The sequence below is a fragment of the Dendrobates tinctorius genome, unplaced genomic scaffold (genome assembly GCF_039654945.1).
Source record: "Dendrobates tinctorius isolate UK_male_01 unplaced genomic scaffold, ASM3965494v1 ptg000155l, whole genome shotgun sequence".
Lineage (NCBI taxonomy): Eukaryota > Metazoa > Chordata > Amphibia > Anura > Dendrobatidae > Dendrobates > Dendrobates tinctorius.
The window spans coordinates 23,678,553-23,735,656 of NW_027361822.1; the positions used below are offsets into that span (position 1 = coordinate 23,678,553).

Sequence of the window (57,104 nt, forward strand, 5' to 3'; positions counted from 1 at the left end):
TTCATCTGTTTTTCACCGACAATACATGTTGGGGGCTGTTTATTGCTTTGGGGTCTGCTCTGGGGCAGTTTAGATTTCCCCTTTCTTTCTTTAGGCTTATTTAGCTCTCCGGCTGTGACGAGGGGTCTAGGCCAGCGTAGGAACCCCCCACAGCTACTGTTAGTTGTGGTGAATAGGATCAGGGGTCCGCAATCCGCTAGCTACCAACCTCTCCGGTTTTCTGGACTTAACTTGTGTTTTTGTTTTTTCCTCCTCCGGTGACTCATTCATAACAGTGCACCTTCAGGAGGTGTTGTCACTGTCTCTCCTACATTAGAATATGATGTGTGCATGATACCAGCAGAGGCTGTGCACCATCAGGAGGTGTCACCTCCATCTCTCCTACATTAGAACATGACGTGTGCACGATACCGGCCGAGGCTGTGCACCATCAGGAAGTGTTGTCACCGTCTCTCCTACATTAGTATATGACGTGTGCACGATACCGGCCGAGGCTGTGCACCATAAGGAGGTGTCGTCACCATCTCTCACACATTAGTATACGGCGTGTACATACCGGCCGAGGCTGTGCACCATCAGGAGGTGTCGTCACCGTCTCTCGTACAATAGACTATGACATGTGCATGATACCGGCCGAGGCTGTGCACCATCAGGAGGTGTCGTCACATCTCTCCTACATTAGTATATGGCATGTACATACCAGCCGAAGCTGTGCACCATCAGGAGGTGTCATCCCCGTCTCTCCTACATTAGTATATGACGTGTGCATGATACCGGACAATCGTGCAGGTGACATTATAGGAACAGTTCAGCTCTGCAGCCAGAGAGGCACCATTAACAATCTTCCTGATGGAGAGAAATAGAAACTTTGACAGGTGAAGTAGAGAAAATAGGAGACATTTTAGGCCCGTCAATTTTACCTCAGAAATGAGTTGGTCTCCAAAAAAGAAACATCCATTCTGGGAATTTGCTGCAAAAGTTATAAGACTACTAACGTCCTACAAAATAACAGGACAGAGCAATGGGGGTGTAAGAGGAAAACTGGTTATGTCAAGGGGGGCACAATATACACACGGCTTCGCTCCGTACACTCCATACAGACATGGCTCTGCTCCGTACACCCTGTACACACGCGACTCCGCTTCGTTCACCTCATACACAAAGGGCTCAGGACATTCAATGGGAATGTAATGCCGCCACATAGATGTCCGGTAACTGGTAATAATGGCCTCAGTTGAGGAGTTTATTTGTCTCCAAGCAGTGAAATCACACATTACATTCCACACATCAAACTGTGTAGGAAATGAGGCGCGAGGTAATTGTGCCCGTAATGAGGGCAAATAATGCTGAAAACGCGACCGAGATTCCGTGCAAGTAGGAGACCAGGAGAGACTTCTACCAAGATGTCTCAAATCTGTAAGAGAGAGTGCACCGGACCCCGGACCTGAGCTCAGGGCAGAGAAATGGAGGTGTTAGGCTATGTGCACACGCTGCGGATTCACCCGTGGATTTGTATCTATGGATCCACAGGTAAAACCGCAGCTAAAATGACAATGGAATAGGTGTGTGACGAGCGTCAGCTTACGCTGAGTCGTTTTTCTTGAATGAGAGGACCCTCTGGGCCGTGGCACCCACCCACCTAGGGCGAGCTGACCTAGTGAGGAACCACCCCCTATACAGGGAGTGTCAGGGGCAGGACCAAGGGGGTGAGCCACTACGGCTGCTGGACCAGACAGCCGGCTCAGGAAGCAAGACAAGACGAGACAAGGCATTAGTTCAAGTAAACTTCATTCAAAAACACTTCAGGGTACAACAGATGCAAAGGTGAACACACAGAGTGCATAAAGCAAGATGCGTGCAAGGGCACGCTGAGGTCCAAGGCATGAGGAACTCTTCAAGGTAAAACAGATGCAAAACGTGAACACACAGAATCCATATAACAAGGTGCGTGCCAGGGCACGCCAAAGTCCAAGGCAGGGTGCGAGGAATCGGACTCCGGAAGGCTGGCAAGGGCTGACAGGGTCCAGGCATCAGAGTGTAGACATCTGGCTCCAGACCTCCGGCAGTAGTCAGCTGGCTTCAGGAATCCGGCAGACAAACTAGGAGACAAAACAGGGTGCGTGCAAGGAGACACGCCAGGATCAGATTCACAGAACGGAGACCTGCGCATGCCAAGGGGCATGCCAGGGACGGGTACAAGGACGGAGGCCTGCGCGTGCGAGGGCACGCAAGGGAGGAGCACAAGGACGGTGGCCTGCGCGTGTGAGGGCATGCCAGGGACGGGTTCAATGGCATCGGAATCCGGGGTGCTGGCATCGACCGACAGGGTCCAGGAATCAGGGTACGGACATCAGCTCCGGACATCAGGCCGCAGTCATCTAGGTCCGGACCTCTGGCAGCGGTCGGCTGGTTACGGAATCCGGCAGGCAAACTAGGGTTCAGAGCAGAGCAAAAGAGGCAAAAGGCTTTGTGCAAGAGTAGCACGAAAAGGCACAGTGCGAGAACCAGCGTGCGTGCAAGGGAGCATGGAGACCACAGCTGGGCGCACCTGCAGGTGGTACCGACGATGGCATAAGCAGTCGGGTACGACAAGAGGCGTTACCGCTGTGGCCACGCAGCCGGAAACCACTATAGCACTGGACAGCGGGCACGGCTGAGGCACACAGGCGAGCACGGCTAGAGGCGGCACGGCTGAGGCACACCAGGCAGGCACAGGCGACCAGGCACGTGCACGGAGGCACGGAGCCACAAGGCAGGGCTAGGCAAAGATACAGGACAGAGACGCGTGCATACAGCACGGCAAAGCCTAGTACGAAAAGTGCAAGAGCGCATGAAGTATCAGAGACAAGGCATAGAGTCGTAGACAGGACCCTGCGCATGCAAAGGACATGCCAGGGGCAAAGTACAAGGCGAGGCCTGCGCGTACCGAGGGGCATGCCAGGGACAGAGCACAGAACGGAGGCCTGCACGTGTAGACAGACACGTCAGGGACAGGGACAGAGTCTAGCAGCAGAGCGTAGGCAGAAGCCCAGAGCCGGGCCAAGGGAGATCCTTGGGACTAGACAGGGTACAGAGCGGAGGCCTGCACGTGTAGACAGACATGTCAGGGACAGAGCACAGAACGGAGGCCTGCACGTGTAGACAGACACGACAGGGTACAGAGTGAGGCCTGCACATGTAAAGACACGCCAGCGACAGGGACAGAGCAAAACATAACAAGGAAACATAGCAAGGACAAACAGAGCACGGAGGACAACACGAGACAAAGCACAAGACAAGAGTCGGAATACGAGCACGGAGCGTGTGCAGAGATGCACGACAGAGCAGAGTGCAAGGGCACAGAATAGAGGAAGCAACCCTACAGACCAAGCAGCCATGCAGAGAAGCAACACAAAACTCAAGCCCTGAGCATAGGAAGGGGCGGTCTGATATAGGGCGTAGCACCACCACTTCCGGGTCAGGACCAGGGAAGAGCTTCCAGTTCAGCTCCTCTAGGATCACAGAGCGCGGTCACATGATCAGGGCTTCAGACCTGCAGAGACAATTGCAGAACCAGACAGTGCAGGATCCTAGGATAGGTCACATGATCAGGGTTTCAGACATGCAGAAACTACTGCAGAACCGGACAGCGCAGGATCCTAGGAAAGGTCACATGATCAGGGTTTCTAGACATGCAGAGACGATTGCAGAATCAGACAGTGGAGGATCCTAGGAAAGGTCACATGATCAGGGTTTCAGATATGCAGAGACGAATGCAGAACCAGCCTATGCTGGAACATAGGAAGGACACATGATCAGGGATTCTAGAGCAGAAATGCAGGCATCCTGCAGCTCAACAGACATGAGGTGAGTGTGCACACTGCTCTAGGGAACATGAAGGATAGCAGACACGAGATGCGCTCCAGGGGTTCTTGAGGCAAAACAGACATGGCGGACATGACAGACATGGCGGACATGACAGTGTAGCAAACCGCAGCAGAATCCGCAGAAAGAATTGACATGTCAATTCTTTCTGCGGATTCGAAACCGCAGCTTTTCCGCAGTTGAAAATCCGCAGCATGTGCAGAGCAGAATGTAAATCACATAGACTTACATTGTACTGTACACTGTCTGCCGAACTGCTGCGGATCCGCAGAGGCCAAATCCGCAGCGGATCCACAGCAGAATCCGCAGCGTGTGCACATAGCCTAAGAGGGAAACAGGGGGGATGGCTCCACTCTGCACGTCGTACACACACAGCTCCGCTCCGTACAGCTCGTACACACTGCACCACTCCGTACACCTCGTACACACACGGCTCCGCTCTGTACACCTCATACACACGCGGCTCCGCTCCGTACACCTCGTACACACACGGCTCCGCTCCGCACACCTCGTACACACGCGGCTCTGCTCCGTACAGCTCGTACACACTGCACCACTCCGTACACCTCGTACACACACGGCTCTGCTCTGTACACAATTCGTACACACACAGCTCTGCTCTGTACACCTCGTACACACACGGCTCTGCTCCGTACACCTTGTACACACACGGCTCTGCTCTGTACACCTCGTACACACACGGCTCTGCTCCGTACACTTCGCACACACACAGCTCCGCTCCGTACACCTCGTACACACGCGGCTCCGCTCCATACACCTCGTACACACTGCACCACTCCGTACATCTCATACACACACGGCTCTGCTCTGTACACCTCGTACACACACGGCTCTGCTCTGTACACCTCGTACACACACTGCACCACTCCGTACACCTCGTACACACACGGCTCTGCTCTGTACACAATTTGTACACACACAGCTCTGCTCTGTTCACCTCGTACACACACTGTTCTGCTCCGTACACCTTGTACACAAACGGCTCTGCTCTGTACACCTCGTACACACACGGCTCTGCTCCGTACACTTCGCACACACACAGCTCCGCTCCGTACACCTCGTACACACACGGCTCCGCTCCATATACCCCGTACACACACGGCTCCGCTCCGTACACCTCGTACACACGCGGCTCCGCTCCGTACACCGCGTACACACGCGGCTCCGCTCCGTACACCTCATACACACGCAGCTCTGCTCCGTACACCTCGTACACACACGGCTCCGCTCCGTACACCTCGTACACACGCGGCTCCGCTCCGTACACCTCGTACACACGCGGCTCCACTCCGCACACCTCGTACACACACGGCTCCTTTCCGTACACACACGGCTCCGCTCCGTATACCCCGTACACACACGGCTCCGCTCCGTACACCTCGTACACACGCGGCTCTGCTCCGTACACCTCGTACACACGCGGCTCCGCTCCGTACACCTCATACACACGCAGCTCTGCTCCGTACACCTCGTACACACACGGCTCCGCTCCGTACACCTCGTACACACACGGCTCTGCTCCGTACACCTCGTACACACGCGGCTCTGCTCCGTACACCTCGTACACACGCGGCTCCGCTTCGTACACCTCGTACACACGCGGCTCCGCTCCGTACACCTCGTACACACGCGGCTCCGCTTCGTACACCTCGTACACACGCGGCTCCGCTCCATACACCTCGTACACACGCGGCTCTGCTCCGTACACCTCGTACACACGCGGCTCCGCTCCGTACACCTCGTACACACGCGGCTCCGCTTCGTACACCTCGTACACACGCGGCTCCGCTCCGTACACCTCGTACACACGCGGCTCCGCTTCGTACACCTCGTACACACGCGGCTCCGCTCCATACACCTCGTACACACGCGGCTCTGCTCCGTACACCTCGTACACACGCGGCTCCGCTCCGTACACCTCGTACACACGCGGCTCCGCTTCGTACACCTCGTACACACGCGGCTCCGCTCCATACACCTCGTACACACGCGGCTCTGCTCCGTACACCTCGTACACACGCGGCTCCGCTCCGTACACCTCGTACACACGCGGCTCCGCTCCGTACACCTCGTACACACGCGGCTCCGCTCCGTACACACGTGGCTCCGCTCCGTACACCCCGTACACACGCGGCTCCGCTCCGTACACCTCGTACACACGCGGCTCCGCTCCGTACACCTCGTACACACGCGGCTCCGCTCTGTACACACGTGGCTCCGCTCCGTACACCCCGTACACACACGGCTCCGCTCCGTACACCTCGTACACACACGGCTCTGCTACATCCCCCCTGTAAACCCCTCCTGACCCCACACAGAAACTTCCCCTCATCCAGCACCATGACAACCAGCACAGCACAGTCCTGCATACACTGAGGCCCCTGATCATGTGACCCCTGACTCCTCCCCTCCTGTGACCTCATCCCAGGTCCTGTGCGCACAGAGCAGCCATATATGTGGAGTGCGGCTCTGCAGGTGGAGGTAGGTGCTGGAGATTCCCCATTACTGGGGGGGGGCAGTAACCCCTTCACTGCTGAGACTATTTAGGTGCTTTTCTGTTGCCATTTCAGGCTATGTGCCCACGGTGCGTGTTAAAACGCACACTGAAAACCGGACTCCTTCCCAGAAATCGCGTGTTTTTACCGCGATTCTGTTCGCGATTTTGCCGCGATTTTCTCAAGCACTTTCCAAGCGATTTGAAGCATCGCTTGGAAAGTGATTGACAGGTTGGTCACACTCGTCAAACATAGCCACATGCGGGAAGTAAGCGATTCTCATGCATTCCTATGGGTGCGGAATCGCTGCAATTATTTGCGATTCCGCACAAAAGAATGACATGCTGCGATTTTTTCCGCAATGCGATTCCGCCGCGGAAAAAAGCGCAGCATTAGCACAGCATGTGCGGAATGCCATAGGAATGCATGGGGGGCGTTCTGTACACGATTATTAAACGTTTTCGCAGCGTTTTCGCACCGAAAATCGCGGCAAAAACGCTTAAAAATCGCATCGTGGGCACACAGCCTTATAAGACTTAGGCTGTGTGCCCACGTTGCGTTTTTTAAGCGTTTCCGCCACGTTTTTGCTTTGGCGGAAACGCTTACAAAATGCCAATAAAACGCATTCCCATGCAATCCTATGGGATTCCGCAATTGCTGTGCTCATGCTGCAGATTTTCCCGCTGCAGAATCGCATAGCGGTAAAATCCGCAGCAAGTCCATTATTTCTGCGGAATCGCGGAGATTCCGCCACCATAGGATTGCATTGAAACGCTCACTTTATGCATGTGGCTATGCCCACCATGCGTGAAGTGAGTGCTTCATGTGAGGATGGTACCCAGGGTCTGGAGGAGAGGAGACTCTCTATGCCCTGGGTACCATATTCCTGCTAAAAATAATAATAGTAAAAAAATATGGATATACTTACCCTCCGGCGGCCCCCGGAATCTTCCTGGCCCTCATGGCGCTGCCAGCAACTTCCGTTCCCAGGGATGCATTGCGCGAATGACCTCTGACGACGTAGCGGTCTCGCGTGATGCTACGTTATCAGATGTCATTGTCTCAAGGCATCCCTGGGAACGGAAGTTGCCGCGTGCGCCGCTGAGGGCCAAGAGGATTCTGGGGGCCGACAGAGGGTAAGTATATCTCTATTTTTTATTTTTTTTAATTATTTTTAACATTCTATCTTTTACTATTGAAGCTGCATAGGCCGCATCAATAGTAAAAAGTTGGTCACACTTGTCAAGCGCTATGTTTGTGTGTGACCAGCCTGGCAATCACTTTTCCAAGTGATGCTACAAACCGCTTGGATAAGCGCAAGCGTTCTGCAAGCTAAAAATGCTTGCAAAGCGCTTGTGTTTTGCGGGAAAATGCATGCGAATTCCGCATGCGTTTTACCCACGGCGGGTAAAAAAAGTGGAACTCTTATATAGAATCATTACAAACAAAGTGATCTATTTCAAGAGTTTATCTATGTTAATGTTGATGATTATGGCTTACAGCCCATGAAAAGTAGATTTATTTGTGTTATGCCATTCAATATACTAAATACTACACCTATTAGTCTTGGAATAGTAATTCTTTTGTTACATGATATAATTGAAATTAGTTTTTTTCTTTGTATGTTTTATATCCCAGTCTGTGTTAAATACCGAAATGTTGTTCTATTGGGATTGTTCCACTGAAATAATTTTTTATTTTTGATACTAATCAAGTGTGCCTGATTTTCTTTCTTATGATTGGGACAGGTACCCTTTTTCTGTGCACCAGCAATTGAATGGAGTGACGTGTAATTCTGTTAATTATATTGCTAAAGAAGCTGTCTGTTCACAGAGTGCTGTATCCAAGCATATTAATGGGAAGTTGAGTGGAAGGAAAAAGTTTGGTAGAAAAAGGTGCACAAGCAACCGGGATAACTGCAGCCTTGAAAAGATTGTTAAGAAAAGGCCATTCAAAAAATTGGGGGAGATTCACAAAGAGTGGACTGCTGCTGGAGCCATTGCTTCAAGAGCCACCACACACAGAGGTATCCAGGACATGGGCTACAAGTGTCACATTCCTTGTGTCAAGCCACTCATGACCAATAGACAACGCCAGAAGCGTCTTACCTGGGCCAGGGAGAAAAAGAAATGGACTGCTGCTCAGTAGTTCAAGGTGTTTACATTTCATTTGGAAATCAAGGTCCCATAGTCTGGAGGAAGAGTGGAGAGGCCACAATCCAAGCTGCTTGAGTTCTAGTGTGAAGCTTCCACAATCAGTGATGGTTTGGGGAGCCATGTCATCTGCTGGTGTAGGTCCACTGTGTTTTATCAAGACCAAAGTCAGCGCAGCCGTCTACCAGGATATTTTAGAGCACTTCATGCTTCCCTCTACCAACAAGCTTTTTGGAAATGGAAATTTAGTTCTCCAGCAGGACTGGTTCCTGTACACACTGCCAAAAGTTCCAATACCTGGTTTAAATACCACAGTATTGCTGTGCGTGATTGGCCAGGAAACTCGACTGTCCTTAACCCCATAGAGAATCTATGGGGTATTGTCAAGAGGATGATGAGAGACACCAGACCCAACAATGCAGACGAGCTGAAGGCTGCTATCAAAGCATCCTGGGCTTCCATAACACCTCAGCAGTGCCACAGGCTGATCGCCTCCATGCCACGTCGCATTGATGCAATAATTGATGCAAAAGGAGCCCCGACCATGTATTGGGTGCATTTACTGGACATACATATCAGTAGAGCAATGGTAAATCCAACCTATTAATTGATATCAGCGACGTGGATTAAGATATAACTTTTAATAATACTTTTTTAAAAATATCAAATATTCATAAAGTGCAAGGTGCTCAAAAACAAACAATGCAGAATAAGCTAGTGAAGTGTACACAATAAAAAAGTTTGGTCCAAAATGCTATAGCAAAGAGCCTCTATCTTTAAAGGGAATCTGTCACCGGAAGTTGCAGGCCTATGTAAATGGCCTGGGTCCGGTCCGATGGGCGGTGTTTCTTTCTTTTTCTCCACCCCATCCGTAGCCCCTGTCCGTGCTCTTCTCTGGTATTCTCTATCATTCGTGCGTGCGCAAAGCAATCTTGCTTCGCGCACACGCAGTATGCTTTGCCCAACTGCGGGCAAAGTCGAAAATCATTACTGCGCATGCGCTGGTACACTATGTCCCGGAACACAGTGTAATACTAATGGGACATAGTGTACCGGCACATGCGCAGTAATGATTTTCGACTTTGCCCGCAGTTGGGCAAAGCATACTGCGTGTGCGCGAAGCAAGATTGCTTTGCGCACGCACGAATGATGGAGAAGAATACCGGAGAAGAGCGCGGACGGGGGCCACGGATAGGGTGGAGAAAAAAGAAGAAACACCACCCATCGGACCGGACCCAGGCCATTTACATAGGCCTGCAACTTCCGGTGACAGATTCCCTTTAAGGCTCATACAATGACAGCAAAATTGATCTTTATCCAAAATAATGCCCAGTATCACATGCTACAGTATAGCCACCAGGCCTGTGTCAGCTTCACAATGCTGCATTAACCAACAACCACAACATTTCAAACTAGAGGGACTATTTTTACAATTGTTGCCCAATCACATCGTTGCTCTGGTACTATATATGCAACCTGACCAGTACAGCAGACCCTAATGCATCAAAGTACCGTAGTCTGCACACCAGCCTAGAAAAAACCCTTACCCCCTTACTCATGAATAAATCTGGAGGTTCTTACAATAAAAGGGTTAAATTAGACAGCAAATTCTCAAAGGTGTCACCAAGGAGAAGCATTATAAAGCACTCATTTGTCCTCACTTTAATGTGAACACCTTATTGACCCTCTCTCAGCATGACCCAAAACTAGGCATACTCATGTAATGGAATGGTCTCACCATGTGGAAGGAGCTTAGTCATTCTGACCCTTCATCCATATTCACCGGTGGACACTTTACCCCCTTCTCCTGACGTGTGTCGTTATGACTCATCAGTGGAGTACCATGGGGCCAATATACCATGTAATTAGAGTAAACGTTCTGAGAGGTAGCTTGCCATCATGCCGGTTATACTGTAGCATTGTGATACTGGGCATTATTTTGGATAAAGATCCATTTTTGTGTCATTGTATGAGCCTTAAAGATAAGGGCTCTTTGTTATAGCATTTTGGACCAAACTTTTTTATTTTGTACACTTCACTAGCTTATTCTGCCTTGTTTGTTTTTGAGCACCTTGCACTTTATGAATATTTGATATTTTTAAGAAAGTACTATTAAGTTATATCTTAATCCAAGTCGCTGATACATTTCAGTAGGCCAACATTTCGGATTTTAAAATTATTTTTCAAGCTGGTGTAATAAGTTATTCTAATTTACTGAGATAATGACTTTTGGGTTTTCACTGGCTGTAAGCCATGATCATCAACATTAACAGAAATAATCACTTGAAATAGATCACTCTGTGTGTAATGACTCTATATAATATATGAGTTTCACTTATTGTATTGAAGAACTGAAATAAATTAACTTTTTGATGATATTCTAATTTAGTGAGAAGCACTTTTTATATGTCTATATCAATGTGAATGAGCTCCAATACCTCTCTAACGAATATTAATTTTCATAATTAGATAAATATATTAATATTTTACAATGAGCATTACAACTAAGTCTATTATTATTATTATTATTATTTATTTTTAATTGTTTTTTTCTTATTTGCATATTCACTAATATTATTTTTCCAATATTTTCATGATATTTTTTTTTGATAATACTATAACAATCAATTATACAAAAGGGAGGCTACTTAAGTCTCCATTACAACTATATTTTCCTATATGTTGGACCTCAAATCTATTCCCACAATAAAATAAGAAGAAATTAGATATCCACCCACATGGTATATAGCTCCATGAAGATATACTCAACACATCTGGGATGACTAGAAAAATAATATACCAAAAAAAAAAATATTCAGGAAGGAAAATCCAGATAAACCAAATTACATAATGCGATTGATCTCATAATCTTTATTGAGACCATTTGGAGACAAAGTATTCAGGGTGAAGATCCAAGAAGCCTGTCTACCGAGGAGAATTTTTTGATATTTCTTCCTCTCCTGGGGACATTAATCTGCTCGAACAACTGATAAATTTAGGTTGTGCCACAGAATGTAATTTCTCTTTGAAGATAGGAGGGGTATAGTAACATCACTAGTGATGAGCGAGCCTGCTCACCACTACTCTGTACTCGCCCGAGCTTCTCACTGCTCGAGATGCTCAGAGTTCGCCGAGTATTTCTGGGGTTGCTCGGCGGGAGCGCAGGTCCCCTTGATGTTTGTCTGGCGCTCTTTAGAGAGCCAATGAACATGTGGAAATTGTCTGCCACATACTGTAATGCTGCAGCCATGTTGGTTGGGGCCTTACAGTGATTGGCTGGCCGCACATCATCATCAGGTCTATATCAGACCTGGCACCGCCATGCTCGTCACAGTCTACTCCGGAATCATGCAGTGTAGGGAGAGGTGCTGCTGAACTAGAAGATTTGCTTGTTGCTTAGTTAGTGTAGGTATACCACAATATATTATACATATATCCATCTCAACCAACAGTCCGTCTGAGGACTAATCCAGCTGCATAGATATTAGTGCTAGGCAGGCAGGTAGTATGTGGCATACTTAAGTGCATATAGCACTCCCACCATGCCGAGTGCCCGGAGACAACTGATCCCACACTTGGACACTCCGAAGAGCTGTTCACTTTTCCATTTATAGATTTGTTCCTCTCGCCCGGTCCACTTAAAGAGGGGCAAGAGGAGATCGCATGTAGCGATGTCCAAATATTTGAGCAATATAATATAGAAAAAACCTCGGCACACAATATTCAATGAATCAAAAATTAATTATTTATTCACAGTTGTTGTAGTCGGACCAAAAACAATACAGGTATCCACAGACGATCACAAATCGACGTTTCGGCCATTAAGCCTTTATCAAGAATTTATCTGAAACATATTAGACAGTAAAGAAATTCAAAAGGACAGGAAAACCTCCTTCATACACAAAAAAAGGCATCCGATCATATATTACATACAGGTCTCATACTTGATACAATTCATGAGAGATAATACGTTATACAAATTAAAAACGATAGCATTTCCAGTGCAACTCTTGAAATGTAATACACACAAAAAAATCATCATAGACCATCACCATCTTAATGAGAAGACTTAATTCATTTATATTATTTGCAGCAAACTAATACAAAAAGCAAAATAAATCTGATACCTGTGTGAATAAGATAAGTTTTTGCATTGCTATTGAACTTATTAGTTTTGTTTCTTCTGTTATGAATGAGTCACCGAAGGAGGAAAAAACAAAAATACAAGCCAAGTCCAGAAAACCTGAGAGGTTGGTAGCTATCGGATTGCAGACCCCTGATCCTATTCACAACAACTAACAGTAGCCGTGGGGGGTTCCTACGATGCCCTAGACCCCTCGATCACAGCCGGAGAACTAAATAGGCCTAAAGAAAGAAAGGCGAAATCTAAACTGCCCCAGAGCAGACCCCAAAGCAAAAACTTATCTTTGGGAAGCAGGAATCAGACTGGTCTCCAAGAATCCAGCAGAGAAATCACCAGCGACTCAGAAGCGTGTCGGCTGCCTTATATCCAGTCAGAATTTCCTGTTACCCAGTCATCATCTACCAGATCAGGTGTTTGGTAATCAGCCTCACTACCTTCCTTCACCAGAAGAGGGAGTTCATCAGACATCGACGGTGAAGGGGAAAATAAACTCACAACATGATCCTCAAATATTTGAGTAGCCACGGTCACACAAATGCGACAGTGGGAAAGTGTCACAAGAGGTGGACGATGAAACAACTGCCAAAAAGTCAGGAGGAGAGGAGGAGGACCAGGCTGTGGAAGTGGAAGACGAAGTTTTGGATGATAAAGTAACTGACCCAACTTGGCAGGAGGACATGCAGAGTGAGGACAGCAGCCAGACAGGGGAGGGAGGCATAGCACCCCAACAGCTAGGAAGAAGCCTAGTGGTGGCCGCAGCCAGAAGGTGGGCAACAGTTCCCCGTAACACCAACACAATGGAAGTTGCCAGTACAACTGTCAGGTCTTCCTGAGTCTGGTTGTTTTCTTAAAGACTCTGCCGATAACACCAAAAAGGCCATTTGCACCACCTGCCAGGCCAGCATCAGCAGGGGTAGCAAACCTACCAGCCTGACCAACACCAGTATGATCAGGCACATGGCAGCAAAGCAACCGACTTTGTGGGCTGAACCCCAGGGTCCAGGAACAGTGTCTGCAAGTGACACCACTGCTTCTTCCGCTGTTGTGTGTGCAAGCTAATCCGCTGTCCATGGTGCATGCGAAGATGCCTCCTGCCCTGCACCTGTCTTTGCACACACGCAACTAGCACCACGTCCTTGTCCCAGCGCAGCATTCAGTTGTCCATACCCCAGTCCTTGGAACGCAGGCGCAAATACGCAGCCAATGCCCCACAGGCCACACTACTAAATTCCCACAATTCACGACTGCTTACGCTCGAAATATTGCCTTTTAGGCTCATGGAGATGGTAGCTTTCCTTAACCTAATTGCGGCGGCCATCCCTCAGTACTTGGTCCCTAGCTGCCACTATTTCTCCCGGTGTGCCGTCCCCGCATTACACAAGCACATGTCCCACAACATTAGCCATGCCCTCAACAATGCAGTTACTGGGAAAGTCCACCTAACCATGGACACGTGGACAAGTGCTTGTGGGTAGAGATGGTACATGTCACTGACCGCACACTGGGTTAGCATAGTAGAATCTGGGACCCAGTCGGACCTTGGGATGGAACACGCCCTCCCGACGCTGAGAATTACGGGCCTTAAGTCAATCATTGTTGCCCCCACAGTCTACAGCTCCTGCAACTCATCCTCCTCCTCCTCTTCAACCTCCATCTCCGAAATGACCACATCAGTCACAAGCTGGAAGCAATGCAGCACCGCCTCAGCCAAGCAGCAACAGGCTGTGCTGAAGCTTATATGTGTTATGAGCTCATTTTGTGCTCCACCAGCTGGGAGTTCTCCTTCCGTTCTCCCTCTGGTGGTGACAGGAGGTGGTGAAGTTAGTTTAATTGGTAATGGTCTGCCACCTGACGAGGAGGATAATGATTGGATCTCTGGTGTATCAGACTGGATATAAGACAGCCGATGCCCTATCCTGTTGCTGGTGATTCAGTCTGCTTCTCAGGTCTTGGACTTCAGCTCTGCTCCATTCTTCTCAAGTTAAGTTTGTTTTTTGCTAATGTTCACACTTGCTCTTGTTGGTCAGCTCAGTTTTTGTGTGGTCAGCCAGCTCGGCTGGGCTGTGCTGAATCTCCACTCCTATTTATCTGTATTTGCCAATTTGCCTTTTATTAGATTGGCCTCTTTTTTGCTCTGTCTCAGAATATTTCAGAGTGCTGATATAGTGGGAGAAGTCTAGTGACTTCAGGGTTAATTTTGTTATCAGAAGTGTTGGACAATATTTTGGGTAGGGTTTTTTGGCAGACTGAAGACAGTATCTTTCCTTTCCTGTCCTTTCAAGTTAGTTTGGCCCCAATCATTTGCTCAGCCTATTTTTCTGCCTTTGTGTTTTCATCTTGCTTCACCATCAATACATGTTGGGGGCTGTCTTTCCTTTGGGGTCTGCTCTGGGAGACTTAGTTTTCCCTTTTCTTACTTTTAGGCTTATTTAGTTCTCCGGTTGTGATGAGGCGTCCAGGACCATCGTAGGCACGCTCCACGACTGCTGCTAGTTGTGTGTTAAGATCAGGGATCTGCAATCTGCATGGTTACCAACCTCTCTGGTTTTCTGAGACTTAGCGTGTGTTGTTTTTCTCCTCAGTGACCCATCCATAACATATATGCTTAGGTGACAAACCGAATAATGCTGAAGAGTTGTGGACATCTCTGGAAGAGCAGGCAGATCTTTGGCTGACACCACTTAACCTACAGCCAGCCATGATCGTGTGTGACAATGGCCAGAACCTGGTGGCAGCTCTGTGGTGAGGTGAGTTCACACACATTCCTTGCCTGGCTCATGTGCTTAACCTCGTGTTTCAGCATTTTTTCAAAACCTACCCGAGCTGCCGGATCTGGTTGTCAAGGTTCGCTGCCTGTGTCCCCATTTTAAAAAGTCAGCTACAGCTTCCACCACCCTTGCCGCACTTCAGCAGCGTTTGCAGCCTCCTGGCTCACCGACTGATGTGTGATTTCCCCACACTTTGGAATTCTACACTGCATATGTTGAGAAGGATTTGTGAGCAGAAGACGGCAGTTGACTGGCAGCATCAACAAGATCATCGGTATTCAGTTCAGACTCCACACATAAGACTTCAGGAGTGGACATGGATGTCAGACATATGTACTGTACCATCCTCCAAAACTTGGGGACTCCACCAAGATGGTGAGCCAGCTGGATTGGGACAGACTTCTCAACACCACCGAATAATGGCAGCATAACATAAACTCAAATCCAGTGTCTTTTTTTGGGCGGTCTATTCCCATGCACCTCTTCACACCCACACATGGGTATCTTCTTCCTGATTTTGACTATTTACTGTTGGCCTCCTCCTCATCCTCCACCACCATATCACCAGGGTGACCGCGGTCCGTGATGCAACACCCACATCATTTTTTAAAGGGTGTTTATGATGCCTTTTAAAAAAAAATTGCTATATAGTATGTTCGGGGTAAATGTTTGTCAGTTCATACACTTAGTGCATGGACATTACAAGTATAGGAGACCCGCCCTTTCTAATGGGCACCTTTTTTATGAGGCCCTCCTCCACGTCTCTTCCAAGGGGCATTGAAGTGCCTCCAAATTTTTGGCAGCCCTTGAATTCACTGCATAGGAAAACAGTATGGGAGACTCCCTTCCTAATAATGGGAACATTGTTTTCAGGAGGCCCTCCTGTACGTCTCTTCAAAGGGGTATTGGGATGCGTCCAAATTTTGGGCAGCCCTGCCACTCACTGCATATGCAATAACAGTATAAGAGACCCACTGTTTAATAATGGGAACAACAAAGCACAGCCTGCTGAAGGCTCTCTAAGAATAATGAGGGCCGACTGCTGGCTCTTTAAGAATAGTAAAGGTCGCCTGATGGCCCTATAAAAATAGGCTTTGTGACTCAGAGTTTCTCCTTCATAAATAAAACAGGATGTGTCTGATGATGTGTCACACACCACATGGCCAGATAAGGTTGTAGAATGATAAAATGATATTTCCCAGTGAATGCATTTGTCTTGGTTGAAAGCAATACTAAAGTTCAAAAATGTATCAAAAACGCTACGTGTGAACATAGCCCAAGGTGTGGATGAGCATTTTTGTTTTTGGTTATTTATTTTGCCTTAAATACAAGTCATTACCCTGGAAAGGATGTTCCTTAACTTATTTCCCAGGAAAATCCATTTTGGTTTGGTTTTTGTAGATCTATTGTGAGTCTGTAAAAGTGGCGTAAGACTCTGACAACATTGTTCACAGCAGTGACCTGGGAGTCAGAAAGGCTTCCAGGGGTCTTCCCCATGCTGTTCCTATGTCATTTGAGCACTGTTCTTATCGATTTCCGCAATTTCTAGTCCCTCTGCAGACCGGTGGGGGAGGGGGGGCGCTGGAAGAATGCTTGAGTTTCCCATAGACTTACATTGGGCTCATTGCTCGGGTCGAGCACCCGAGCATGCCAATTAGCTCGACCCGTGCAATGAGCACTCAAGCATTTTAGTGCTCGCCCATCACGAAACATTACCACATCTAATGGTCGACTTGTGTTTATCAATACTTGTACCGACCTGCTGTGCCGTCTCTCCGATGTATAGGGAGCCACATGGGCATTTAATCAGATAAATTACGTTTGTTAACATACATGTAAAAAAAACCTTTAATTAAAAAATGTTTGCCAGTACGTTGGTGACTAAAATACTTCCCCTTTATCACATTGTTGCACTGTTAACTGGTCGTTATGCAGGAAATTGAAGAAAGGAGAGAGAAAACAAGAGTGCTACCTAAGAGCAATAAATGATGTAAAATAACAGAGGTGATACTTATGTATATACTCACCTGTAATAATCTTTAATAATAATCTTTATTTTTATATAGCGCTAACATATTCCGCAGCGCTTTACAGTTTGCACACATTATCATCACTGTCCCCGATGGGGCTCACATTCTAAATTAACCTGTAACATTTGTGCAAGATAGGCACAACGTTATGCTGGAATGTAATAATAAATGGGATCCGACCCTGTGGCTTGCTGCCCATCCGATTTAGGTGGAGTTGTGTTAGTCATGTTCTATTCACAAACCTCTGCGTGGTATTCGGAGTAGTGATGAAATCACTTGCTTGCTTTTAAAATTGTATTTATTTTAAAAAATCCACTAGCATTACTGGTTTTTGCATGCTGGTTACAGAAATTAAAACAATAGTTTGAATAAATCTGTAATATCAATGAAAATACACTATTTTTATAGATATTACAGATTTATGTATACTATTGTTTTAATTTCTGTAACCAGCATGCAAAAACCAGTAATGCTAGTGGATTTTTTAAAATAAATACAATTTTAAAAGCACGCAAGTGATTTCATCACTACTCCGAATACCACGCAGAGGTTTGTCCAATATGTGACGTCTATTTGGGATTCCTTCCTCAAGAGGGAAGTGCCTCCGAAAATTGTCTTTCCACCTTGTTACACTGTGCAGTTCTCTGGAATTGTGATTTTGGGATCACTTTCTTCAAAGAATAAGGATGTGCACTATCAGAATGTTATTCACTGCTCTTATCAGTGTTTTCCCTGTATAGATCGATCTCAAAACCTCCACCTTCATTTTTGATCACCATAGTATCAAGAAAATTAATTCGCTGCGAATCAAATGAAATAGTAAACTGTAATTCTTCAATATGCCATTCAAATTACTGTAAAAAATTATATATCTGTACCGTGTTAGCCAGTAGACAGAAAAATAGAGAGTCCTCTCTATTTTTGTAAAAAATTAGTGTTTCCTGTGGCCCATTGCATACTCAAAAAAAAAATTGTCTATAAACCTGCTGTATCTTGGCATATATCCTAAATAAATGATGATTGTATGTAAAATGTTCCTCAAAAAATGTCATGTACTTATAAATTATAATAATAATTTTATTTCTATAGCGCCAACATATTCCGCAGCACTTTACATTATAGAGGGGACTTCTACAGACAAGAGACATTGCAGCATACCAATAAACACATAGATCAAAACAGATACCAATAGGAATGAGGGCCCTGCTCGCAAGCTTACAGTCTATAAGGAAAAAGATGAGACACGAAAGGTGGATGGTAACAACTGCTTTTATTGTTTGGACCAGCCATAGTGCAAGAATCGGGTGTTCCTGTTGCTGCATGAACTAGTTAACAGTCTAAATATGTAACAGTACAGACACAGAGGGCTATTAAATGCATAAAGCATGTGAGAACATGATGCGAGGAACCTAGCTATAGTAAAAAAAAAATAGAATGAGCCACACAGGGACATTTAGATTAATGCGTTGAGGTGATAGGCCAGTCTGAACAAATGCGTTTTTAGGGCACGCTTAAAACTGTGGGGATTGGGGATTAATCGTATTAACCTGGGTAGTGCATTCCTAAGAATTGGCGCAGCACACGAAAAGTCTTGGAGACAGAAGTGGGAGGTTCTGATTATTGTGGATGTTAACCTCAGGTCATTAGCAGAACGAAGGGCACGGGTAGGATGGTTGACTGAGATGAGGGAAGAGATGTAGGGTGGTGCTGAGCCATGGAGTGCTTTGTGGGTGAGGGTAATAAGTTTATACTGAATTCTGGAGTGGATGGGTAACCAGTGTAAAGACTCGCACAAGGTAGAGTCATCGGTATAACGATTGGTGAGGAATATGATCCTGGCTGCAGCATTCAGGACGGATTGGAGACAGGAGAGTTTGGTAAGAGGGAGACCGATTAGTAGAGTGTTACAATAGTCCAGACGAGAATAAATAAGAGAAACAGTAAGAGTTTTTGCAGAGTCGAAAGTAATTAAGAGTCGAATTCTAGAAATGTTTTTGAGGTGCAGATAACAAGCGCGAGCCAGTGATCGGATGTGGGGAGGTGAATGAAAGCTCGGAATCAAGTATGACCCCAAGACAGCGGGCATGTTGCTGGGGGGTAATGGTGGAACCACACACGGAAATGGTAATGTCTGGCATAGGTAGGTTAGTAGAGGGAGGAAACACGACGAGTTCAGTTTTTGACAGGTTCAGTTTCAGATAGAGGGAGGACATGATGTTAGAGACAGCGGTAAGACAATCACTGGTGTTTTCCAAAAAGGCAGGCGTGATATCAGGAGAAGAAGTGTATAATTGGGTGTCATCAGCATAGAGATGGTACTGGAACCCAAATCTACTGATTGCTTGACCAATAGGGGCAGTATACAAAAAGAAGAGGAGGGGGCCTAGAACCGATCCTTGAGGAACCCCATCAGTAAGGGGAGATGAGAGGAGGAGGAGCCAGCCAAAGATACAGTAAAGGAGCGTTCAGAGAGATAGGAGGAGAACCAATAGAGAACGGTATCCTTGAGGCCGATGGAACAGAGCATAGTGAGGAGGAGCTGATGATCCACAATGTCGAATGCTGTGGAGAGAACAAGAGAATTAGCATGGATTAGTGACCATTAGATTTAGCTGTTAGAAGATCATTTGAGACTTTAGTGAGGGCAGTTTCAGTAGAGTGAAGAGAGCGGAAACCAGATTGAATAGGGTCGAGGAGAGAGTTATCTGAGAGATAGTGGATAAGTCGGGCGTGAACCAGTTCCAAGAGTTTAGAGATGAAGGGAAGATTAGAGACAGGTCTATAGTTAGTGGCACAGTTTTGGTCTAGGGATGGTTTTTTAAGTAACGGCTGTGTAATAGCATGCTTAAATGAGGAAGGAAAGATACCGGAAGAGAGAAAGAGGTTAAATATTTTTGTTAGGTGAGTGGTGACAGCAGGGGAAAGGGACTGGAGGAGATGTGATGGAATTGGGTCACTGGTGCAAGTGGTAGGGCGAGAAGATGCAAGGAGCCTGATTACTTCTTCTTCTGTTACTGATTCAAAATCAGAGAGTGAGCTAGATGCTGTGGGGGAGGGAGGACAGTGCATGGTATGAGGTGATTGAGAGATAATTTCCTGTTGGATATGGTCAATTTTTTCTTTGAAATAATTAGCCAAAGCGTCGGTGTGGAGATCCGTGGTTGGGGCCTGCACTCTTGGGTTGAGTAGGGAATGAAAAGTGTCAAAGAGAAGTTTGGGGTTATTGGATAGTGAGGTGATGAGGGTGTTGAAATAGGTTTGTTTTGAGAGGTGAAGGGCAGTGTTGTATGATTTAAGCATAAACTTATAATGGATGAAATCTTCGGGTAGATTGGATTTTCGCCACAGACGTTCTGTGCACCTGGAGCACCGCTGTAAAAAGCGTGTTTGCAGCGTGTACCAGGGTTGTTGCCGTCTGTGCCTAGTTGTTCTATGTATAGGAGGTGCAGTTTCATCCAGGGCACTATGAAGTGTTTTATTGTAATGCTTCAGTGCAGAATCAGGACATGAGAGGGAGGAGACAGGGGCCAATGATGACTGCAAGGTTTTCATAAGTTTCTGGGTGGCCTGTATGTTTCTAAAACTGTGGAAAGTGGGGGTGACCTGGGCGGGGTGGCAGTTCTTGATAGAGAATGATAGAAGGTTGTGGTCAGAGAGCGGGAGAGGGGAGTTTGTGAAATCATCCACTGAGCAAAGCCGGGAGAAGACCAAGTCGAGGGAGTTTCCATCTTCATGCTTGGGAGAGTTAGTATGCTGTGAGAGGCCGAAAGAGGAGGTTAGAGATAAAAGGTGAGAAGCAGATGATGAGAGGGGAAGAGCAATGGGAATGTTGAAGTCTCCAATGGTGAGGGTGGGGATGTCACAGGATAGATAGTGTGGAAGCCAGGTGACAAAGTGATCCAAAAACTGATGGGAGGGGCCCGGAGGATAATACACCACCGCAACTCACATGGAGAAGGGGATGTAGAGTCTGACAGCATGGACCTCGAAAGAAGGGAAGACAAGTGAGGATACTTGAGGGATAACTTGAAAGGTACATTTGGGTGATAGGAGCAGACCAACGCCTCTACCTGCTCTGTTGCGCAATCTTGGGGTATGAGAGAAGTGTAGTCCATCATATGAAAGAGCAGCAGCAGCGGTAGTGTACTTATTTGCTTATGGGGAACACATTGGCACCCATCGCTTAACCCCTTCTTAATTGGTAAAATGTATTCTGAAATAAGAAATAGATTTCATCTAATATATAAAGCTCAATGTGGGTGTGTATGTACAGTATATATGTATGTCCGGGATTGGCATCCGCACCGTCACAGCTATAGCCACAAAATTTGACACAGTCACATGTCTGGACCCCGAGAGCATCATAGGATATGTTGTGAGGCGAAATTTTAACTCAGCGTGTTCCAATTCACCAAACAATTTTGTCCCTAACTACATAATGGGGAAAAAGTGAAAGGAAAAGTGTTGGAGGCAAATTGACAGCTGCCAGATGTGAACAAGGGGGACTTAAAGAATGAGAGCGATGGCGCCAAAAGGTATATACCGTACAGTTGCTAAGGTGCGGACCTGACATGGGATACTCACCACACACGGGGATATGAACACACACACAAAATGTGCCACACATTACCACATGCTTCAACACATATTCCACCCTCAGCACACATTTCACCACACATACACCAACCTCGCCACATAAAAGTCGAAACACAAAAGTCGCCACTCAAAACTCGCCACGCTGTCCCAGAGCTGTTTAAAAGATGAAAAATGAGCTGTGATTGGTTGCTATCAGCAACAGTTTTCTTTGTAGACAGTTGTGGTAGCTGAGGCCTATTATTCTTATCATTTCTATGGTGTTATTGTCCTTCTGTAAAGCTGGAAATAACACAATTTATTACCGTGCCTACACAGACCACCCTCTGACACAGACTGCAGAGGGAGCCCAGTATCACACAGGATAGGATTAAATACACGGCTCAGCAGGCAGTATCACACAGGAGAGGATTAGATACACAGCTCAGCAGTCAGTATCACACAGGATAGGATTAGATACACAACTCAGCAGTCAGTATCACACAGGATAGGATTAGATACATGGCTCAGCAGACTATCACACAGGATAGGATTAGATATACAGCTCAGCAGTCAGTATCACACATGATAGGATTAGATACATGGCTCAGCAGACAGTATCACACAGTATAGAATTAGATACATGGCTCAGCACAGTATCACACAGGATAGGATTAGATACGCAGCTCAGCAGTCAGTATCACACAGGATAGGATTAGATGCACGGTTTTTATGTGCAATATAATCATTATAATTTGTTATAACTAACCACAGTTGGTTACTATGCCCGGGCAACGCCGGGCTCTTCAGCTAGTATAAAAATAATGAAATCCCTTTGTATCTCAGAGAAGTTATTCATTTACAGAAGCCAACTAACCACATTCAGTCCATTTTGATGCACTATAGAGGTGTATAAACTTGTTACATGAATCGTAACAATAATCACATTGGGAGAGATATTATTAATGTTTTTTATTTTCTTTAAAAAATCTCCAGTATCAAGCAAGAACGGTTTGCTATGCTTAATTAAACGGGTCAAAATATGTTCCAGTGTAACTGACAGCGGTGACAAGACCGAATCCGTGGAAGCCATGATCGGTCTCCCAGGAGGGTCTACTAGAGTTTTATGAACGTTTGGTAGTATATAGAATATATAGGGTACTCTTTGATTCTGCCAATTTATTATCTACATCCTCCCCAGATTTGTAGGTTTCAACTACTCTGAGCATTTTTTAAATTTTATTTTAAAGGGTTATTATTCAAAGGCATATATGTATCCCAATCGGACAGCTGTTTTAATATCTCCCCGATTTTTTTTGTCCCTGTCTATTACAACAATTAACCCCCCCTTATCAGCCGGTTTAATTTCAATGGACTTTTCATTTTGTAGCATCCGGTAATAAGGAATTCTCTTTCTTCTGATGTTAAATTATTCCTAGGTGTAAAACACTCCTGAAGTATTTTATTCATCAAAGTGTCAGTATCCTTCTTAACAAAACTAATATATGTTTCGACCAGATGGTAAATCTTAGGGAGTGTTAACAAACTCTTAGTCCTTAAATCAACCAATTTCAGACATTCACCAGATCCAGCATTAGATATCTTAGATATAGGCAATGGTACAGTAGAAAAGTGTGCTTTCAATCTTATAGTGTAATGCTAATGGCCCCATACACATTAGATAGCTGTCAGCCAAACGATCATGCGGGTGACGGCAATTTCTCCCGACTCCCCCATACGCATGGTTGCCCGAACCTTCCTGTGGTCTGTATGAGAGAGCTGCTGGCAGATTCCTGTGGCGGAGAATTATCTCCAGAGAGAACAAAAGGATCGGCCTCTGAAATTTAGCATAACTTATCAGTCACTCACCGATCATCTGTCAGGAGTAGTGATGAGCGAACGTACTTGGAATAGATATTATCCGTAGCATGCTCGTGTACAAACCGAGTGTCTTCGGCAAGCTCGAAAAATATGTTCAAATCCCCGTGGCTGCATGTTTCGTGGCTGTTCGACAGATGCAACACATGCATGAATTGCCTATTTGTTGCAAAAGTAACCAAAACAACAGTCAAAAGGATGAGAGCAGAAAAATAGTCCTTGGTCACCCACTGCAGAACCATTCCTTTTATAGGGGTTGACTTTCTAATTGCCTATCATTTCTACCTGTTGTCTGTTCCATTTCCACAACAGCAGGAGAAATTGATTCACAATCTGTTTTGCTTCATAACTGGACAGGTTGATTTCACAGAAGTGTGACTGACTGGAGGTTACGTTGTGTTGTTTGTGTTTTATTAGTAGAGGTAAAGAAGAAAAAACTGGAAAAAGTAATCTATATGTTCTATCTCCTCATATGTTTCCCTTTATTATCTCCAGTAATTGTATTATTACATAGAATTCTTTATGATGTTACATCTGCTCATCTTCTTCCCATTCTCGTTCCTACGATATCGGCTCATCTCAGTGGAGATCTTCTGTATAAGAGAATTTTCCTTCAAGAATGGATATGGAAAGGGACAAGATGGCGGAGAGGATATTACACCTCACCCGCAAGATCCTCTTCTGGCTTACTGGAGAGGTGAGAGATTCTGATGACGTCACATTACATCATTGTTATCTATGGGAATAACAGATGGACAGAACTGGAGAGCTGAGGACTCTGGAAATGTCTGTAGTGAGATTTATTAATGTGTCTCTCCATAACCAGGATTACACAGTAGTGAAGAAGACCTCTAGTGAGCGCTGTCAGGCCCCTGTGTCTGAAGGATGGGGAAGACCCCTGAGCCCAATCACGGGGCCTCCACCTCACCCCCTGATACATGAGGATATCAATGACCAGAAGATCCTAGAACTCACCTTCAAGATGATTGAGCTGCTGACTAGAGAGGTGACAGCACTGGGAGTGCTGGGACATTAGACTGTAACACTATGAAGGGATCGGGGGATGACGGTATCATTGTATGTGTCAGGTTCCATTAAGGTGTCAGGATGTCACCGTCTATTTCTCCATGGAGGAGTGGGAGTATTTAGAAAGACACAAAGATCTGTACAAGGACGTCATGATGGAGGTTCCCCAGCCCATCACATCACCAGGTAATAGACAGGACTGAATACACATGGCCTATAATTATCTGTATGTAAAGAATTCAGTCCCTGTATGTGTTTCTTCTAGTTCTATCCAGTAAGAGGACAACACCAGAGAGATGTCCCCATCCTCTTCTCCCACAGCACTGTAAACAAGAAGATCCCAATGTTCCTCAGGATTATCAGGTAGATGGAGAGGAGGTGTCACGAGATCTCCCCTATGATGTGTAGACGGCTGTGAAGGTCTTGTGCTCAGTCTTGTTTTATCCACCAGTATTATATGTTTTATACTTGTGTAATGAGAACGGTGGAGATGGCAGGATTAGAGCTGATCATAGATGTGACTTCTCCATCTGTCTGTGACTTTTACAATATTTGTTTCAGGGTGAAGATCTGACCCATATTAATACTACAGAGACATATGTGATGGGTGATGAGCGTTGTAAAGAGGAGATTCCTACATATGATTACCCAGGTGAGTAGTAACCACTAAATGCAGAGAAGTCACAGATTGTTCTCAGTCACTGGATGTGGCTGCTTTATCTTCCGTGTAGTCCGGCCGTATCACAATCAAGCAGTCACCATTCTCCTGCTAAACCCAAACTGGCCCTAGTACGTTGGGCATTGGAAGTCCTTCTGTTGGAGCTAGACCTGTCTCGGCCAGCGCTTACAACCCTACTCCTTACTACCCTACTAATACTCCCTACTACCTGGAATTAGGAGATGCTGACCCTTACCTTCCCAGATCTCTAAACTGCAATGCCAGATGACAGTGTACATAGAATGTGCTGACAGCATAGAAAATCATGGGAAGAAAATTGTAATCAATATGGGGGGCCTAGCTTTTATTATGAGACATCAGACCATGTTCTTTTTATTTAAATGCTCAGATGTAAACAGTAGACACAAACATATGAAATATAATACAATTATCTTTAATTTATTTACATTTTCTCCATTCCTTTTCTATTTAAATGCTTCCCTGACACCTCCCCATTCAGGGAAGAGTAATGAAGAGAAAATCCTTCAATCAATAATTCTTGCCCATATTTTCTAAGCTCTTTGTTTCTACTTATCTCAGCAATTAATTTATTGACCTGTAGCTTGTTGTTAAAATATAATATTTCTAGAAGTTACCAGCTCTTAAAAATAATTCCCATTGCAGATAATAATAAGTGAAGTAATTAGATTAGATGGTAGGACAATCCATCTTGACTCCTCTAGAATAACAAAATAAAAAAAAATTTACCGTATGTACTCGAGTAAAAGCCGAGTTTTTCAGCACATTTTTTGTGCTGAAAAAGCCCCCCTTGGCTTATGCTCGTGTGAGGGTCCCAGAAAATGGAGGGGGAGCGGCAGCGGTGGAGCCATGGGCGTGAAGTGCAGTGAATATTCATTCATTTAATTTAAGGAGCTGGCACATATGATCGCCTGTCGCTGCAGGAAGCTGGTGACTGAGACTACTGTGCCCGCTATTAAAGAGAAAAGAATATTAATTTTCCTTTAGCAGCAGGCACATATTATCACCCCACCGCTGCAGCCGCTGGCATCAGAACAGGATGCTGCGAGGGCGGGTAGGGAGGGTAAGTAGGATGGTTTATTTTTTTTTTCATGTTTTTCTGCTGAGGGCCATGCATACCAGGATAGGGATGAGGAGCCATGTAGAACAGGGTAGGGACTAGGAGCCATGAATACCAGGATAGGGATGAGGAACCATGCTGACCAGGATAGGGATGAGGAGCAGTGCATTCCAGGATAAAGATGAGGAGCCATGCATTCCAAGATAAGGATGAGGAGCCATGCATACCAGAATAGGGATGAGGAGCCATGCAATCCAGGATAGGCATGAGGGAGCCATGCATACCAGGATAGGGATGAGGGGGCAATGCATACCAGGATAGGGATAAGGAGGCCATGCATACCAGGATAGGGTTGAGGAGCCATGAAGACCAGGATAGGGATGAAGAGCCATGCATACAAGTATAGGAATGAAGAACCATGCATACCACGATATGGCTGAGGGAGCAATCCATACCAGGATAGGGAGGAGGGGGCCATGCATGCCAGGATAGGAATGTGGAGGTCATGCATAGCAGGATATTCATGAGGATGCCATACGTAACCGGATATGGATGAGGAGGCCATGCATACCAGATTGTGGGTGAGGGGGCCATGCATACAACGATGGGAATGAGGAGGCCGTTTATACCAAGATGGGGGTAAGGATTCATGTATACCGGTATAAGCATGAGGGGACAATGCATACCAGGCTTATACTCGAGTCAGTAAGTTTTCCCAGTTTTTTGTGGTAAACATAGGTGCCTTTGTTTATACTTGGGTCGGGTTATACTCAAGTATATTCGGGAAAATAACAAAACGATATTCAGCTTTCTTCCAAAATTCACCAATTTTGCCTAAATTCTCTAATTCCCTAATTTTACATAATTCCCAATACATCTGAGATACAGTAGATCTGCCACCTCTTAGTTACACATGAGAAAGCCGTGGACTGTGCAACCTGTGAATAAATTGGTATATTTTCTCATGTGACGTAGAGAAGAACATTAGCAGAATTTTTCCAATTATTTCCCATTGTTTAAAAGATAAATCCAAGATCTGATTCCCAGAATTTATTCTCTTCTGAAAGACAATTCATCTAATGTTTTTATAGGGAACTAATTCTTAACAGATTTCACTGTAAAAAATATATTCCTCCAAAATGAAAACATAGTAACATAGTTATTAAGGTTGAAGGAAGACTTTAAGTCCATCTAGTTCAACCCATATCCTGTCCTAACTTGCCCTAACACGTTGATCCAGAGGAAGGCAAAAAAAACCCCATGTGGCAAACAGTAAGCTTCACATTGGGGAAAAAAATTCCTTCCCGACTCCACATACGGCAATCAGACTAGCTCCCTAGATCAACGCAATATTAAGGAAACTAGTGTTATGAATGAGTCACCGAAGGAGGAAAAAACAAAAATACAAGCTAAGTCCAGAAAACCAGAGAGGTTGGTAGCTATCGGATTGCAGACTCCTGATCCTATTTACAACAACTAACAGTAGCCGTGGGGGGTTCCTACGGTGCCCTAGACCCCTCGTTCACAGCCGGAGAACTAAATAAGCCTAAAGAAAGAAAGGGGAAATCTAAACTGCCCCAGAGCAGACCCCAAAGCAATAGACAGCCCCCAACATGTATTGTCGGTGAAAAGCAGATGAAAACACAAACACAGACAGAAAGACAGGTTGAGCAAACGATGGGGCCCAACTAACTAAATAGGAAAGAACAGAAAAAATGCTGGCGGCAATCCGCAAAAATTCTGCCAAAATAATGTCCAACACGTCTGATAGAAAAAAGGCCCTGAAGTCACTAGACTTCAAAAACACTATATCAGCACTCAGGTATATTCTGAAGACTGAGCAAAAGAACAACTTGACCAGAGACAAAAATGGAGCTCAGCCTGTACCAACAAGGGCAGGCAGAACACAAACACTAAGTAAACAGACAATATCTCATGGAAAAATAAGAGAGCAAATACTTAGCTTTCAGAAGACAGGTACTGAACTGGTTTGCAAGAGCTCAGAGCAGAAAGGATCACCAGCACCCCTGTAGGGCGTCGGCTGCCTTATATCCACTCAGTGATTCCGGGTGTCCAATCAGGCTCCACCTGTTTAGATGACAGGTTCTTCCCAACCCAATCAATTTCACTACCTCTCTTCACCAGCAGAGGGAGTTCATCAGACGGAAAGATGGCCGCCGGTCCGGGGACGGCGCATGCGCGGGTTCAGATCTCGTCCCAAGATCTCGGGGGACGAGATGTCGTTGCCGAGATTTGACAGCGGCCAGCAAGGGATGTGCGGGGGCCTCCGGGCTGCGAGGAAATGCTGGCGGAGCCGCCGCCCCTGCACCGGATCCCAGCCCGCCGCCACGCCCGCCACCACCCCCGCACCGCAGAGCCCCGCCCGCTGCCACCACCGCATCGCAGGTTAGTATATTGCGACCATAAGACGCACCCCCCACTTTTCCCAAAAATTTTGGGGGAAAAAAGTGCGTCTTATGGTCGGAAAAATACGGTACCCTGTAATATTATACTTTTCAAGAATGGCATCCAGTCCCTTCTTAAATTTTAGTAGGGAATCACTCATTACAACATCATATGGCAGAGAGTTCCATAGTCTCACTGCTCTTACAGTAAAGAATCCGCGTCTGTGAGTATGCTTAAACCTTCTTTCCTCCAGACGTAGAGGATGCCCCCTTGTCCCCGTCACAGGTCTAAGAGAAAAATGATCATTAGAAAGGTCTTTGTACTGTCCCCGCATATATTTATACATTGTAATAAGATCACCCCTAAGCCTTCGATTCTCCAAACTAAATAACCCCAAGTGTAATAACCTGTCTTGGTATTGCAGACCCCCCTAGTTCCCTAATAACCTTGGTCGCTCTTCTCTGCATCCCGCTCCAGTTCAGCTATGTCTTTCTTATACACCGGAGACCAGAACTGTACACAGTATTCTAAGTGTGGTTGCACTTGTGACTTGTATAGAGGTAAAATTATGTTCTCCTCATGAGCATCTATGCCTCTTTTAATGCATCCCATTATTTTATTTGCCTTTGCAGCGGCTGCCTGACACTGGCCACTAAATGGGAGTTTGTCGTCCACCCATACACCCAGGTCTTTTCCAGTGACAGTTTTGCCCAGTGTTTTACAATTAAGCACATAATTATACATCTTGCTTGTTCTACCCAAGTCCATGACCTTACATTTATCCCCATTAAAGCTCATTTGCCATTTATCAGCCCAAGCTTCTAGTTTACATAAATCCTCCTGTAATATAAAATTGGCCTCCTCTGTATTGATTGCCCTGCAGAGTTTAGTCTCATCTGCAAATATTGAAATTCTACTCTCTATGCTCCCTACAAGGTCATTAATAAATATGTTAAAAAGAAGCGGGCCCAATACTGACCCCTGTGGTACCCCACTGCTAACCGTGACCCAGTCCGAGTGTGCTCCATTAATAACCATTCTTTGTTTCCTATCCCTGAGCCAGCTCTAAACCCACTTACACATAAAGACTGAAGAGAACGTCTTATCAGCAGATAAGGAAAGAAATCTGAATCCTCTAATCCTGCTTGTATAAGGGTACCGTTACACTTAGCGATGCACCAGCGATCCCGACAACGATATGACCTGGTCAGGTTCACTGGTGCATCGCTAAATGGTCGCTAGTGAGCTGCCAAACAGACAGATCTCACCAGCGACATAGCAGCGGTCGGCGGTCGCTACTTACCTGTCAGACGAGGCGATGAAGACGTCCTCCCGCCCGCGTCCACGAGTCGCTCGTTGACACAGCAGGAAGCCCAGCAGGAAGCAGACAACGAGAAATGGCCCAGGACGTTCTCGCGCGATCAGCAATAACCAGCGGGGGAGCCGGTCGGAGGTAAGTATCACATGTAGCGATATCGCTAGCAAAATCGCTGCTGCGTCACAAAGCCAGTGACGTTACAGCGATATTGCTAGCGATATCGCTATGTGTATCGGACCCTTAAGAAGTCCTTCTTTTAATATTTGTATCAGTAAATACGGGCAGTCTATTGGTTACGAAATACATACAGTGGGGCAAATAAGTATTTAATACACTGACGATTTTGCAAGTTTTCCCCCTACAAAGAATGGATAGGTCTGTGATTTTTATCGTAGGTACACTTCATCTGTGAGAGACAGAAAATCACATTGTATGATTTCTACATAGTTATTCATACAATAAAAAGCAAATTAATTATTTGATACAATAGAAAACAGAACTTAATATTTGGTACATAAACCTTTGTTTGCAATTACAGAGGTCAGACGTTTCCTGTTGTTTTTGACCAAGTTTGCACCACACTGAAGCAGGTATTTTGACCCAATCCTCCATACAGATCTTCTCCAGATTTTTCAGGTTTTGAGGCTGTCGCTGAGCAACACTGAGTTTTAGCTTCCTCCAAAGATTTTCTTTTGGGTTCATGTCTGAAGACTGGCAAGGCCACTCCAGGACTTTCAAATGCTTCTTACGGAGCCACTTCTTAGTTGCCCTGGGTGTGTGTTTGCGTCATTGTCATGCTAGAAGACCCAGACACGACCCATCTTCAGTGCTCTTAATGAGGGAAGGCGGTTGCTAGCCAAAATCTCGCGATACATGACCCCATAAATCCTCCCTTTAATACGGTGCAGTTGTCCTGTCCCCTTTGTAGAAAAGCACCCCATACTATGAAGTTTCCTCCACCATGTTTTACTGTTGGGACGGTGTTCTTGGTGTTGTACTCCTCCTTCTTCCTCCAAACACAGCAAGTGGAGTTGATACCAAAAAGTTCTATCTCGGTCTCATCGTACCACATGACCTTATCCCATGACTCCTCTGGATCAACCAGATGGTCATTGGCGAACTTCAATTGGGTCTTTTCATGTGCTGACGTGAGAAGGGGGACCTTGCGTGCCCTGCAGGATTTTAATCCATGAAGGTGTAGTGTGTTACTAACTGTAATGTTTAAGACTGTGCTCCCAGCACTTCAGGTCATTGACCAGCTCCTTCCATCTAGTTCTTGGCTGATTCCTAACCTTTCTCAGAATCATCCATACACTACGAGGCGGGATCTTGCATAGAGCCCCAGACTGAGAAAGATTGATATTTATCTTGTGTTTCTTCCATTTTCTATTTTCTGATAATTGTGCCAACAGTTGTTGCCTTCTCACCAAAGCTGCTTAGCTATTGTCCTGTTGTCCATCCCAGCCTTGTGCAGGTCTACAATTTTGTCCCTGGTGTCCTTGAATAGCTCTTTGGTCTTTGCCATGATGGAGAGGTTGGAGTGTGATTGTGTGGACAGGTGTCTTTTATACAGGTAACGAGTTCAAACAGGTGCAATTAATACAGATAATGAGTGCAGACTAGGTGAACTTCATAAAGAAAACAGGTCTGTGAGAGCCAGAATTCTTGCTGGTTGGTAGGTGGTCAAATACTTATTTCTTTGTAAGATGCACTTTTTTCCCCCAAAAAGCATACAAAAGCATACATGCCTTACCAAAGGCCATGATCCGGGGGTGTCCGGGTGCCCAGCGGTTGCTGGCCGGTGCTGCGGGTGTCTCTGGTGCCCAGCGGTGCTGCATGTGTGTCCGGCGCTGGCCTGTCGCAAAATGTCGGCAGAGCCCCGGCATTTCCACGGTTCCCTGTGTGTGCGGTAGTTCCGGTAAAAAATGGCCACCGGCGCATTTGCAAATGTGATCTCGGGACCAAGATCTCGAGAGATGAGATCTCAGCGCTGAAATCTCATCTCTCGAGATCTTGGTCCCGATATCACATTTGCGCAAGCGCCGGCGGCCATTTTTTACCGGAACCACCGCACACACAGGGAACCGTGGAAATGCCAAGGCTCCGGCCTGTCACAAAATGTGGGCAGAGCCCCGGGCAGCGCCAGACACACACGCAGCACTGCTGGGCACCTGAGACACCCGCAGCACCGGCCAGCAACCAACGGGCACCCGGAGACACCCCGCAGCAGCACAAGACACCGCAGCAGCACAAGACCCCCGCAGCAGCGGCGCACATCGGAGCGTCCCTCATCCCTACCTACGGCCTGCAGCATCACCCCACTCCTGCCTCCTCCAGCAGCGACCCTGGGACCCTGCTACACCATAGCCACCACCCCCGGTAAGCAATAAGATGCAAGGATTATAAGAAGCACCACCATTTTATTAAAAAATATTTTTTTCTTATTTTTCTCCTCAAAATTTGGGGTTCGTCTTATAATCCGGAGCGTGTTATAAAGCGAAAAATATGGTATTTTCTTCACTGTAGGTTTGTTTGGAACCTAAATGTGTATGTAAGGTGGAACAAGGCCAGTAAAAAAAAATCTAATACTTATCTCCTCGCTTACTTCTTGGGCCGCCATGCTGCTTGCTGGCCAACTTCCGATCTTCTTTCCATCATATCTCGCTGCAAATCTGTCTTCATAGAATCATAGAATCGTAGAGTTGGAAGGGACCTCCTGGGCCAGTCAGATGTCTGTCCAGCCTCTGTTTGAAGACTTCCATTGAAGGAGAACTCACCACTTCTCGTGGCAGCCTGTTCCACTTATTGATCACTCTAACTGTCAAAAAGTTTTTTCTAATATCTAATCTGTGTCTCCTCCCATTCAGTTTCATCCCATTGCTTCTAGTCTTTCCTTGTGCAAATGAGAATAAAGATGATCCTTCTACAATGTGACAGCCCTTTAGATATTTGTAGACCGCTATTAAGTCTCCTCTCAATCTTCTCTTTTGCAAACTAAACATTCCCAAATCCTGCAACCTTTCCTCATAAGACAGGGTTTGCAGACCGGTCACCATTCTGGTCGCTCTTTTCTGAACTTGCTCCAGTTTGTTGATGTCTTTTGTAAAATGTGGTGCCCAAAACTGGGCACAGTATTCCAGATGAGGTCTGACCAAAGAGGAGTAGAGGGCAATAATGACTTCACGTGATCTAGACTGTATGCTTCTGTTAATGCATCCTAGAATTGCATTTGCCTTTTTTGCTGCTGCATCACACTGTTGACTCATATTCAGTCTGTGATGTATTAGTATACCCAAGTCTTTTTCACATGTGCTGTTGTTTAGCCCTATTCCTCCCATTCTGTATATGCTTTTTTCATTCATTTAGCCTTCGCTAAAGGCCAGGATTTCCATCCATATCCAGACCTTGGAGGTTTCTGTTTGATATAAGGTTGTGATATACTGTAGCATACTGTAGTTAAGATGTGCGCCACAAAATTAAGATGCAAACTAACCCCCGAGGCTTGGATGCAGCCAGAAGTGCTGGCTTATATTAAAGAGTCCAGAGATGACTTTTCAGTTTATGTGAGAAATAAACAGACTAACTTCAAAGAGAATTGTGATAAACTACACAAAAAAAATTAAACCGATGCCATGATATATCTCTAAGCTGTGCGAGGTTGATGTTTCTAATATAAATTTATTAACATTTTCAGTAGATGCGTTGGCATGGCTGGTAACCCTGGTTTCATGGCTTCACTCCAAGTCATAAACTCCATTACACTTTTGATCCTAAGAAATTTAGATTACTGCACCATCTTTGCTGAAGTGCAGAGCACTAATACTTTCTATACTTGTCAGAATTCTTAGTAGCTCCAATGGTTCATCACATGTGAATGCAACTTGGGTTTAGTGGACAGTATTTAAAAGTTCTCTCTAAATGTCTAATATTTCTTCCTGATAATCACATGACAGAAAATATTAGCTTCTACGATAGTTTGGATTATCAAGTGCAATCATGTCACATACCCTAATTACCCAAAACTGCTGATTGTTGATCACAATTATTTTAGTACAGACCTGGAAAAATTACAGCCATCTGGCTGTTTCTGTCCGGCCAGTGGACTGGGACAGCCAAAGGATTGGGACCAGTGGTGTCCCTCACCACTTGGGTGCCTCTTGACCATTTTCAGAATTTCACCAGTATCTGCATCTCAATAGTGGAGCAGGGTGCATCCCTCTTCCACCATTTGAGCCTGTGTGTCTGAGAACACAGGAGGCACGATGACGTCACCAACTCATGCCAGCTGTGCGGCCTCAATACACTGTACAGACCGGAGCAGTAGGGAAATGTAGTTAGGTCAGTGATTTTTCTTATTCTTTTAAATTCTTTTAAGCTTGTGGCAATATCATACTGTGAGCAGGGATTTGTGCTGACACCATAGTGCATGGAGGCTAAGTGGGGGCATCACACTGCATGGAGGGCTTTGTATGGATATTATACTACTTGAAGTATTATGAAGATACATCACACTACTTGGGGGACTGTTGGGGACATCATACTTTGTTGGTGAGTTTGTGGTGACCTCTTACTGTGTAATGTGTTTTGACCGGACAGCACACTTTGTGTGGGGGGGTATATGAGGACAACATGTGTTGGGTTTACATACTGTATGGGACCGTTGTGGGAACATCATACTATTTTGTGGCCTGTGGGTGGACATCAAATTGTGTGATGTGTTTTGTGGGGTTTGTGTGGAGACATACTGTTTGAGGGGCTCTGTAAAGGCACCATATTGTGTTTGGACTTGGGAGCTGTTGATCAAGTACAAAGGCTGAATAATAGGCTGAATAATAAATGCCTCATGATTTTTTATTTTTTTAGAAACTTCATAAAAAGCAGTAAATTAAATGGTTTTGAATATCTGTTACTGATAACCATACATGTTACCATAAGCCAACGCAGCACACCTAATTCTGCTCAATATAAATGTATAAAATTTAATGTAAAACAATAATAATGATCATATATATGGTTTGATGGTTCGGACCTATAGAAGAGTCAGAGTCTCATGTGACCCATTGGGAAAATTACCTGCCCACCACTATATGTGCATATGAGACATGGCATATACAACTTTATCCATCTGGCCGATATTAATTCTGGCCTAATAGGCAATTCACACAGCAACGAAAGTGAACGTGTTGTGTTTGTTGCCATGATAAAACCTACACCCGTCACTAAAAACTTAATATTCATTTGTGGTAATGTGGCCCTGCAAAGTCTGGGGCTTTGAGCCATTTTGCTTTGAAGTCCATACTTGTTGTTGTCCATACTTGTTGTTTCATATTGGTCCATACTTGTTCTTTCATATTGGTAAAGACCACTTCAAAAGAAGTGGCTACACCACAGACCTTGTGCTGAGCGAGGGGTCATTGAGCAAATGGGAGGAAGATATTTTCAGCTGTTTTTCTCACGGCCTTGATTCACAATTCATTTTGAAGCCATGCTCTCCTATGCTCTGAGGGTGACCAAAACATTAAAAATTTATATTTTTTTAACTAAAATGTAGATTTAACCCAACTTTCATCATTTTGACAGAGGATAGAAAAAAATGGATTTCACAGTTTATTTTGCAGCATCTCCTGAATTTGACAATGTCTTACTGGTTCAGCATCAGAAGGGAAGAAGCGCCATTTAGCTATTGGAACCCAGATTTTCCTGGAATAGTTTGCAGGCACCATTTGTGGACCCCTTATTTTGCATGAAAAGTAGAAACCAGAACAGTAGAAAATTAAATAAATTGACACCTTTCCCCATTTCCATGAACTATTTTGACACCACAGGCACTTTCTAGAAATTTTGTTGCATGTTGCAGAGTGAACACTGGAAATATGCCATTTTGTGCCCAATTCATAGTGATCAGCTTGTTCTTCTGGAAACATGCACACCATAAATTTTTAAGTGGGTTCTTCCCACTAAAGCAATGCTAAAAGTGTGGACAATAGCAGTGTTTGGGCACGCGGCAAGGAACAGAAGAGACGGGGCCATTTTGCTCAAGGAGCATGGATTTTGTTCATTTGGCTTATTAAAGCCATGTTTCTTTTCAACACTTTTTCAGCTTCTAGTAATGTGGAAACCCTCTATTTTAAAATTGAAAAATGACGGACATAATTGTGGTCTTGTTTTTTGTGGGCTGAGTAGAAACTATTATTGGTATAATTTGGCCTACATAACATTTTTTGGTGACGTCGTATTATTCTGGTATTTGGGAGGTAGAATGAACAAAGAGGGTCAAACATCATGGGCTACTGTTGCATTGTAAACTTATTTTTGTCTTAGTAAAAAAATTTAATTTTGCTATATAATTTGCAATTTCTATGTACCGTATATTTTAGAAATGCTATAAAAACATAATTGTTAAATATATTTTTTTTTAAAAAATAACCATCTTTATTATTGGCAGATGATTGTGCTAGAAGATCAGAGGGACAAGTGACATCTTCAGTTTTTAAATCAGATGACATTGATATCACACAAGAAATAACTGAAGTGAATGCCATTATACCAGATATGTCATCAATCCTTCACGGTGAAGATCTATCATCTGATCATTTGAAACAGGTTTTATCTTCTGGTTCATCACAGACTATTAAGAAAAATAAAAGTCACAAAAGTGGTATTAAAAATCAAACTTCTCTTACAGCAAAGAAGCCATTTTCAAGTGCAGAAAATAGAAATAATTTTTCCTTCAAAATGTCTTTTTATACACTCAAAAAAATTCACACAAAGGCGCAAAGATTTTCTTGTTCAGGATGTGGGAAATGTTTTAACAAAAAATCAGAGCTTGCTAGACATGAGAGAGTTCACACAGGGGAAAGGCCATATTCATGTTCAGAATGTGGGAAATCTTTTGTAGATAAATCAACTCTCATTAAACACCAGAGAATTCACACAGGGGAGAAGCCATATTCATGTTCAGATTGTGGGAAATGTTTTGGAAATAAATCAATTCTTGTTGAACATCAAAAACTACACACAGGGGAGAAGCCTTTTTCATGTTCAGAATGTGGGAAATGTTTTGCAAATAAATCAAAGCTTATTAGACATCAGAGAATTCACACAGGAGAGAAGCCCTTTTCATGTTCAGATTGTGGGAAATGTTTTCATCGGAAATCAATTTTAGTTGTCCATCAGAGAACTCACACAGGGGAGAAACCTTTTTCATGTTCTGAATGTGGGAAATGTTTTGCACGGAAATCAAAGCTGGTTAGACACAAGATAATTCACACAGGAGAGAAACCATTTTCATGTTCAAAATGTGGGAAATATTTTAATTGGAAATCAAGTTTAGTTGTCCATCAGAGAATTCACACAGGAGAAAAGCCTTTTTCATGTTCGGAATGTGGGAAATGTTTTAAAATAAAATCCGCTTTAGTTATCCATCAGAAAACTCACAAAGGTGGTAAACCATTTTCATGTTCAGAATGTGGGAAATGTTTTGCAAATCTATCAAATCTTGATAGACATCATGTACTTCACACAGGGGAGAAGCCCTTTTCATGTTCAGAATGTGGGAAATGTTTTAATCATAAATCATATTTAGTTGTCCATCAGAGAATTCACACAGGTGAGAAGCCTTTTTCATGTTCAGAATGTGGGAAATGTTTTTCAACTAAATCAAAGCTTCTTACACACCAAAGAATTCACACAGGGGAGAAGCCATATTCATGTTTAGAATGTAGGAAATCTTTCAAACAGAAATCTAATCTTGTTAAACATCAGAGAACGCACACAGGGGAGAAGCCATATCTATGTTTAGAATGTGGTAAATGTTTTAGACAAAAATCAGATTTAGTTAGCCATCAGAGAATTCACACAGGGGAAAAACCATTTTTATGTTCAGAATGTGGGAAATGTTTTGCAGAGAAATCAAGTTTTGTTATACATCAGAGAACTCACATAGAGGAGAAACCTTTTTCATGTTCAGAATGTATGAAATGTTTTGCAAATAAATCACATCTTGTTAGACATCAAAAACTTCACACAGGGGAGAAGCCATATTCATGTTCAGAATGTCAGAAATGTTTTAGTCAGAAATCAGATTTAATTGTCCATCAAAGGAGTCACACGGGAGAGAAACCTTTTTCATGTTCAGAATGTGGGAAGTGTTTTGCAGTTAAATCACATCTTGCTAGACATCAGAAAACTCACACAGGAAAGAAGCCATATTCATGTTTAGAATGTGGGAAATGTTTCAAACAAAAATCCCTTTTAGTTGTCCATCAAAAAACTCAACACGGGGAGAGACCATATATTTTTACAAATTACAAGAAAACACATAACAGAGACAGTCAAAGTAATGACAAATAAGTAAATGATAAAGAAAAGCTATTTAGAACTAGCATTAGAATTAAAATGTATGTAGTTCCTAATAGACTTATCTAAAAAACAATATAACATTAAATATTTCATAATTTCATATTGTTATATATTTATATATTCACTATATGGACACGAGTGTTGCGAATCCCCTCCCCCATTGCCCCTCAAAAAACAATATTCTTTTTTCCTAACACGCAATCTCATTGATCTGCCATCCATTACTATTTCTTTAAATCCCCAGTCTCCATGTCTGAAGAAATGTCTTTTGTTTTTGTACATTACAATAATAAACATGTCCATGGTGCAAGTTCCTATTTACATCTACGATCCATTCCTTCTTTGTAGGAACATCTCTTGAAATCAATTTTTTGAAAAGCACTTTCTCTGCGAAGTATAGTAGGTTTTCACTATCATTAGGAACTTATTTCCTCAAAATTTTACACCTTGGATTTTGTAAAACAAAGTCTTAGACCCCGATTTATTTAGACCTGTGTTTCATACGCCACTCATTTGACATATCTACTTACTCGCGTGCGTCTCACCAGAAAAAGTAAACCAGATAGGGACCGGAGTAGTATTCATGGTGTAAGAAACAAGAAGCAATCAGATATATTTTATTACAGTTTTATATTTAACCACTTCACCTCCGAGCTTGTTTTCACCTTCCTGACCAGGCCAATTTTATCAATTTTGACCAGTTTCCCTTTATGTGGTAATAACTCTGGAACACTGAGATTATTTTTTCTGACATATTATACTTCATGCTGGTAGTACCGTAAATGCTGGTCAATATTTTTTGCGTTTATTTGTGGAAATTGGAATTTTGGCAACATTTTGAAAATGTCACAATTTTCCAACTTTAAATTTTTATTAGTGAGATAATTATATCACACAAAATAGTTCATAAAATTTACCAAATGTCTATTTTACATCAGCATAATTTTAAATAGGTTAACCCCTTCACCCCCAAGGGTGGTTTGCACGTTAATGACCGGGCCAATTTTTACAATTCTGACCAATGTCCCTTTATGAGGTAATAACTCTGGAACGCTTCCATGGATCCCAGTGATTCTGACATTGTTTTCTCGTGACATATTGTACTTCATGTCAGTGGTAAAATTTCATTTAAATAACTTGCGTTTATTTGTGAAAAAAACAGAAATTTGGCAAAAATTTTGAAAATTTCGCAATTTTCCAACTTTGAATTTTTATGCCCTTAAATCACAGAGATATGGCACACAAAAAACTTAATAAGTAACATTTCCCACATGTTTACTTTACATCAGCACAATTTTGTAACCCAAATTTTTTTTTTTTTTTTTTTAAACATCTTTTTCATTATTTTAACTATAAGGAATAACATTACATGCGACTAGTATGATCAAGCATCATTAGTTACATGAGTTTCCAGTCTGTCTTTACTGAACGTATATTAACATCTCATATTTTACTACTTGTTGCATTTTACTATATACCGGGCCAGACAGGTTCTGTCCAAGTTTTGATATTTTAACTCGTAAGTCCAATACACGATCCTTGACATAAAACACAGGTGAGTCTGTACACATCAGTCGCAACGAAGCACATACCTTAAACTAAGCAGAAAGAATAGAAGTAAAAGAGAAGTCAAGTTTAGAAGGTGGGGAGTAATTAAGGGTGGGATGGAGTAGGGGTAGAAATTCCAGTCAGGAGTAGTGTCCAGTCGGCGGGGATTTTGCCCTAATTGTCTGGTTAGTCAGCCTTTGTTGCTCTAAGTTTAATTGTTCTTAGGGCAAATTAATAAAATTTACTGAGAATTCAGTAGTTTTAAGTATTCATCTGTTTCTCTAAAGAGTGTCCACGGCGCCCAGGTCAAACCAAATTTAACTAGCTTAAAGGTCGTGCTAGCTATTATTTCTTCTATGTGATATAGTTGGTCTACTTTGTGCAACCATTCTGCCAGAGTAAGGCAGTTCTGTGATAGCCAATGTAAGGGTATAAGCATTTTAGCTGCTGCCAACAAAAACGTGAATTTTTTTGTGTTTACACTGTGCAATATCACTTGACCAGTTAAGAAAGATCAATCTCAGGGATGGGGGGTTTGGAAGTTGACAAAGTCTTGCTGTAATTTTAAGCACCTTTCTCCAGAATGGTTGAATTTTGTCGCACTGCCACCACATGTGCAAGTATGATACCTTCTCCTTGAAACATCTCTAACAGTTAGAGGATGCATCAGGCTGCCTATCTTTTTAGTGTCAGGGGTGGTGTACCACCTAGTAAGGACCTTATAAGAATTTTCTTGGACCCTGACACAACCAGAAGGGCCATGCGAATTTTTATATATCTTTTCAACCTCCCATTCTTGCAATCTAATCTCAAGGTCCCTTTCTCATTTCAATATATACGCTCGTTTAACAGAGGTTGAGTGAGCTAGTAGCAACTGGTAGAGCCTACTCAACACTCCCTTTGGTTTATTCCTCTGAGACAACTTTTCAAAAGCGGTCAATTCTCTGTGCGGAAGTCCAGATTTTAAATACGATCTAATCACGTTTTTGAGCCTATTGTAATAGAGAAAGGTAATATGGCAGTGTGGGAATTTTGTTTGTAAATCCTGCAGCGGGAGGATCGCACCGTCCTCCATGAAAGCATCTAGACTTTCGTATATCTTGTGTAAAGAGTCTGTGTCCTTAATAAAAGGGCGGTCTAAATAAAGGCCAGGTAGGTCCCTTACTTTTAGCAGAGGTGATGGAAGTGGCATTAGTGAGGATGAGAATTTGGCCCAAGTCTTGATCAAATTTTTTGTTATTGCATTTGGGGAAAGATCTTTCTTTGCAAAAACCGTGTTTGAGTGAAGAATAGTAGATATTGGTACTGTTAGTGACTCGTTCGAAATCCCTGTCCATAATTTGTGGTTACTATCTCTCATCCAATCGATTAGCAGCGACAAAGTTGCCGCGGCGTGGTATTTTTGTGGGTCAGGGATTCCCATGCCCCCCTTATATTTAGGTAGGGAAAGTGTGTTATAGTTTTATTCTAGGTTTTAAGCCACCCCATATATACTTCCCAAAAAGAGATCGGACTTTTTGGATGAACGTGTCTGGGATTTTAATGGGTAGCATCCTAGATGTATAGCTATACTTGGGTAGGATGAACCCCTTGATAAGATTTTTTCGTCCCATCCAGGACATATAGGGTGCTTTCCACGACTTAATGGCTTCTAAAGTAGATGGATCAGAAAGCACAAAGTACCATATCACTCAGTATAGATGATGATCAGATTGTGCATGTGTGTAAAAGTGAAACTGCAAGAGCAATGTGGGAGCAGCTGCAAAAGGTGCATGAGAAGATAAATTTAAGCAATAAACTTTATCTCATGAGAAAATTGTACCAGTCTAAACTACAGAATGGCCAGGATATGCAGGACTACATAACAAGCATTCTAGAGATTGTAGAATGCCTGAGAGGCATTGGGGAAGATTTGAAGGACTTTCATGTAGCCGCATTACTGCTTAGTGGTCTTCCAGAAAACTATGACACGCTTGTAACCGCACTAGATGCGCTCCCAGATGATGAGCTTACATTGGCGTATGTCAGAGGGAAGCTCATAGATGAATATAAGCGGAAAGCGGAAGGTGTAAACAGCAGGACATGCGATGCAGAATCTGCTTTACAGACACAAAATCTAAATGATAACAGAAAGCACCTAAAAGAAACACGTGAATGTTTTGTTTGCAAGAAATCAGGACATTTGAAAGCCGACTGCAGAGTCTGGAAAGCTAGAATGAATCAGCTGAAAAAGCAAAGCAGTCTTCAAAGGGTTAAAAGTGCTGTGTCTGCAGAAAATGATTCTGTGAATACTGAAACTGCATTTACTGTCAGTGTAAATACATCAAAGCATGCATGGTGTATAGACTCTGGAGCAACTAGTCACATGACTAATAACAGGGACTTCTTTTCTAAGCTTAACCAAAGTAAGTCAGAGAAAGTGATCATGGCTACATGACTTCACAAGGTATAGGAGATGGTTATATTGATTGTCAAATCTCACCAACACAAAGCAAGAAGATCCCAGTAAAAGATGTGCTCTATGTGCCTAGTCTTGAGAGTAATTTACTATCTGTGAAGAAACTCACAAAACAAGGAAATGAAGTTACATTTAAGCATGATAGCTGCATCATCTCAAAAGAGGGCCACACACTAGCAGAAGGAAAAATCACAAATGAACTTTACCAGCTTAAATGCAAAGAGTGTGTGTACACTGCTCAGGAAGAAAGGCACAATAACTGCATTCATGTATGGCATAGGCGCCTAGCACACAGAGACCCAGAAGCAATAAGGAAGTAAGTTCAAAAGCAACTAGCTGAGGACATTACAATTGATCTATGTAAGCAGATAATGAAATGTACTAGCTGCATCAAAGGGAAAATGTCTAGAAAAGCTTTTCCTAAGAGAAGTACTACAAGAACAGAACAGACACTAGATTTAATACATACAGATGTCTGTGGTCCAATGAGCACTCAGACTCCTGGGAAGAAGAGATATTTTCTCACATTTATTGATGATCATTCAAGATATACAGTTGTCCATCTGCTTCACAGCAAGAAAGAAGTTCCAGAGAAACTTGAAGTATATCTAGCTGAGGTATATAATAAATTTGGGAGAATGACAAAGATTCTACGTGCAGATAATGGGACTGAATACACAAGTAATGAGACACAGAGCATTTTAAAGAAAAATGGAATCCTATTTCAGACCACCAATCCTGAGCAAAATGGTGTTGCAGAAAGAAGGAACCGAACACTCTGTGAAAGTGGAAGAAGTATGTTGTTTGATGCAAATCTGCCCACAGCATATTGAGGTGAAGCAATCATGACAGCTTGCTATCTTCAGAACAGACTACCAGGTAAAGCTACAGAGAAAACTCCATTTGAGCAATGGAACAGCAGAAAGCCAAAACTACATCATATAAGAATATTCGGAAGTAAAGCACTTGTACATGTTCCCAAAGAAAGGCGAACTAAGTGGGAATCTCATGCTAAGGAAGGGATCCTGGTAGGCTACAGTGAAACCCAGAAAGGTTATAGGATTCTACACCCAGAAACAAACAAGGTCACAATAAGTAGAGATGTAGTGATTGATGAGAACTTTGTGTCCCCCAAGTTTTGTGACATCATGCCAGTAGTCCAGCTGAAGTCACAATTACAAGACAATAACAAGGAGGATGTTGAGGTCTGGCTGGATTCTTCAACCACTGAAGGAACAATAGAAAAATCAGGTGAATCTGAAATCAGGAGATCGTCAAGATCAAACAAAAGCGTACCAGCTAAACGTCTATCCTACATAGTCAAGACACTACCTGAATCAGCCGCAGTCATGGGATGATCTTGGCACACCGTCAACTCAGCCGACGGTGATTTATGAGGACAACCAAGGATGAATTAAACTTGCATGCAGTGAAAAGATCAAAGCTAGAACCAATCACATTGACGTCAGACATCATCATTTACGTGATTTGATAGATCGTGGCATAATTCAGTTTGTCTATTGTGAAACTGATAAGATGGCAGCTGACATTATGACAAAGTCATTGCCACGAGCCAGGTTCCAAGAATTGAAAACCACACTGGGACTAAGAGGATAAGTAGTTGTTGAGTGGGGGTGTTGGAATAATGCATATTGATCTGTATGTATTGCAACAACTACTACTGTACTGTTTGATATATTGTGAGATTGTTAACAAAGTTCAGTGAAAAAAAAAAAAAGGAGAACATACAGGATGCCACCTCCTTCTCTTCCCTTCTTGTTGTTGTAATGCTCCCATGCTGCAAGCCACAGCAGATACCAGACTGATCACATTTCATGCTGTAAGCTGTTCAACCTGGATATGAATAAATCTACATTCTGTGTTGCTGACTCTGGATGTTACGCTGATTAATCCGCTGCTAACAACACTGTTATGAATGAGTCACCGGAGGAGGAAAAAACAAAAATGCAAGCTAATTCCAGAAAACCAGAGAGGTTGGTAGCTAGCGGATTGCAGACCCCTGATCCTATTCACAACAACTAACAGTAGCTGTGGAGCATTCCTACGGTGGTCCTAGACGCCTCTTCACAGCCGGAGAACTAAATAAGCCTAAAGAAAGAAAGGGGAAATCTGAACTGCCCCAAAGCAATAGACAGCCCCCAACATGTATTGTCGGTGAAAACAGATGAAAACACAGACAGAAAGACAGGCAGAGCAAATGATGGGGCCCAACTAACTAGATAGGAAAGGACAGAAAAGATGCTGGCTGCAATCCGCAAAAACCCTACCAAAAATGTCCCAACACGTCTGATAGGAAAAACGGCCCTGAAGTCACTAGACTTCAAAATCCCTATATCAGCACTCCGATATATTCTGAAGACAGAGCAAAAGAGATTTAACTGATCAGGGACAAAAATGGAAATTCAGCAGAGCCCCAGCCGGGGCTGGCAGAACACAAAACTAAGCAAATCAGACAAAATCTCATGGAACAATAACAGAGCAAAACTTAGCTTTAGAAGACAGGAACTGAACTGGAGGCCAGAGCTCAGAGCAGAGAAATCACCAGCAACCCTACAGGGCGTCATCTGCCTTATATCCACTCAGAGATTCCGGATGTCCAATCGCAATCCACCTGTTCAGGTGACAGGTTTCTCCCATCCAAATCAGTTTCACCACCTCCTTTCACCAGCAGAGGGAGTTCATCGGACATCAAAGGTGAACGAGAAAATGAGCTCACAGCAGTACCTCCCCCTTGAGGAGGGGTCACCGAACCCTCATCCACGCCACCAGGCCGATCAGGATGGGCCCGATGAAAAGCACAAACCAATCTTTCGGCATGAATATCAGATGCAGATACCCAAGAATTATCCTCCTGGCCATTACCCTTCCACTTAACCAAGTACTGGAGTCTCCGTCTAGCCAGACGAGAATCCAGTATCTTCTCAACCTCATATTCCACATTACCTTCAACCAATACAGGGTCAGGAGGTGCCACCACAGGAACTACTGGCTCAACAAACCTCTTCAACAGAGACTTATGAAACACGTTATGGATCTTAATTGTAACAGGAAGAGCCAATTGAAAAGAGACCGGATTAAGAATCTCCAAAATCTTGTAAGGTCCAATAAATCTAGGTTTAAAATTTGGAGAAGCCACCTTCATAGAGATAGTCTTTGATGACAACCAAACCATATCACCCACCTTAAACCGGGGACCAATGCAGGGCCGGACTGGGACTAAAATTCAGCCCTGGCATTTGAAGTTACACAGGCCCACTAGTCACATGGTGACTATATAATATCTTTGTACACTTGTAGGTTACAAGAAGTGAGCGGAGATTAACACGACTATATAACATGTAGTCACAGCTGTGCCCAGTATTTCAGCTCAGTCCTATTTATTGCTTTTAGGTACAGTACTCCTCCCAAATCTCTGTCCCCTTTTGTATGCATGATTACAGAATTCCTGGCAGAACTGCTCTCTATTGGGCAACCAGACCCCCTGGTCATAGCTGCCCCTATCATGGGCAACTTTTGAAGAAGGGAAAGATGGACAAAGACTGCGGCGGCAAATTTTTGCCACGCCCAGCCACACCCATTTAACAACTAGTCACACCCATCTCCACGCCCAACCACACCCATTTAGCACTGCTGATCACACTGATTGGTACTGAGGGCACAGTGGCTGGCATTATGGGCACACTGACTGGCACTAAGGAAGAGAGAAAACAGAGAGAGAAAAAAGAAAACAGAGAGAGCGAGAAAGAAAGGGGAAAGAAAGAAAGAACAGTGAGAGACAAAGAAAGAACAGTGAGAGACAGAGAAAGAACAGAGAGAGAAAGAAAGAGGGGAAAGAAAGAAAGAACAGAGAGAGACAGAGAAAGAACAGAGAGAAAGAAGTAAAGAAAAGAAAGAAAGAACAGAGAGAAAGAGAGGAAAGAAAAAGAAAGAGGGGAAGAAAGAACAGAGAGAGAAAGAAAGAACAGAGAGAGAAAGAAAAAGAGAGAAAGAAATAAAGAAAGATTCTACAAAGATACTATAGCAGCCCGGCTCCCATTGTAGTGCCCACCTGAGCCTCCCGGTGCAGGACCTATCATGATCCGCTCACATGGCCGGCATCCCCGATTCCAAGGCGATCCTGCTGTCTGCGCTGTAGGAGGAGGACACGGTGATGGATCTGAAGCATTCCTGGTTCCGTCACAATCTCCTCAAGAAATTATCTCATTTCAGGTCAGCTTCCAGCACATCACTTCAGGTGGAATGTCATGTGTGTGTTTTAAAATGCTCCTCGGGGCTCCGCCGTGTACTCCTGTGTCTGTGGGAAAAGCACGTTTTGTATGCTTTGTACACACTTGGCTCCGCTCCGTACATCCCGTACACATATGGCTCCACTCCATACACACGCGGCTCCGCTCCGTACACCTCGCACACACGCGGCTCCGCTCCGTACACCTCGCACACACGCGGCTCCGCTCCGTACACCTCGCACACACGCGGCTCCGCTCCGTACACCTCGCACACACGCGGCTCCGCTCCGTACACCTCGCACACCCGCGGCTCCGCTCCGTACACCTCGCACACCCGCGGCTCCGCTCCGTACACCTCGTACACACGGCTCCTCTCCGTACACCTCGTACACACGCGGCTCCGCTCCGTACACCTCGTACACACGCGGCTCCTCTCCGTACACCTCGTACACACGCGGCTCCTCTCCGTACACCTCGTACACACGCGGCTCCGCTCCGTACACCTCGTACACACGCGGCTCCGCTCCGTACACCTCGTACACACGCGGCTCCGCTCCGTACACCTCATACACACGCGGCTCCGCTCCGTACACCTCGTACACACGCGGCTCCGCTCCGTACACCTCGTACACACGCGGCTCCGCTCCGTACACCTCGTACACACGCGGCTCCTCTCCGTACACCTCGTACACACGCGGCTCCTCTCCGTACACCTCGTACACACGCGGCTCCGCTCCGTACACCTCGTACACACGCGGCTCCGCTCCGTACACCTCGTACAGACGCGGCTCCGCTCCGTACACCTCGTACACACGCGGCTCCGCTCCGTACACCTCGTACACACGCGGCTCCGCTCCGTACACCTCGTACACACGCGGCTCCTCTCCGTACACATCGTACACACGCGGCTCCGCTCCGTACACCTCGTACACACGCGGCTCCGCTCCGTACACCTCGTACACACGCGGCTCCTCTCCGTACACCTCGTACACACGCGGCTCCTCTCCGTACACCTCGTACACACGCGGCTCCTCTCCGTACACCTCGTACACACGCGGCTCCTCTCCGTACACCTCGTACACACGCGGCTCCTCTCCGTACACCTCGTACACACGCGGCTCCTCTCCGTACACCTCGTACACACGCGGCTCCTCTCCGTACACCTCGTACACACGCGACTCCGCTCCGTACACCTCGTAAACACGCGGCTCCGCTCCGTACACCTCGTACACACGCGGCTCCTCTCCGTACACCTCGTACACACGCGGCTCCGCTCCGTTCACCTCGTACACACGCGGCTCCTCTCCGTACACCTCGTACACACGCGACTCCGCTCCGTTCACCTCGTACACACGCGGCTCCTCTCCGTACACCTCGTACACACGGCTCCGCTCCGTACACCTCGTACACACGCGGCTCCTCTCCGTACACCTCGTACACACGCGGCTCCTCTCCGTACACCTCGTACACACGGCTCCGTTCCGTACACCTCGTACACACGCGGCTCCTCTCCGTACACCTCGTACACACGCGGCTCCTCTCCGTACACCTCGTACACACGCGGCTCCTCTCCGTACACCTCGTACACACGCGGCTCCTCTCCGTACACCTCGTACACACGCGGCTCCTCTCCGTACACCTCGTACACACGGCTCCGCTCCGTACACCTCGTACACACGCGGCTCATCTCCGTACACCTCGTACACACGCGGCTCCGCTCCGTTCACCTCGTACACACGCGGCTCCTCTCCGTACACCTCGTACACACGCGACTCCGCTCCGTTCACCTCGTACACACGCGGCTCCTCTCCGTACACCTCGTACACACGGCTCCGCTCCGTACACCTCGTACACACGCGGCTCCGCTCCGTACACCTCGTACACACGCGGCTCCGCTCCGTACACCTCGTACACACGCGGCTCCTCTCCGTACACCTCGTACACACGCGGCTCCTCTCCGTACACCTCGTACACACGCGACTCCGCTCCGTACACCTCGTAAACACGCGGCTCCGCTCCGTACACCTCGTACACACGCGGCTCCTCTCCGTACACCTCGTACACACGCGGCTCCGCTCCGTTCACCTCGTACACACGCGGCTCCTCTCCGTACACCTCGTACACACGCGACTCCGCTCCGTTCACCTCGTACACACGCGGCTCCTCTCCGTACACCTCGTACACACGGCTCCGCTCCGTACACCTCGTACACACGCGGCTCCTCTCCGTACACCTCGTACACACGCGGCTCCTCTCCGTACACCTCGTACACACGGCTCCGTTCCGTACACCTCGTACACACGCGGCTCCTCTCCGTACACCTCGTACACACGCGGCTCCTCTCCGTACACCTCGTACACACGCGGCTCCTCTCCGTACACCTCGTACACACGCGGCTCCTCTCCGTACACCTCGTACACACGCGGCTCCTCTCCGTACACCTCGTACACACGGCTCCGCTCCGTACACCTCGTACACACGCGGCTCCGCTCCGTACACCTCGTACACACGCGGCTCCTCTCCGTACACCTCGTACACACGCGGCTCCTCTCCGTACACCTCGTACACACGCGGCTCCGCTCCGTACACCTCGTACACACACGGCTCCGCTTCGTACACCTCATACACACACAGCTCTGCTACATCCACACTGTAAATCCTGACCCCACACATACTTACCTCAACCAGGACCATGACAACAGCAAAGCAGAGTCTTGCAGACGGTAGAGGCAAGGCTGAGCGCACAGGACCTGTGATGAGGTCACAGGAGGGGCGGAGTCAGGGGTGACATGATCGGGGGTCTGGACAAAGGCTCCTGATCATGTGACCCCCTGACTCCTCCCCTCCTGTGACCTCATCACAGGTCCTGCGAACAGAGCGAGCAGGCAAGCGAGTGCGACGCTGTGAGTGGCTGCGGGGGGGGAGGGGGTCTCATGCTAAGGCGAGGATGGGGTGCGTGGGGGTTTATCTCCCTGCAGTGCGGGAGGAACTTGAAACTATCACCGCCGTGCCCGCAGAGGGCCGGCGGCAGGAGCAACAGTGGCCGCAGCAGCTGGCAAGCGGCCAGATGATCGGGCGCTGCCGCCCGCGGCCCACATGACAGCGGCCCAGCGGGAAAATTCCCGGTTGGTTATATTGCCAATCCGGGCCTGGACCAATGGTCCTATGCCGGTTGGAAAACCGCTGGGCCTTTTCCTGGGAGAGAGACAACTTATCCACCACTTGGTCACAAATCTGGTGCATTCTCTCCACCACAGTGTCAACACCTGGGCAGGCAGAAGACTCCACCTGCTACAAACCAGGCAGGCCCAAATGCATCTGCACTAATCCAGGGTGCAGCGGACCCAAGTAAAATGGCAACTGCACAGGTGCATAAATACCAAATGAAACAGCCAGCCTACAATCAGGGATTGGTCGTGTGGTACACCAGTGCAGAAAAAATAATCCGCATGTGGCAGTGTTCACACAGGGAATGCAGGGCTTCTGGCTCACAACCTCTTAGTAACACCATATAGGGGGCTGCCCAGTGCCAACTAGAATGCATCCCATGTGAACAGAGGCGACAAGTTTGCAGAACCATTTGGGCCCAACTGCACCCTGGAAAGAATATAAAAAGTGCACAAAAAACATATCAATATATGTAAGGTATTGGTTGACATTAAGGCCTTAATACGGAAGCTGACAAACCGTCAAAGTTCCTTATACTTGTCAGTCCTACTCTAACATGAAAACCTCAAAAAGAGGAAAAAAAAATCCTCCAAAACATTCAGATACAAACCAGACAGGCCCAAATGGATCTGCACTATTGGCCTTAATATCAACCAATACCTTACATATATTGATATGTTTTTTGTGCACTTTTTATATTCTTTCCAGGGTGCAGTTGGGCCCAAATGGTTCTGCAAACTTGTGGTCTCTGTTCACATGGGATGCATTCTAGTTGGCACTGGGCAGCCCCCCTATATGGTGTTACTAAGAGGTTGTGAGCCAGAAGCCCTGCATTCCCTGTGTGAACACTGCCACATGCGGATTATTTTTTCTGCACTGGTGTACCACACGGCCAATCCCTGATTGTAGGCTGGCTGTTTCATTTGGTATTTATGCACCTGTTCAGCTGCCATTTTACTTGGGTCCGCTGCACCCTGGATTAGTGCAGATGCATTTGGGCCTGTCTGGTTTGTATCTGAATTTTTTGGAGGATTTTTTTTTCCTCTTTTTGAGGTTTTCAAAGAAGACTCCACCTGCCCTGAAGAGAATTGAGGATGAAACCCAAAGTTACAAAAAAAAGGTGACATCAATGTGGCAGAACTAGCTCTATTATTTAAAGCAAATTCGGCCAAGGGCAAAAATGAGACCCAATCATCCTGATCAGCAGAGATAAAACATCTCAAATAAGACTCCAAAGTCTGGTTTGTTCTCTCCGTCTGCCCATTGGTCTGAGGGTGAAAAGCAGAGGAGAAGGACAACTGAATTCCCAGCTTGGAACAAAAAGTTCTCCAAAATCTAGAGACAAACTGAACTCCTCTGTCAGATACAATGTTCTCAGGAATCCCATGCAAGCGAACCATCTGTTGCAAAAACAAGGGCACCAACTCTGAGGAAGATGGCAACTTAGGGAGTGGTACAAGATGGACTATCTTAGAGAATCTATCACAAATCACCCAAATAACAGTCATTCTCTGAGAGACAGGCAGATCAGAAATAAAATCCATTGAAATATGGGTCCATGGCCTCCTGGGCACCGGCAAAGGCATCAACAACCCACTAGAGCGAGAACAAGGTTTAGACCGGGAGCAAGTCCCACAGGACTGCACAAAATTCCTGACATCATGAGATAAGGCAGGCCACCAAAAAGACCGACTCACCAAATCTCTAGTACCAAAAATACCTGGATGACCAGCCAATGCGGAGCAATGAACTTCAGACATTACTCTCTTCCTCCACTGGTCAGGAACATACAATTTTCCAATGGGACAACGCTCAGGTTTGTCCTCCTGAAACTCTTCCAGAACACGTCTCAAATCGGGCGAGATGGCAGAAAGAACTACCCCCTCACCTAAGATGGTAGCAGGCTTGGTCACAATAGGAGAATCAGCAAAGAAACTCCTAGAGAGGGCGTCTGCCTTGACATTCTTTGTGCCCGGAACAAAAGAGACCACAAAATCAAAACGTGTGAAAAACAAGGCCCACCTAGCCTGTCTAGGATTCAAGTGTTTGGCCGACTCCAGGTAAATCAAATTCTTGTGGTCAGTGAGGACCACGGCTTGATGTCTAGCTCCCTCCAACCAATGTCTCCACTTCTCAAATGCCCATTTCATGGCTAACAGTTCCCGATTCCCCACATCATAGTTGCGCTCAGATGGGGAGAACTTTCGGGAAAAGAAAGCACAGGGATTCATTTTAGATGTTACCGGATCTTTTTGGGACAAAACAGCTCCTGCACCAATCTCAGAAGCGTCCACCTCTACCTGAAACGGGAGTGAGACATCAGGTTGCCGCAAAACCGGAGCAGAAGTGAACCTCCGCTTCAGCTCCTGAAAGGAAGAAACAGCCTCTGGAGACCAAATCAGCACATTAGCACCCTTCTTAGGCAAATCAGTCAATGGTTTGGCAATACCAGAAAAATTGGCTATAAATTTACGATAAAAATTAGCAAAACCCAAAAACTTCTGGAGGGCCTTCAAAGAAGTGGGCTGAACCCAATCATAAATGGCCTGTACCTTGGCCGGGTCCATTTCAATAGTTGACGGAGACAAAATAAATCCCAAAAATGAAATCCTCTGTACACCAAAAAGGCATTTCGACCCCTTAACATACAGGGAATTCTCCCTCAAAATCCGGAACACAGTCCGAACATGTTCCACATGAGAGTCCCAATCCCTGGAAAAGATCAAAATATCATCCAGATAGATGATCAAAAATTTCTCCACAAAGTCCCGGAAAATATGATTCATGAAGCACTGGAAGACAGAAGGGGCATTAGTGAGCCCAAAAGGCATCACCAGGTACTCAAAATGTCCCTCCGGAGTATTAAACGCCATCTTCCATTCATCTCCATGCTTAATGCGAATAAGATTATACGCCCCCCTGAGGTGAAGCTTGGTAAACCAGCAAGCACCTTTAACTCTGGAGAATAGATCAGAAATCAGGGGTAACGGATACTGAAATTTAACAGTAATTTTGTTGAGGGAATGATAGTCAATACAAGGCCTTAATGAACCATCTTTCTTGGCCACGAAAAAAAATCCAGCACCCAAGGGTGAAGAGGATGGTCTAATATGACCCTTCTCCAACGACTCCTTAATATACGATTGTATAGCCTCATGCTCGGGTACAGATAAATTGAAAAGTCGACCCTTGGGAAATTTACACCCAGGGCTCAGCTCAATTGCAGTCATAACTCCTATGAGGAGGCAAAGACGCAGACTTATTCTCACTAAATACATCATAAAAATCAGCCAAATAGTCAGGAACATCATGCGACTGGGGAGAGGTGGAGAAAACAGGAGTGTCACTAAGAGCACACTGACAACCCCAACTCACCACAGACACAGATTTCCAATCCAAAACTGGATTATGGATTTGCAACCAGGTAAACCCCAGAACAATGGTATCATGCAAATTATGCAACACCATAAATCTGCAATTTTCTTGATGGTCTGGGGTGACCCGCATTACCACCTGGGTCCAAAACTGAGGTTTATTCTTCACCAAAGGAGTAGCATCAATACCCCTCAAAGGGATAGGTGTCCGCAGAGGTGTCATAGGAAACCCACAACGTTTAGCAAAATCCAAGTCCATCAGGTTCAGAGCCACTCCTGAATCCACAAAAGCCTTAGCAGAAAATGTGGACAGGGAGCAGATCAGAGTAATTGCCAGAAGAAACTTAGGTTGTACACCACCCACAGCAAATGTGTGTGCAAAACGTTTCTCTCGTTTAGGGCAGACAGAAATATTATGAGAGGCATCTCCACAGAAAAAACACAGCTTATTACGCCTTCTGAACTCCTGATGTTGCGCCCTAGACAAAACTCTATCACATTGCATAGGTTCAGACATTTGTTCAACAGGTGGCAACATTTCTCTTGTAATTTTACACTCACGTAAACGCCGATCAACCTGAATGGCTAATGACATAGAATCGTCAAGACCAGAGGGAACAGGAAATCCCACCATAGTATCTTTTACGGTTTCTGACAAACCCTTCCGAAAGAGAGCTGCCAAGGCACCATCATTCCAGGTAGTAAGGACCGCCCACTTTCAGAATTTTTGACAGTACAACTCTGCAGAATCCTGACCCTGGCTCAATGCCAACAGGGCTTTTTCAGCTTGATCAATAGCATTAGGTTCATCATACAACAACCCCAAGGCTTGAAAAAATGCGTCCACATTAGTTAGAATAGGATCATCAGGTGTCAAAGAAAACGCTCAATCCTGGGGATCGCCGCTCAGCAAGGAGATGACAATTTTAACCTGCTGCGCAGAGCTCCCCGATGAGCTAGGCTTCAAGGCAAGAAATAATTTACAATTATTCTTAAAATTCAAAAATTTAGACCGATCCCCAAAAAACACATCAGGAGTAGGGATCTTTGGTTCAGCAGCATGTGAATGCGCAAGATAGGCGGAAATTCCCCGCACTTCAGCAGCGAGCTGCTCCACACGATCAGACAATTGCTTAATCTCCATTAAGAAAAAATTCCTCCTACGGCCCCAGAGAAAAAGAGGAAAAAATATACATAAAAAAAAAAAAATTCTGACACTTTTTTTCTTTTTTTTACAATTCTTTCCTGCTATTGAGTACCCTAGAATCTGCGGTATGGCTGGTGATTCTGTTATGAATGAGTCACCGGAGGAGGAAAAAACAAAAATGCAAGCTAAGTCCAGGAAACCGGAGAGGTTGGTAGCTAGCGGATTGCAGACCCCTGATCCTATTCACAACAACTAACAGTAGCCGTGGAGCGTTCCTACGGTGGTCCTAGACACCTCTTCACAGAAATAAGCCTAAAGAAAGAAAGGGGAAATCTAAACTACCCCAGAGCAGACCCCAAAGCAATAGACAGCCCCCAACATGTATTGTCAGTGAAAACAGATGAAAACACAAACACAGACAGAAAGACAGGCAGAGCAAACGATGGGGCCCAACTAACTAGATAGGAAAGGACAGAAAAGATGCTGGCTGCAATCCGCAAAAACCCTACCAAAAATGTCCCAACACGTCTGATAGGAAAAACGGCCCTGAAGTCACTAGACTGCAAAATCCCTATATCAGCACTCCGAAATATTCTGAAGACAGAGCAAAAGAGATTTAACCGATCAGGGACAAAAATGGAAATTCAGCAGAGCCCCAGCCGGGGCTGGCAGAACACAAAACTAAGCAAATCAGACAAAATCTCATGGAACAATAACAGAGCAAAACTTAGCTTTAGAAGACAGGAACTGAACTGGTGGCCAGAGCTCAGAGCAGAGAAATCACCAGCAACCCTACAGGGCGTCGGCTGCCTTATATCCACTCAGATTCCGGATGTCCAATCGCAATCCACCTGTTCAGGTGACAGGCTTCTCCCATTCAAATCAGTTTCACCACCTCCTTTCACCAGCAGAGGGAGTTCATTGGACATCAAAGGTGAACGAGAAAATGAGCTCACAACAGTACACAGGACCTGTGATGAGGTCACAGGAGGGGAGGAGTCAGGGGGTCACATGATCAGGAGCCTTTGTCCAGACCCCTGATCATGTGACCCCTGACTCTGCCCCTCCTGTGACCTCATCACAGGTCCTGTGCGCACACCCCTGCCTCTTGTAGTCTGCAGGACTCTGCTGTGCTGATTGTCATGGTCCTGGATGAGGGAAGTATGTGTGGGGTCAGGAGGGGTTTACAGGGTAAATGTAGCAGAGCTGTGTGTGTATGAGGTGTACGGAGCGGAGCCGTGTGTGTACGAGGTGTACGGAGCCGAGCCGTGTGTGTACGAGGTGTACGGAGCCGAGCCGTGTGTGTACGAGGTGTATGGAGCAGAGCCGTATGTGTACGAGGTGTACAGAGCGGAGCTGTGTGTACGAGGTCTACAGAGCAGAGCCGCGTGTACGAGGTGTACGGAGCATAGCCGCGCGTGTACGAGGTGTACGGAGAGGAGTCGTGTGTGTACGAGGTGTACGGAACAGAGCCACGTGTGTACGGAGCGGAGCCACGCGTGTACGAGGTGTACGGACCGGAGCCGTGTATGTACTTGGTGTACGGAGCGGAGCCGTGTGTGTATGGGGTATACGGAGCGGAGCCATGTGTGTACGGATTGGAGCCATGTATGTACGGAGCGGAGCCATATGTGTACGGGATGTGCGGAGCCAACTGTGTACTAGGCATACAAAGCGGGCTTTTCCCGCAGACACAGGAGTACACGGTGGAGCCCCGAGGAGCATTTTAAAACTCACACATGACGTTCCACAGGAAGTGATGTGCTGGAAGCTGACCGGAAATGAGATAATTTCATGACGAGATTGTGACGGAACTAGGAATGCTTCAGATCCATCACCATGTCCTCCTCCGACAGCGCAGACAGCAGGATCGCCTTGGAATCGGGGATGCCATCCATGTGAGCGGATCATGATATGTCCTGCACTGGGAGGCTCAGGTGGGCACTACAATGGGAGCTGGGCTGCGATAGTATCTTTATAGAATCTTTCTTTGTTTCTTTCTCTCTTTTTCTTTCTTTCTCTTTTCTTTCTTTCTCATTCTCTGTTCTGTCTTTCCCTCATTTTCTTTCTCTCTCTGTTCTTTCTTTCTCTCTCTAATCTTTCTTTTTTCTTTCTCTCTCTCTCGCTCTCTGTTCTTTTTTCCCCTCTTTCTCTTTCTTTCCTCTCTTTCCCTCTGTTCTTTCTTTACTTCTTTCTTTCTCTCTCTCTGTTCTTTCTCTGTCTCTCTGTTCTTTTTCTTTCCCCTCTTTTTTTCTCTCTCTGTTCTTTCTTCTTTCTCTCCCTGTTCTTTCTTTCTCTTTCGCTCTCCTTTCTTTCTCCCCCTCTGTTTTCTTTTTTCTCTCTGTTTTCTCTCTTCCTTAGTGCCAGTC

At 45.3% G+C, this 57,104-nt stretch overlaps 1 protein-coding gene across 2 annotated transcripts; it reads left to right on the forward strand.

Moving 5' to 3' along the window:
* The first annotated feature begins 3,737 nt into the window (after nucleotides 1-3,737).
* LOC141051032 (uncharacterized) lies at nucleotides 3,738-40,596 on the forward strand. Of its 2 annotated transcripts, none has more exons than XM_073547830.1 (7): nucleotides 3,738-3,846; nucleotides 24,509-24,622; nucleotides 24,752-24,931; nucleotides 25,014-25,137; nucleotides 25,217-25,314; nucleotides 25,513-25,603; nucleotides 36,878-40,596. In XM_073547830.1, exons 2-7 carry the CDS (start codon nucleotides 24,545-24,547, stop codon nucleotides 38,782-38,784), a joined length of 2,478 nt encoding a protein of 825 aa, XP_073403931.1. In that variant the 5' UTR covers nucleotides 3,738-3,846; nucleotides 24,509-24,544; the 3' UTR covers nucleotides 38,785-40,596. The 2 variants fall into 2 exon arrangements, with proteins under 2 accessions (XP_073403931.1, XP_073403932.1); XM_073547831.1 differs by lacking the exon at nucleotides 3,738-3,846 and adding an exon at nucleotides 15,270-15,424.
* The last annotated feature ends 16,508 nt before the right edge of the window (nucleotides 40,597-57,104 follow it).

What these genes read in the sequence shown, in the direction of transcription:
- LOC141051032 (XM_073547830.1), top strand. Translation starts at nt 24,545, where the DNA reads ATGGATATGGAAAGGGACAAGATGGCGGAGAGGATATTACACCTCACC. An exon ending in ATGTTCCTCAGGATTATCAG is followed by an intron (nt 25,315 to 25,512) that starts GTAGATGGAGAG and finishes TATTTGTTTCAG; the next exon opens with GGTGAAGATCTGACCCATAT. An exon ending in TCCTACATATGATTACCCAG is followed by an intron (nt 25,604 to 36,877) that starts GTGAGTAGTAAC and finishes TATTATTGGCAG; the next exon opens with ATGATTGTGCTAGAAGATCA.